Genomic DNA, 72089 nt, shown 5'->3' with positions numbered 1-72089 from the left:
ACCAGCACTAGGAAACAGACTGAGAATCCAGAGTAAAAGTTTCTCCTGTAAACCGTTCCCTTTGTGCTAGTTGAGCGAACGTCTCTCCACATGCTCATTTCTGAGAAATATGTGTGTGTGAAAGCCGTCCTTCACCTAGCTTGTTGGGAACACAAAGTTTCTTTTCACATGCAACTCCACTCCATACATACATATGGGGAGGTACAAGCTTCAACTCAGTTTTACAGTGAAAACTGCAGGAACTTCTATCCGGCACTAGGAAACAGACTGAGAATGCAGAGTAAAATTTTCTCCTGCAACCCGTTCCCTTTGTGCTAGATGAACGAACGTCTCTCCACATGCTCAGTTCTGAGAGATAAGTGTGTGTGAAAGCCGTCCTTCACCAAACTTGTTGGGAACACAAAGTTTCTTTTCAGTTGCAAACTCCACTCCATACATATATCTGGGGAGTTACTAGCTCCAACTCGGTTTTACATTGAAAACTGCAGGAACTTCAAACAGGCACTAGGGAACAGACTGAGAAACCAGAGAAAAAGTTTCTCCTGCAACCCGTTCCCTTTGTGCTAGATGAACGAACGTCTCTCCACATGCTCATTTCTCAGGAATAAGTGTGTGTAAAAGCCGTCCTTCACCTAGCTTGTTGGGAACACAAAGTTTCTTTTCAGTTGCAAACTCCACTCCATACATATATATTGGGAGGTACTAGCTCCAACTCGGTTTTACAGTGAAAACTGCAGGAAATTTAAACCGGCACTAGGAAACAGACTGAGAAACCAGAGTAAATATTTCTCCTGCAACCCGTTTGATTGTGCTAGATGAACGAACGTCTCTCCACATGCTCAGTTCTGAGAGAGAATTGTGTGTGAAAGCCGTCCTTCACCTAGCTTGTTGGGAACACAAAGTTCCTTTTCAGTTGCAAACTCCACTCCATTCATATATATGGGGAGGTACTAGCTCCAACACGGTTTTACAGTTAAAACTGCAGGAACTTCAAACCGGCACTAGGAAACAGACTGAGAATCCAGAGTAAAAGTTTCTCCTGCAACCCGTTCCCTTTTTGCTAGATTAACGAACGTCTCTCCACATGATCATTTCTGAGAGATAAGTGTGTGTGAAAGCCGTCCTTCACCTAGCTTGTTGGGAACACAAAGTTAATTTTCAGTTGCAAACTCCACTCCATATATATACATGGGTAGGTACTAGCTCCAACTCGGTTTTACAGTGAAAACTACAGGAATTTCTAAGCGGCACTATGAAACAGACTGAGAAACCAGAGTAAAAGTTGCCCTGCAACCCGTTCCCATTGTTCTAGATGAACGAACGTCTCTCCACATGCTCATTTCTGAGATAAGTGTGTGTGAAAGCCGTCATTCACCTAGCTTGTTGGGAACACAAATTTTCTTTTCAGTTGCAAACTTCATTCCATACATATATATGGGGAGGTACTAGCTCCAACTCGGTTTTAAAGTGAAAACTGCAGGAACTTCAAACCGGCACTAGGAAACAGACTGAGAAACCAGAGTAAAAGTTTCCCCTGCAACCCGTTAGCTTTGTGCTAGATGAGCGAACGTCTCTCCACATGCTCAGTTCTGAGATATAATTGTGTGTGAAAGCCGTCCTTCACCTAGCTTGTTGGGAATACAAAGTTTCTTTTCACTTGCAACTCCACTCCATACATACATATGGGGAGGTACAAGCTCCAGCTCGGTTTTAAATTGAAAACTGCAGGAACTTCAAACCGGCACTAGGAAACAGACTGAGAATCCAGAGTAAAAGTTTCTCCTGCAAACCGTTCCCTTTGTGCTAGATGAACGAACGTCTCTCCACATGCTCACTTATGAGAGATAAGTGTGTGTGAAATCCGTCCTTCACCTAGCTTGTTGTGAACACAAAGTTTCTTTTCAGTTGCAAACTCCACTCCATACATGTATATGGGGAGTTACTAGCTCCAACTCGGTTTTACATTGAAAACTGCAGGAACTTCAAACCGGCACTAGGAAACAGAATGAGAAAACATAGTAAAAGTTTCTCCTGCAACCCGTTCCTTTTGTGCTAGATGAGCGAACGTCTCTCCACATGCTCAGTTCTGAGAGATAAGTGTGTGTGAAAGCCGTCCTACAAATAGCTTGTTGGGAACACAAAGTTTCTTTTCACTTGCAACTCCACTCCATACATACATATGGGGAGGTACAAGCTCCAACTCGGTTTTACAGTGAAAACTGCAAGAACTTCAAACCGGCACTAGGAAACAGACTGAGAAACCAGAGTAAAATTTCTCCTGCAACCCGTTCCCTTTGTGCTAGATGAACGAACGTCTCTCCACATGCTCAGTTCTGAGAGATAAGTGTGTGTGAAAGCCGTCCTTCACCTAGCTTGTTGGGAACACAAAGTTTCTTTTCAGTTGCAAACTCCTCTCCATACATATATATGGGGAGGTACTAGCTCCAACTCGTTTTTACAGTGAAAACTGCAGGAACGTCAAACCGGCACTAGGAAACAGACTGAGAAACCAAAGAAAATGTTTCTCCTACCACCCGTTCCCTTTGTGCTAGATGAACGAACGTCTCCCCATATGCTCAGTTCTGAGAGAGAAGTGTGTGTGAAAGCCGTCCTTCACCTAGCTTGTTGGGAACACAAAGATTCTTTTCAGTTGCAAACTGCACTCCATACATATATATGGGGAGGTACAAGCTCCAACTCGGTTTTACAGTGAAAACTGCAGGAACTTCAAAGCGGCACTAGGAAACAGACTGAGAAACCAGAGTAAATGTTTCTCCTGCAACCCGTTCCTTTGTGCTAGATGAAAGACCGTCTTTCCACATGCTCAGTTCTCAGAGATAAGTGTGTGTGAAAGCCGTCCTTCACCTAGCTTGTTGGGAACACAAAGTTTCTTTTCACTTGCAAACTCCACTCCATACATATATATGGGGAGGTACTAGTTCCAACTCGTTTTTACAGAGAAAACTGCAGGAACATCTAACCGGCACTAGGAAACAGACTGAGAAACCAGAGTCAAAGTTTCTCCTGCAACCCGTTCCCTTTGTGCTAGATGAACGAACGTCTCTCCACATGCTAAGTTCTGAGAGATAAGTGTGTGTGAAAGCGTCCTTCACCTAGCTTGTTGGGAACACAAAGTTTCTTTTCAGTTGCAAACTCCACTCCATACATATATCTGGGGAGTTACTAGCTCCAACTCGGTTTTACATTGAAAACTGCAGGAACTTCAAACCTGCACTAGGGAACAGACTGAGAAACCAGAGAAAAAGTTTCTCCTGCAAACCGTTCCCTTTGTGCTAGATGAACGAACGTCTCTCCACATGCTCATTTCTCAGGAATAAGTGTGTGTAAAAGCCGTCCTTCACCTAGCTTGTTGGGAACACAAAGTTTCTTTTCAGTTGCAAACTCCACTCCATACATATATATTGGGAGGTACTAGCTCCAACTCGGTTTTACAGTGAAGACTGCAGGAAATTTAAACCGGCACTAGGAAACAGACTGAGAAACCAGAGTAAATATTTCTCCTGCAACCAGTTCGGTTTGTGCTAGATGAACGAACGTCTCTCCACATGCTCAGTTCTGAGAGAGAATTGTGTGTGAAAGCCGTCCTTCACCTAGCTTGTTGGGAACACAAAGTTTCTTTTCACTTGCAAACTCCACTCCATACATATATATGGGGAGGTACTAGTTCCAACTCGTTTTTACAGAGAAAACTGCAGGAACATCTAACCGGCACTAGGAAACAGACTGAGAAACCAAAGAAAATGTTTCTCCTACCACCCGTTCCCTTTGTGCTAGATGAACGAACGTCTCCCCATATGCTCAGTTCTGAGAGAGAAGTGTGTGTGAAAGCCGTCCTTCACCTAGCTTGTTGGGAACACAAAGATTCTTTTCAGTTGCAAACTGCACTCCATACATATATATGGGGAGGTACAAGCTCCAACTCGGTTTTACAGTGAAAACTGCAGGAACTTCAAACCGGCACTAGGAAACAGACTGAGAAACCAGAGTAAATGTTTCTCCTGCAACCCGTTCCTTTGTGCTAGATGAAAGAACGTCTTTCCACATGCTCAGATCTCAGAGATAAGTGTGTGTGAAAGCCGTCCTTCACCTAGCTTGTTGGGAACACAAAGTTTCTTTTCACTTGCAAACTCCACTCCATACATATATATGGGGAGGTACTAGTTCCAACTCGTTTTTACAGAGAAAACTGCAGGAACATCTAACCGGCACTAGGAAACAGACTGAGAAACCAGAGTCAAAGTTTCTCCTGCAACCCGTTCCCTTTGTGCTAGATGAACGAACGTCTCTCCACATGCTAAATTCTGAGATATAAGTGTGTGTGAAAGCGTCCTTCACCTAGCTTGTTGGGAACACAAAGTTTCTTTTCAGTTGCAAACTCCACTCCATACATATATCTGGGGAGTTACTAGCTCCAACTCGGTTTTACATTGAAAACTGCAGGAACTTCATACCTGCACTAGGTAACAGACTGAGAAACCAGAGAAAAAGTTTCTCCTGCAAACCGTTCCCTTTGGGCTAGATGAACGAACGTCTCTCCACATGCTCATTTCTCAGAAATAAGTGTGTGTAAAAGCCGTCCTTCACCTAGCTTGTTGGGAACACAAAGTTTCTTTTCAGTTGCAAACTCCACTCCATACATATATATTGGGAGGTACTAGCTCCAACTCGGTTTTACAGTGAAGACTGCAGGAAATTTAAACCGGCACTAGGAAACAGACTGAGAAACCAGAGTAAATATTTCTCCTGCAACCCGTTCGGTTTGTGCTAGATGAACGAACGTCTCTCCACATGCTCAGTTCTGAGAGAGAATTGTGTGTGAAAGCCGTCCTTCACCTAGCTTGTTGGGAACACAAAGTTCCTTTTCAGTTGCAAACTCCACTCCATACATATATATGGGGAGGTACTAGCTCCAACACGGTTTTACAGTTAAAACTGCAGGAACTTTAAACCGGCACTAGGAAACAGACTGAGAAACCAGAGTAAAAGTTTCTCCTGCAACCCGTTCCCTTTTGGCTAGATTAACGAACGTCTCTCCACATGATTATTTCTGAGAGATAAGTGTGTGTGAAAGCCGTCCTTCACCTAGCTTGTTGGGAACACAAAGTTAATTTTCACTTGCAAACTCCACTCCATATATATACATGGGTAGGTACTAGCTCCAACTCGGTTTTACAGTGAAAACTACAGGAATTTCTAACCGGCACTAGGAAACAGATTGAGAAACCAGAGTAAAAGTTGCCGTGCATCCCGTTCCCATTGTTCTAGATGAACGAACGTCTCTCCACATGCTCATTTCTGAGATAAGTGTGTGTGAAAGCCTTCATTCAACTAGCTTGTTGGGAACACAAAGTTTCTTTCAGTTGCAAACTTCATTCCATACATATATATGGGGAGGTACTAGATCCAACTCGATTTTACAGTGAAAACTGCAGGAACTTCAAACCGGCACTAGGAAACAGACTGAGAAACCAGAGTAAAAGTTTATCCTGCAACCCGTTCCCTTTGTGCTAGATAAGCGAACGTCTCTCAACATGCTCAGTTCTGAGAGATAAGTGTGTGTGAAAGCCGTCCTTCACCTAGCTTGTTGGGGACACAAAGTTTCTTTTCACTTGCAAACTCCATTCCATACATATATATTTGGAGATACTAGCTCCAACTCGGTTTTACAGTGAAAACTGCAGGAACTTCAAAACGGCACTAGGAAACAGACTGAGAAACCAGAGTAAAAGTTGCCCTGCAACCCGTTCCCATTGTTCTAGATGAACGAAAGTTTCTCCACATGCTCAGTTCTGAGAGATAAGTGTGCGTGATAGCCGTCATTCACCTAGCTTGTTGGGAACACAAAGTTTCTTTTCAGTTGCAATTTCCACTCCTTACATATATATGGGGAGGTACTAGCTCCAACTCGGTTTTACATTGAAAACTGCAGGAACTTCAAACCGGCACTAGGAAACAGACTGAGAAACCAGAGTAAAAGTTTCTCCTGCAACCCGTTAGCTTTGTGCTAGATGAGCGAACGTCTCTCCACATGCTCAGTTCTGAGATATAATTGTGTGTGGAAGCCGTCCTTCACCTAGCTTGTTGGGAACACAAAGTTTCTTTTCACTTGCAACTCCACTCCTTACATACATATGGGGAGGTACAAGCTCCAGCTCAGTTTTAAAGTGAAAACTGCAGGAACATCAAACCGGCACTAGGAAACAGACTGAGAATCCAGAGTAAAATTTTCTCCTGCAAACCGTTCCATTTGTGCTAGATGAACGAACGTCTCTCCACATGCTCACTTATGAGAGATAAGTGTGTGTGAAATCCGTCCTTCACCTAGCTTCTTGGGAACACAAAGTTTCTTTTCAGTTGCAAACTCCACTCCATACATTTATATGGGGAGTTACTAGATCCAACTCTGTTTTACATTGAAAACTGCAGGAACTTCAAACCGGCACTAGGAAACAGAATGAGAAACCAGAGTAAAAGTTTCTCCTGCAACCCGTTCCTTTTGTGCTAGATGAGCGAACGTCTCTCCACATGCTCAGTTCTGAGAGATAAGTGTGTGTGAAAGCCGTCCTTCAAATAGCTTTTGGGAACACAAAGTTTCTTTTCACTTGCAACTCCACTCCATACATACATAAGGGGAGGTACAAGCTCCAACTCGGTTTTACAGTGAAAACTGCAGGAACTTCAAACCGGCACTAGGAAACAGACTGAAAAACCAGAGTAAAATTTCTCCTGCAACCCGTTCCCTTTGTGCTAGATGAACGAACGTCTCTCCACATGCTCAGTTCTGAGAGATATGTGTGTGTGAAAGCCGTCATTCATCTAGCTTGTTGGGAACACAAAAATTTTCTTTTCACTTGCAAATTCCAATCCATGTATATACATGGGTAGGTACTAGCTCCAACTCGGTTTTACAGTGAAAACTGCAGGAACTTCAAACCGGCACTAGGAAACAGACTGAGAAACCAGAGTAAAAGTATCTCCGGCAACCCGTTCCGTTTTTGCTAGATGAACGAACGTCTCTCCACATGCTCAGGTCTCAGAGATAAGTGTGTGTGAAAGCCGTCCTTCACCTAGCTGGTTGGGAACACAAAGTTTCTTTTCACTTGCAAACTCCACTCCATACATATATATGGGGAGGTACTAGCTCCAACTCGTTTTTACAAAGAAAACTGCAGGAACTTCAAACCGGCACTAGGAAACAGACTGAGAAACCAGAGTAAAAGTTGCTCCTGCAACCCGTTCCATTTGTGCTAGATGAACGAACGTCTCTCCACATGCTCAGTTATGAGAGATAAGTGTGTGTGAAAGCCGTCCTTCACATAGCTTGTTGGGAAAACAAAGATTCTTTTCAGTTGCAAACTCCACTCCATACATATATATGGGGAGATACTAGCTCCAACTCGGTTTTACAGTGAAAACTGCAGGAACCAAAAACCGGCACTAGGAAACAGACTGAGAATCCAGAGTAAAAGTTTATCCTGCAACCCGTTCCCTTTGTGCTATATGAACGAACGTCTCTCCACATGCTCAGTTCTGAGAGATAAGTGTGTGTGAAATCCGTCCTTCACCTAGCTTCTTGGGAACACAAAGTTTCTTTTTAGTAGCAAAATCCACTCCATACATATATATGGGGAGTTACTAGCTCCAACTCGGTTTTACATTGAAAACTGCAGGAACTTCAAACCGGCACTAGGAAACAGACTGAGAAACCAGAGTAAAAGTTTCTCCTGCAACCCGTTCCCTTTGTGCTAGATGAACGAACGTCTCTCCACATGCTCAGTTCTCAGAGATAAGTGTGTGTGAAAGCCGTTCTTCACCTAGCTTGTTGGGAACACAAAGTTTCTTTTCACTTCCAAACTCCACTCCATACATATATATGGGGAGGTACTAGCTCCAACTCGTATTTACAGAGAAAACTGCAGGAACATCTAACCGGCACTAGGAAACAGACTGAGAAACCAGAGTCAAAGTTTCTCCTGCAACCCGTTCCCTTTGTGCTAGATGAACGAACGTCTCTCCACATGCTCATTTCTGAGAGATATGTGTGTGTGAAAGCCGTCCTTCAACTAGCTTGTTGGGTACACAAAGTTACTTTTCACTTGCAAACACCACTCCATATATATACATGGGGAGGTACTAACTCCAACTCGGTTTTACAGTGAAAACTGCAAGAACTTCAAACCAGCACTAGGAAACAGACTGAGAAACCAGAGTAAAATTTGCCTTGCAAACAGTTCCCATTGTTCTAGATGAACGAACGTCTCTCCACATGCTCAGTTCTGAGAGATAAGTGTGTGTGAAAGCCGTCCTTCACCTAGCTTGTTGGGAACACAAAGTTTCTTTTCAGTTGCAATATCCACTCCATACATATATATGGGGAGGTACTAGCTCCAACTCGGTATTACAGTGAAAACTGCAGGAACTTCAAACCGGCACTAGGAAACAGAATGAGAAACCAGAGTAAAAGTTTCTCCTGCAACCCTTTCCTATTGTGCTAGATGAGCGATCGTCTCTCCACATGCTCAGTTCTGAGAGATAAGTGTGTGTGAATGCCGTCCTTCAAATAGCTTGTTGGGAACACAAAGTTTCTTTTCACTTGCTACTCCACTCCATACATACATATGGGGAGGTACAAGCTCCAACTCGGTTTTACAGTGAAAACTGCAGGAACTTCAACCCGGCACTAGGAAACAGATTGAGAAACCAGAGTAAAATTTCTCCTGCAACCCGTTCAATTTGTGCTAGATGAACGAACGTCTCTCCACATGCTCAGTTCTGAGAAGAAGTGTGTGTGAAAGTCATCCTTCACCTAGCTTGTTGGGAACACAAAGTTTCTTTTCAGTTGCAAACTCCACTCCATACATATATATGGGGAGGTACAATCTCCAACGCGGATTTACAGTGAAAACTGCAGGAACTTCAAACCGGCACTAGGAAACAGACTGAGAAACCAGAGTAAATGTTTCTCCTGCAACCCGTTCCTTTGTGCTAGATGAACGAACGTCTCTCCACATGCTCAGTTCTCAGAGTTAAGTGTGTGTGAAAGCCGTCCTTCACCTAGCTTCTTGGGAACACAAATTTTATTTCACTTGCAAACTCCACTCCATATATATATACGGGGAGGTACTAGATCCAACTCGGTTTTACAGTGAAAACTGCAGGAAATTCAAACCGGCACTAGGAAACAGACTGAGAAACCAGAGTAAATTTTCTCCTGAAACCCGTTCAATTTGTGCTAGATGAACGAACGTCTCTCCACATGCTCAGTTCTGAGAGATATGTGTGTGTGAAAGCCGTCCTTCACCTAGCTTGTTGGGAACACAAAGTTTCTTTTCACTTGCAAACTCCAATCCATGTATATACATGGGGAGGTACTAGCTCCAACTCGTTTTTACAGTGAAAACTGCAGGAACTTCAAACCGGCACTAAGAAACAGACTGAGAAACCAGAGTAAAAGTTTCTCCTGCAACCCGTTCCCTTTGTGCTAGATGAGCGAACGTCTCTCAACATGCTCAGTTCTGAGAGATAAGTGTGTGTGAAAGCCGTCCTTCAACAAGCTTGTTGGGAACACAAAGTTTCTTTTCACTTGCAAATCCACTCCATACATACATATGGGGAGGTACAAGCTCCAACTCGGTTTTACAGTGAAAACTGCAGGATCTTCAAAACGGCACCAGGAAACAGACTGAGAAACCAGAGTAAAAGTTTCTCCTGCAACCCGTTCCCTTTGTGCTAGATGAACGAACGTCTCTCCACATGCTCAGTTATGAGAGATAAATGTCTGTGAAAGCCGTCCTTCACCTAGCTTGTTGGGAACACAAAGTTTTTTACAGTTGCAAACTCCACTCCATACATATATATGGGGAGGTTCTAGCTCCAACTCGGTTTTACAGTGAAAACTGCAGGAAGTTAAACCGGCACTAGGAAACAGACTGAGAAACCAGAGTAAAAGTTTCACCTGCAAACCGTTCTCTTTGTGCTAGATGAACGAACGTCTCTCCACATGCTCAGTTCTGAGAGAGAAGTGTGTGTGAAAGAAGCCCTTCACCTAGCTTGTTGGGAACACAAAAATTCTTTTCACTTGCAACTCCACTCCATACATACATATGGGGAGGTACAAGCTCCAAATCGGTTTTACACTGAAAACTGCAGGATTTTCAAACCGGCACCAGGAAACAGACTGAGAAACCAGAGTAAAAGTTTCTCCTGCAACCCGTTCACTTTGTGCTAGATGAACGAACGTCACTCCACATGCTCAGTTATGAGAGAGAAGTGTGTGTGAAAGCCGTCCTTCACCTAGCTTGTTGGGAACACAAAGTTTCTTTTCAGTTGCAAACTCCACTCCATACTTATATATGGGGAGGTACAAGCTCCAACTCGGTTTTACAGTGAAAACTGCAGGAACTTCAAACCGGCACTAGGAAACAGACTGAGAAACCAGAGTAAATGTTTCTCCTGCAACCCGTTCCTTTGTGCTAGATGAAAAAACGTCTCTCCACATGCTCAGTTCTCAGAGTTAAGTGTGTGTGAAAGCCGTCCTTCACTTAGGTTCTTGGGAACACAAAGTTTATTTCAATTGCAAACTCCTCTCCATATATATATATGGGGAGGTACTAGATCCAACTCGGTTTTACAGTGAAAACTGCAGGAATTTCAAACCGGCACTAGGAAACAGACTGAGAAACCAGAGTAAAAATTTCTCCTGAAACCCGTTCCATTTGTGCTAGATGAACGAACGTCTCTCCATATGCTCAGTTCTGAGAGATATGTGTGTGTGAAAGCCGTTCTTCACCTAGCTTGTTGGGAACACAAAGCTTCTTTTCACTTGCAAACTCCAATCCATGTATATACATGGGGAGGTAATAGCTCCAACTCGGTTTTACAGTGAAAACTGCAGGAACTTCAAACCGGCACTAGGAAACAGACTGAGAAACCAGAGTAAAAGTTTCTCCTGCAACCCGTTCCCTTTGTGCTAGATGAGCGAACGTCTCTCAACATGCTCAGTTCTGAGAGATAAGTGTGTGTGAAAGCCGTCCTTCACCAAGCTTGTTGGGAACACAAAGTTTCATTTCACTTGCAACTCCACTCCATACATACATATGGGGAGGTACAAGCTCCAACTCGGTTTTACAGTGAAAACTGCAGGATCTTCAAAACGGCACCAGGAAACAGACTGAGAAACCAGAGTAAAAGTTTCTCCTGCAACCCGTTCCCTTTGTGCTAGATGAACGAACGTCTCTCCACATGCTCAGTTATGAGAGATAAATGTCTGTGAAAGCCGTACTTCACCTAGCTTGTTGGGAACACAAAGTTTCTTTTCAGTTGCAATCTCCACTCCATACATATATATGGGGAGGTTCTAGCTCCAACTCGTTTTTACAGTGAAACCTGCAGGAAGTTAAACCGGCACTAGGAAACAGACAGATAAACCAGAGTAAAAGTTTCACCTGCAAACCGTTCTCTTTGTGCTAGATGAACGAACGTCTCTCCACATGCTCAGTTCTGAGAGAGAAGTGTGTGTGAAAGCCGTCCTTCACCTAGCTTGTTGGGAACACAAAGTTTCTTTTCACTTGCAACTCCACTCCATACATACATATGGGGAGGTACAAGCTCCAACTCGGTTTTACAGTGAAAACTGCAGGATTTTCAAACCGGCACCAGGAAACAGACTGAGAAACCAGAGTAAAAGTTTCTCCTGCAACCCGTTCCCTTTGTGCTAGATGAACGAACGTCTCTCCACATGCTCAGTTATGAGAGATAAATGTCTGTGAAAGCCGTCCTTCACCTAGCTTGTTGGGAACACAAAGTTTCTTTTCAGTTGCAAACTCCACTCCATACATATATATGTGGAGGTTCTAGCTCAAACTCGGTTTTACAGTGAAAACTGCAGGAACTTAAAAAGGCACTAGAAAACACTGAGAAACCAGAGTAAAAGTTTCACCTGCAAACCGTTCTCTTTGTGCTAGATGAACGAACGTCAATCCACATGCTCAGTTCTGAGAGAGAAGTGTGTGTGAAAGCCGTCCTTCACCTAGCTTGTTGGGAACACAAAGTTTCTTTTCAGTTGCAAACTCCTCTCCATACATGTATATGGGGAGGTACTAGCTAACTCGGTTTTACATTGAAAACTGCAGGAACTTAAAACCGGCACTAGGAAAAAGACTGAGAAACCAGAGTAAAAGTTTCTCCTGCAACCCGTTCCCTTTGTGCTAGATGAACGAACGTCTCTCCACATGCTCATTTCGAAGACATAAGTGTGTGTGAAAGCCGTCCTTCAACTAGCTTGTTGGGAACACAAAGTTTCTTTTCACTTGCAACTTACTCCATACATACATATGTGGTGGTACAAGCTCCAACTCGGCTTTACAGTGAAAACTGCAGGAACTTCAAACCGGCACTAGGAAACAGACTGAGAAACCAGAGTAAAAGTTTCTCCTGCAACCCGTTCCCTTTGTGCTAGATGAACGAACGTCTCTCCACATGCTCAGTTATGAGAGATAAGTGTGTGTGAAAGCCGTCCTTCACATAGCTTGTTGGGAAAACAAAGTTTCTTTTCAGTTGCAAACTCCACTCCATACATATATATGGGGAGATACTAGCTCCAACTCGGTTTTACAGTGAAAACTGCAGGAACTTAAAACCGGCACTAGGAAACAGACTGAGAATCCAGAGTAAAAGTTTATCCTGCAACCCGTTCCCTTTGTGCTAGATGAACGAACGTCTCTCCACATGCTCAGTTCTGAGAGATAAGTGTGTGTGAAATCCGTCCTTCACCTAGCTTGTTGGGAACACAAAGTTTCTTTTTAGTTGCAAACTCCACTCCATACATATATATGGGGAGTTACTAGCTCCAACTCGGTTTTACATTGAAAACTGCAGGAACTTCAAACCGGCACTAGGAAACAGACTGAGAAACCAGAGTAAAATTTCTCCTGCAACCCGTTCAATTTGTGCTAGATGAACGAACGTCTCTCCACATGCTCAGTTCTGAGAAGAAGTGTGTGTGAAAGTCATCCTTCACCTAGCTTGTTGGGAAACAAAGTTTCTTTTCAGTTGCAAACTCCACTCCATACATATATATGGGGAGGTACAATCTCCAACGCGGATTTACAGTGAAAACTGCAGGAACTTCAAACCGGCACTAGGAAACAGACTGAGAAACCAGAGTAAATGTTTCTCCTACAACCCGTTCCTTTGTGCTAGATGAACGAACGTCTCTCCACATGCTCAGTTCTCAGAGTTAAGTGTGTGAGAAAGCCGTCCTTCACCTAGCTTCTTGGGAACACAAAGTTTATTTCACTTGCAAACTCCACTCCATATATATATATGGGGAGGTACTAGATCCAACTCGGTTTTACAGTGAAAACTGCAGGAAATTCAAACCGGCACTAGGAAACAGACTGAGAAACCAGAGTAAAAGTTTCTCCTGAAACCCGTTCAATTTGTGCTAGATGAACGAACGTCTCTCCACATGCTCAGTTCTGAGAGATATGTGTGTGTGAAAGCCGTCCTTCACCTAGCTTGTTGGGAACACAAAGTTTCTTTTAACTTGCAAACTCCAATCCATGTATATACATGGGGAGGTACTAGCTCCAACTCGTTTTTACAGTGAAAACTGCAGGAACTTCAAACCGGCACTAGGAAACAGACTGAGAAACCAGAGTAAAAGTTTCTCCTGCAACCCGTTCCCTTTGTGCTAGATGAGCGAACGTCTCTCAACATGCTCAGTTCTGAGAGATAAGTGTGTGTGAAAGTCGTCCTTCAACAAGCTTGTTGGGAACACAAAGTTTCTTTTCACTTGCAAATCCACTCCATACATACATATGGGGAGGTACAAGCTCCAACTCGGTTTTACAGTGAAAACTGCAGGATCTTCAAAACGGCACCAGGAAACAGACTGAGAAACCAGAGTAAAAGTTTCTCCTGCAACCCGTTCCCTTTGTGCTAGATGAACGAACGTCTCTCCACATGCTCAGTTATGAGAGATAAATGTCTGTGAAAGCCGTCCTTCACCTAGCTTGTTGAGAACACAAAGTTTTTTACAGTTGCAAACTCCACTCCATACATATATATGGGGAGGTTCTAGCTCCAACTCGGTTTTACAGTGAAAACTGCAGGAAGTTAAACCGGCACTAGGAAACAGACTGAGAAACCAGAGTAAAAGTTTCACCTGCAAACCGTTCTCTTTGTGCTAGATGAAGGAACGTCTCTCCACATGCTCAGTTCTGAGAGAGAAGTGTGTGTGAAAGAAGCCCTTCACCTAGCTTGTTGGGAACACAAAGTTTCTTTTCAGTTGCAAACTCCACTCCATACTTATATATGGGGAGGTACAAGCTCCAACTCGGTTTTACAGTGAAAACTGCAGGAACTTCAAACCGGCACTAGGAAACAGACTGAGAAACCAGAGTAAATGTTTCTCCTGCAACCCGTTCCTTTGTGCTAGATGAAAAAACGTCTCTCCACATGCTCAGTTCTCAGAGTTAAGTGTGTGTGAAAGCCGTCCTTCACTTAGGTTCTTGGGAACACAAAGTTTATTTCAATTGCAAACTCCTCTCCATATATATATATGGGGAGGTACTAGATCCAACTCGGTTTTACAGTGAAAACTGCAGGAATTTCAAACCGGCACTAGGAAACAGACTGAGAAACCAGAGTAAAAATTTCTCCTGAAACCCGTTCCATTTGTGCTAGATGAACGAACGTCTCTCCATATGCTCAGTTCTGAGAGATATGTGTGTGTGAAAGCCGTCCTTCACCTAGCTTGTTGGGAACACAAAGCTTCTTTTCACTTGCAAACTCCAATCCATGTATATACATGGGGAGGTAATAGCTCCAACTCGGTTTTACAGTGAAAACTGCAGGAACTTCAAAACGGCACTAGGAAACAGACTGAGAAACCAGAGTAAAAGTTTCTCCTGCAACCCGTTCCCTTTGTGCTAGATGAGCGAACGTCTCTCAACATGCTCAGTTCTGAGAGATAAGTGTGTGTGAAAGCCGTCCTTCACCAAGCTTGTTGGGAACACAAAGTTTCATTTCACTTGCAACTCCACTCCATACATACATATGGGGAGGTACAAGCTCCAACTCGGTTTTACAGTGAAAACTGCAGGATCTTCAAAACGGCACCAGGAAACAGACTGAGAAACCAGAGTAAAAGTTTCTCCTGCAACCCGTTCCCTTTGTGCTAGATGAACGAACGTCTCTCCACATGCTCAGTTATGAGAGATAAATGTCTGTGAAAGCCGTACTTCACCTAGCTTGTTGGGAACACAAAGTTTCTTTTCAGTTGCAATCTCCACTCCATACATATATATGGGGAGGTTCTAGCTCCAACTCGTTTTTACAGTGAAACCTGCAGGAAGTTAAACCGGCACTAGGAAACAGACTGATAAACCAGAGTAAAAGTTTCACCTGCAAACCGTTCTCTTTGTGCTAGATGAACGAACGTCTCTCCACATGCTCAGTTCTGAGAGAGAAGTGTGTGTGAAAGCCGTCCTTCACCTAGCTTGTTGGGAACACAAAGTTTCTTTTCACTTGCAACTCCACTCCATACATACATATGGGGAGGTACAAGCTCCAACTCGGTTTTACAGTGAAAACTGCAGGATTTTCAAACCGGCACCAGGAAACAGACTGAGAAACCAGAGTAAAAGTTTCTCCTGCAACCCGTTCCTTTTGTGCTAGATGAACGAACGTCACTCCACATGCTCAGTTATGAGAGATAAATGTCTGTGAAAGCCGTCCTTCACCTAGCTTGTTGGGAACACAAAGTTTCTTTTCAGTTGCAAACTCCACTCCATACATATATATGTGGAGGTTCTAGCTCAAACTCGGTTTTACAGTGAAAACTGCAGGAACTTAAAAAGGCACTAGAAAACACTGAGAAACCAGAGTAAAAGTTTCACCTGCAAACCGTTCTCTTTGTGCTAGATGAACGAACGTCAATCCACATGCTCAGTTCTGAGAGGAAGTGTGTGTGAAAGCCGTCCTTCACCTAGCTTGTTGGGAACACAAAGTTTCTTTTCAGTTGCAAACTCCTCTCCATACATGTATATGGGGAGGTACTAGCTCCAACTCGGTTTTACATTGAAAACTGCAGGAACTAAAAACCGGCACTAGGAAAAAGACTGAGAAACCAGAGTAAAAGTTTCTCCTGCAACCCGTTCCCTTTGTGCTAGATGAACGAACGTCTCTCCACATGCTCATTTCGAAGACATAAGTGTGTGTGAAAGCCGTCCTTCAACTAGCTTGTTGGGAACACAAAGTTTCTTTTCACTTGCAACTTACTCCATACATACATATGGTGTGGTACAAGCTCCAACTCGGTTTTACAGTGAAAACTGCAGGAACTTCAAACCGGCACTAGGAAACAGACTGAGAAACCAGAGTAAAAGTTTCTCCTGCAACCCGTTCCCTTTGTGCTAGATGAACGAACGTCTCTCCACATGCTCAGTTCTGAGAGATAAGTGTGTGTGAAAGCCGTCCTTCACATAGCTTGTTGGGAAAACAAAGTTTCTTTTCAGTTGCAAACTCCACTCCATACATATATATGGGGAGATACTAGCTCCAACTCGGTTTTACAGTGAAAACTGCAGGAACTTAAAACCGGCACTAGGAAACAGACTGAGAATCCAGAGTAAAAGTTTATCCTGCAACCCGTTCCCTTTGTGCTAGATGAACGAACGTCTCTCCACATGCTCAGTTCTGAGAGATAAGTGTGTGTGAAATCCGTCCTTCACCTAGCTTGTTGGGAACACAAAGTTTCTTTTTAGTTGCAAACTCCACTCCATACATATATATGGGGAGTTACTAGCTCCAACTCGGTTTTACATTGAAAACTGCAGGAACTTCAAACCGGCACTAGGAAACAGACTGAGAAACCAGAGTAAAAGTTTCACCTGCAACCCGTTCCCTTTGTGCTAGATGAACGAAAGTCTCTCCACATGCTCAGTTCTCAGAGATAATTGTGTGTGAAAGCCGTCCTTCACCTAGCTTCTTGGGAACACAAAGATTCTTTTCACTTGCAAACTCCACTCCATACATAAATATGGGGAGGTACTAGCTCCAACTCGTTTTTACAGAGAAAACTGCAGGAACATCTAACCGGCACTAGGAAACAGACTGAGAAACCAGAGTAAAAGTTTCTCCTGCAACCCGTTCCCTTTGTGCTAGATGAACGAACGTCTCTCCACATGCTCAGTTCTGAGAGAAAAGTGTGTGTGAAAGCCGTCCTTCACCTAGCTTGTTGGGAACACAAAGTTTCTTTTCAGTTGCAAACTCCTCTCCATACATGTATATGGGGAGGTACTAGCTCCAACTCGGTTTTACATTGAAAACTGCAGGAACTTAAAACCGGCACTAGGAAACAGACTGAGAAACCAGAGTAAAAGTTTCTCCTGCAACCCGTTCCCTTTGTGCTAGATGAACGAACGTCTCTCCACATGCTCATTTCTGAGACATAAGTGTGTGTGAAAGCCGTCCTTCAACTAGCTTGTTGGGAACACAAAGTTTCTTTTCACTTGCAACTTACTCCATACATACATATGGTGTGGTACAAGCTCCAACTCGGTTTTACAGTGAAAACTGCAGGAACTTCAAACCGGCACTAGGAAACAGACTGAGAAACCAGAGTAAAAGTTTCTCCTGCAACCCGTTCCCTTTGTGCTAGATGAACGAACGTCTCTCCACATGCTCAGTTATGAGAGATAAGTGTGTGTGAAAGCCTTCCTTCACATAGCTTGTTGGGAAAACAAAGTTTCTTTTCAGTTGCAAACTCCACTCCATACATATATATGGGGAGTTACTAGCTCCAACTCGGTTTTACATTGAAAACTGCAGGAACTTCAAACCGGCACTAGGAAACAGACTGAGAAACCAGAGTAAAAGTTTCACCTGCAACCCGTTCCCTTTGTGCTAGATGAACGAACGTCTCTCCACATGCTCAGTTCTCAGAGATAAGTGTGTGTGAAAGCCGTCCTTCACCTAGCTTCTTGGGAACACAAAGATTCTTTTCACTTGCAAACTCCACTCCATACATATATATGGGGAGGTACTAGCTCCAACTCTTTTTTACAGAGAAAACTGCAGGAACATCTAACCGGCACTAGGAAACAGACTGAGAAACCAGAGTAAAAGTTTCTCCTGCAACCCGTTCCCTTTGTGCTAGATGAACGAACGTCTCTCCACATGCTCAGTTCTGAGAGATATGTGTGTGTGAAAGCCGTCCTTCACCTAGCTTGTTGGGTACACAAAGTTACTTTTCACTTGCAAACTCCACTCCATATATATACATGGGGAGGTACTATCTCCAACTCGGTTTTACAGTGAAAACTGCAAGAACTTCAAACCAGCACTAGGAAACAGACTGAGAAACCAGAGTAAAAGTTGCCTTGCAAACCGTTCCCATTGTTCTAGATGAACGAACGTCTCTCCACATGCTCAGTTCTGAGAGATGAGTGTGTGTGAAAGCCGTCATTCACCTAGCTTGTTGGGAACACAAAGTTTCTTTTCAGCTGCAATATCCTCTCCATACATATATATGGGGAGGTACTAGCTCCAACTCGGTATTACAGTGAAAACTGCAGGAACTTCAAACCGGCACAAGGAAACAGAATGAGAAACCAGAGTAAAAGTTTCTCCTGCAACCCGTTCCTTTTGTGCTAGATGATCGAACGTCTCTCCACATGCTCAGTTCTGAGAGATATTTGTGTGTGAAAGCCGTCCTTCAAATAGCTTGTTGGGAACACAAAGTTTCTTTTCACTTGCAAATCCACTCCATACATACATATGGGGAGGTACAAGCTCCAACTCAGTGTTACAGTGAAAACTGCAGGAACTTCAAACCGGCACTAGGAAACAGACTGAGAAAGCAGAGTAAAATTTCCCTGCAACCCGTTCCCTTTGTGCTAGATGAGCGAACGTCTCTCCACATGCTCAGTTCTGAGAGATAAGTGTGTGTGAATGCCGTCATTCACCTAGCTTGTTGGGAACACAAAGTTTCTTTTCAGTTGCAATCTCCACTCCATACATATATATGGGGAGGTACTAGCTCCAACTCGGTTTTACAGTGAAAACTGCAGGAACTTCAAACCGGCACTAGGAATCAGACTGAGAAACCAGGGAAAATGTTTCTCCTGCAACCCGTTAACTTTGTGCTAGATGAACGAACGTCTCTCCACATGCTCAGTTCTGAGAGATAAGTGTGTGTGAAATCCGTCCTTCACCTAGCTTCTTGGGAAAACAAAGTTTCTTTTTAGTAGCAAAATCCACTCCATACATATATATGGGGAGTTACTAGCTCCAACTCGGTTTTACATTGAAAACTGCAGGAACTTCAAACCGGCACTAGGAAACAGACTGAGAAACCAGAGTAAAAGTTTCTCCTGCAACCCGTTCCCTTTGTGCTAGATGAACGAACGTCTCTCCACATGCTAAGTTCTCAGAGATAAGTGTGTGTGAAAGCCGTTCTTCACCTAGCTTGTTGGGAACACAAAGTTTCTTTTCACTTCCAAACTCCACTCCATACATATATATGGGGAGGTACTAGCTCCAACTCGTTTTTACAGAGAAAACTGCAGGAACATCTAACCGGCACTAGGAAACAGACTGAGAAACCAGAGTCAAAGTTTCCCCTGCAACCCGTTCCCTTTGTGCTAGATGAACGAACGTCTCTCCACATGCTCATTTCTGAGAGATATGTGTGTGTGAAAGCCGTCCTTCACCTAGCTTGTTGGGTACACAAAGTTACTTTTCACTTGCTACTCCACTCCATACATACATATGGGGAGGTACAAGCTCCAACTCGGTTTTACAGTGAAAACTGCAGGAACTTCAACCCGGCACTAGGAAACAGACTGAGAAACCAGAGTAAAATTTCTCCTGCAACCCGTTCAATTTGTGCTAGATGAACGAACGTCTCTCCACATGCTCAGTTCTGAGAAGAAGTGTGTGTGAAAGTCATCCTTCACCTAGCTTGTTGGGAACACAAAGTTTCTTTTCAGTTGCAAACTCCACTCCATACATATATATGGGGAGGTACAATCTCCAACGCGGTTTTACAGTGAAAACTGCAGGAACTTCAAACCGGCACTAGGAAACAGACTGAGAAACCAGAGTAAATGTTTCTCCTGCAACCCGTTCCTTTGTGCTAGATGAACGAACGTCTCTCCACATGCTCAGTTCTCAGAGTTAAGTGTGTGTGAAAGCCGTCCTTCACCTAGCTTCTTGGGAACACAAAGTTTATTTCACTTGCAAACTCCACTCCATATATATATATGGGGAGGTACTTGATCCAACTCGGTTTTACAGTGAAAAATGCAGGAAATTCAAACCGGCACTAGGAAACAGACTGAGAAACCAGAGTAAAAGTTTCTCCTGAAACCCGTTCAATTTGTGCTAGATGAACGAACGTCTCTCCACATGCTCAGTTATGAGAGATAAATGTCTGTGAAAGCCGTCCTTCACCTAGCTTGTTGGGAACACAAAGTTTTTTACAGTTGCAAACTCCACTCCATACATATATATGGGGAGGTTCTAGCTCCAACTCGGTTATACAGTGAAAACTGCAGGAAGTTAAACCGGCACTAGGAAACAGACTGAGAAACCAGAGTAAAAGTTTCACCTGCAAACCGTTCTCTTTGTGCTAGATGAACGAACGTCTCTCCACATGCTCAGTTCTGAGAGAGAAGTGTGTGTGAAAGAAGCCCTTCACCTAGCTTGTTGGGAACACAAAAATTCTTTTCACTTGCAACTCCACTCCATACATACATATTTGGAGGTACAAGCTCCAACTCGGTTTTACACTGAAAACTGCAGGATTTTCAAACCGGCACCAGGAAACAGACTGAGAAACCAGAGTAAAAATTTCTCCTGAAACCCGTTCCATTTGTGCTAGATGAACGAACGTCTCTCCATATGCTCAGTTCTGAGAGATATGTGTGTGTGAAAGCCGTCCTTCACCTAGCTTGTTGGGAACACAAAGCTTCTTTTCACTTGCAAACTCCAATCCATGTATATACATGGGGAGGTACTAGCTCCAACTCGGTTTTACAGTGAAAACTGCAGGAACTTCAAACCGGCACTAGGAAACAGACTGAGAAACCAGAGTAAAAGTTTCTCCTGCAACCCTTTCCCTTTGTGCTAGATGAGCGAACGTCTCTCAACATGCTCAGTTCTGAGAGATAAGTGTGTGTGAAAGCCGTCCTTCACCAAGCTTGTTGGGAACACAAAGTTTCTTTTCAGTTGCACTCTCCACTCCATACATATATATGGGGAGGTTCTAGCTCCAACTCGTTTTTACAGTGAAACCTGCAGGAAGTTAAACCGGCACTAGGAAACAGACTGATAAACCAAAGTAAAAGTTTCACCTGCAAACCGTTCTCTTTGTGCTACATGAACGAACGTCTCTCCACATGCTCAGTTCTGAGAGAGAAGTGTGTGTGAAAGCCGTCCTTCACCTAGCTTGTTGGGAACACAAAGTTTCTTTTCACTTGCAACTCCACTCCATACATACATATGGGGAGGTACAAGCTCCAACTCGGTTTTACAGTGAAAACTGCAGGATTTTCAAACCGGCACCAGGAAACAGACAGAGAAACCAGAGTAAAAGTTTCTCCTGCAACCCGTTCCCTTTGTGCTAGATGAACGAACGTCACTCCACATGCTCAGTTATGAGAGATAAATGTCTGTGAAAGCCGTCCTTCACCTAGCTTGTTGGGAACACAAAGTTTCTTTTCAGTTGCAAACTCCACTCCATACATATATATGTGGAGGTTCTAGCTCAAACTCGGTTTTACAGTGAAAACTGCAGGAACTTAAAAAGGCACTAGAAAACACTGAGAAACCAGAGTAAAAATTTCACCTGCAAACCGTTCTCTTTGTGCTAGATGAACGAACGTCTATCCACATGCTCAGTTCTGAGAGAGATGTGTGTGTGAAAGCCGTCCTTCACCTAGCTTGTTGGGAACACAAAGTTTCTTTTCAGTTGCAAACTCCTCTCCATACATGTATATGGGGAGGTACTAGCTCCAACTCGGTTTTACATTGAAAACTGCAGGAACTTAAAACCGGCACTAGGAAAAAGACTGAGAAACCAGAGTAAAAGTTTCTCCTGCAACCCGTTACCTTTGTGCTAGATGAACGAACGTCTCTCCACATGCTCAGTTATGAGAGAAAAGTGTGTGTGAAAGCCGTCCTTCACATAGCTTGTTGGGAAAACAAAGTTTCTTTTCATTTGCAAACTCCACTCCATACATATATATGGGGAGATACTAGCTCCAACTCGGTTTTACAGTGAAAACTGCAGGAACTTAAAACCGGCACTAGGAAACAGACTGAGAATCCAGAGTAAAAGTTTATCCTGCAACCCGTTCCCTTTGTGCTAGATGAACGAACGTCTCTACACATGCTCAGTTCTGAGAGATAAGTGTGTGTGAAATCCGTCCTTCACCTAGCTTGTTGGGAACACAAAGTTTCTTTTTAGTTGCAAACTCCACTCCATACATATATATGGGGAGTTACTAGCTCCAACTCGGTTTTACATTGAAAACTGCAGGAACTTCAAACCGGCACTAGGAAACAGACTGAGAAACGAGAGTAAAAGTTTCACCTGCAACCCGTTCCCTTTGTGCTAGATGAACGAACGTCTCTCCACATGCTCAGTTCTCAGAGATAAGTGTGTGTGAAAGCCGTCCTTCACCTAGCTTCTTGGGAACACAAAGATTCTTTTCACTTGCAAACTCCACTCCATACATATATATGGGGAGGTACTAGCTCCAACTCGTTTTTACAGAGAAAACTGCAGGAACATCTAACCGGCACTAGGAAACAGACTGAGAAACCAGAGTAAAAGTTTCTCCTGCAACCCGTTCCCTTTGTGCTAGATGAACGAACGTCTCTCCACATGCTCAGTTCTGAGAGAGAAGTGTGTGTGAAAGCCGTCCTTCACCTAGCTTGTTGGGAACACAACGTTCTTTTCAGTTGCAAACTCCTCTCCATACATGTATATGGGGAGGTACTAGCTCCAACTCGGTTTTACAGTGAAAACTGCAGGAACTTCAAACCGGCACTAGGAAACAGACTGAGAAACCAGAGTAAAAGTTTCTCCTGCAACCCGTTCCTTTTGTGCTAGATGAGAGAACGTCTCTCCGCATGCTCAGTTCTGAGAGATAAGTGTGTGTGAAAGCCGTCCTTCAAATAGCTTGTTGGGAACACAAAGTTTCTTTTCACTTGCAACTCCACTCCATACATACATATGGGGAGGTACAAGCTCCAACTCGGTGTTACAGTGAAAACTGCAGGAACTTCAAACCGGCACTAGGAAACAGACTGAGAAACCAGAGTAAATGTTTCTACTGCAACCCGTTCTTTGTGCTAGATGAACGAACGTCTCTCCACATGCTCAGTTCTCATAGTTAAGTGTGTGTGAAAGCCGTCCTTCACCTAGCTTCTTGGGAACACAAAGTTTATTTCACTTGCAAACTCCACCCCATATATATATATGGGGAGGTACTAGATCCAACTCGGTTTTACAGTGAAAACTTCAGGAAATTCAAACCGGCACAAGGAAACAGACTGAAAATCTTGAGTAAAAGTTTCTACTGCAAACCGTTCAATTTTTGCTAGATGAACGAACGTCTCTCCACATGCTCAGTTCTGAGAGATATGTGTGTGTGAAAGAAGTCCTTCACCTAGCTTGTTGGGAACACAAAGTTTCTTTTCAGTTGCAAACTCCACTCCATACATATATATGGGGATGTTCTAGCTCCAACTCGGTTTTACAGTGAAAAATGCAGGAAGTTAAACCGGCACTAGTAAACAGACTGAGAAACCAGAGTAAAAGTTTCACCTGCAAACCGTTCACTTTGTGCTAGATGAAAGAACGTCTCTCCACATGCTCAGTTCTGAGAGAGAAGTGTGTGTGAAAGCCGTCCTTCACCTAGCTTGTTGGGAACACAAAGTTTCTATTCAGTTGCAAACTCCTCTCCATACATATATATGGGGAGGTACTAGCTCCAACTCGGTTTTACAGTGATAACTGCAGGAAATTCAAACCGGCACTAGGAAACAGACTGAGAAACCAGAGTAAAAGTTTCTCCTGCAACCCGTTACCTTTGTGCTAGATGAGCGAACGTCTCTCCACATGCTCAGTTCTGAGAGATAATTGTGTGTGAAAGCCGTCCTTCACCTACCTTGTTGGGAACACAAAGTTTATTTCTCTTGCAAACTCCACTCCATACATATATATGGGTGGTACTAGCTCCAACTCGGTTTTACAGTGAAAACTGCAGGAACTTCAAACCGGCACTAGGAAACAGACTGAGAAACCAGAGTAAAAGTTTCTCCTGCAACCCGTTACCTTTGTGCTAGATGAACGAACGTCTCTCGACATGCTCAGTTCTCAGAGATAAGTGTGTGTGAAATCTCACTTCACCTAACTTGTTGGGAACACAAAGTATCTTATAACTTGCAAACTCCACTCCATACATATATATGGGTAGGTACAAGCTCCAACTCGGTTTTACAGTGAAAACTGCAGGAACTTCAAACCGCCACTAAGAAACAGACTGAGAAACCAGAGTAAAAGTTGCCCTGAACCCCTTCCCATTGTTCTAGATGAACGAACGTTTCTCCACATGCTCTGTTCTGAGAGATAAGTGTGTGTGAAAGCCTTCATTCACCTAGCTTGTTGGGAACACAAAGTTTCTTTTCAATTGCAAACTCCACTCCATACATATATATTGGGAGGTACTAGCTCCAACTCGTTTTTACAGTGAAAACTGCAGGAACTTCAAACCGGCACTAGGAAACAGACTGAGAAACCAGAGTAAATGTTTCTACTGCAACCCGTTCTTTGTGCTAGATGAACGAACGTCTCTCCACATGCTCAGTTCTCATAGTTAAGTGTGTGTGAAAGCCGTCCTTCACCTAGCTTCTTGGGAACACAAAGTTTATTTCACTTGCAAACTCCACCCCATATATATATATGGGGAGGTACTAGATCCAACTCGGATTTACAGTGAAAACTTCAGGAAATTCAAACCGGCACAAGGAAACAGACTGAAAATCTTGAGTAAAAGTTTCTACTGCAAACCGTTCAATTTTTGCTAGATGAACGAACGTCTCTCCACATGCTCAGTTCTGAGAGATATGTGTGTGTGAAAGAAGTCCTTCACCTAGCTTGTTGGGAACACAAAGTTTCTTTTCAGTTGCAAACTCCACTCCATACATATATATGGGGATGTTCTAGCTCCAAGTCGGTTTTACAGTGAAAAATGCAGGAAGTTAAACCGGCACTAGTAAACAGACTGAGAAACCAGAGTAAAAGTTTCACCTGCAAACCGTTCACTTTGTGCTAGATGAAAGAACGTCTCTCAACATGCTCAGTTCTGAGAGAGAAGTGTGTGTGAAAGCCGTCCTTCACCTAGCTTGTTGGGAACACAAAGTTTCTATTCAGTTGCAAACTCCTCTCCATACGTATATATGGGGAGGTACTAGCTCCAACTCGGTTTTACAGTGAAAACTGCAGGAAATTCAAACCGGCACTAGGAAACAGACTGAGAAACCAGAGTAAAAGTTTCTCCTGCAACCCGTTACCTTTGTGCTAGATGAGCGAACGTCTCTCCACATGCTCAGTTCTGAGAGATAAGTGTGTGTGAAAGCCGTCCTTCACCTACCTTGTTGGGAACACAAAGTTTATTTCTCTTGCAAACTCCACTCCATACATATATATGGGTGGTACTAGCTCCAACTCGGTTTTACAGTGAAAACTGCAGGAACTTCAAACCGGCACTAGGAAACAGACTGAGAAACCAGAGTAAAAGTTTCTCCTGCAACCCGTTACCTTTGTGCTAGATGAACGAACGTCTCTCGACATGCTCAGTTCTCAGAGATAAGTGTGTGTGAAATCTCACTTCACCTAACTTGTTGGGAACACAAAGTATCTTATAACTTGCAAACTCCACTCCATACATATATATGGGTAGGTACAAGCTCCAACTCGGTTTTACAGTGAAAACTGCAGGAACTTCAAACCGCCACTAAGAAACAGACTGAGAAACCAGAGTAAAAGTTGCCCTGAACCCCTTCCCATTGTTCTAGATGAACGAACGTTTCTCCACATGCTCTGTTCTGAGAGATAAGTGTGTGTGAAAGCCTTCATTCACCTAGCTTGTTGGGAACACAAAGTTTCTTTTCAATTGCAAACTCCACTCCATACATATATATTGGGAGGTACTAGCTCCAACTCGTTTTTACAGTGAAAACTGCAGGAACTTCAAACCGGCACTAGGAAACAGACTGAGAAACAAGAGAAAAAGTTTCTCCTGCAACCCGTTACCTTTGTGCTAGATGAACGAACGTCTCTCGACATGCTCAGTTCTGAGAGATAAGTGTGTGTGAAAGCCGTCCTTCAAATAGCTTGTGGCTAACACAAAGTTTATTTTCACTTGCAAACTCCAATCCATATATATACATGGGGAAGTACTAGCTCCAACTCGGTTTTACAGTGAAAACTGCAGGAACTTCAAACCGGCACTAGGAAACAGACTGAGAAACCAGAGTAAAAGTTTCTCCTGCAACCCGTTAACTTTGTGCTAGATGAACGAACGTCTCTCCACATGCTCAGTTCTCAGAGATAAGTGTGTGTGAAAGCCGTCCTTCACCTAGCTTGTTGGGAACACAAAGTTTCTTTTCAGTAGCAAACTCCACTCCATACATATATATGGGGAGGTACTAGCTCCAACTCGGTTTTACAGTGAAAACTGCAGGAACACCAAACCAGCACTAGGAAACAGACTGAGAAACCAGAGTAAAAGTTGCCCTGCAACCCGTTCCCTTTGTTCTAGATGAACGAACGTCTCTCCACATGATCAGTTCTGAGAGATAAGTGTGTGTGAAAGCCGTCCTTCACCTAGCTTGTTGGGAACACAATGTTTATTTCTCTTGCAAACTCCACTCCATACATATATATGGGTGGTACTAGCTCCAACTCGGTTTTACAGTGAAAACTGCAGGAACTTCAAACTGGCACTAGGAAACAGACTGAGAAACCAGAGTAAAAGTTTCTCCTGCAAACCGTTCCCATTGTGCTAGATGAACGAACGTCTCTCCACATGCTCAGTTCTCAGAGAAAAATGTGTGTGAAAGCCGCACTTCACCTAACTAGTTGGGAACACAAAGTATCTTATAATTTGCAAACTCCACTCCATAAATATATATGGGTAGGTACAAGCTCCAACTCGGTTTTAGAGTGAAAACTGCAGGAACTTCAAACCGGCACTAGGAAACAGACTGAGAAACCAGAGTAAAAGTTTCTCCTGCAACCCGTTAACTTTGTGCTAGATGAACGAACGTCTCTCCACATGCTCAGTTCTCAGAGATAAGTGTGTGTGAAAGCCGTCCTTCACCTAGCTTGTTGGGAACACAAAGTTTCTTTTCAGTTGCAAACTCCACTCCATACATATATATGGGGAGGTACTAGCTCCAACTCGGTTTTACAGTAAAAACTGCAGAATCTTTAAACCGGCACTAGGAAACAGACTGAGAAACCAGAGTAAAAGTTTCTCCTGCAACCCGTTAACTTTGTGCTAGATGAACGAACGTCTCTCCACATGCTCAGTTCTGAGAGAGAATTGTGTGTGAAAGCCGTCCTTCACCTAGCTTGTTGGGAACACAAAGTTCCTTTTCAGTTGCAAACTCCATTCCATACATATATATTGGGAGGTACTAGCTCCAACTCGTTTTTACAGTGAAAACTGCAGGAACTTCAAACCGGCACTAGGAAACAGACTGAGAAATCAGAGTAAAAGTTTCCCCTGCAACCCGTTACCTTTTTGCTAGATGAGCGAACGTCTCTCCACATGCTCAGTTCTGAGAGATATGAGTGTGTGAAAGCCGTCCTTCACCTAGCTTGTTGGGAACACAAAGTTTCTTTTAACTTGCAACTACACTCCATACATACATATGGGGAGGTACAAGCTCCAACTCGGTTTTACAGTTAAAAATGCAGGAACATCAAACCGGCACTAGGAAACAGACTGAGAAACAAGAGTAAAAGTTTCTCCTGCAACCCGTTCCCTTTGTGCTAGATGAACGAAAGTCTCTCCACATGCTCAGTTCTAAGAGATAAGTGTGTGTGAAAGCCGTCCTTCAAATAGCTTGCGGTGAACACAAAGTTTATTTTCACTTGCAAACTCCACTGCATATATATACATGGGGAGGTACTAGCTCCAACTCGGTTTTACAGTGTAAACTGCAGGAACTTCAAACAGGCACTAGGAAACAGACTGATAAACCAGATAAAAAGTTCCTCCTGCAACCCGTTCCAATTGTGGTAGATGAAAGAAAGTCTCTCCACATGCTCAGTTCTGAGAGATAAGTGTGTGTGAAAGCCGTACTTCACCTAGCTTGTTGGGAACACAAAGTTTCTTTTCAGTGGTAAACTCCACTCCATACATACATATGGGGTGTTACTAGCTCCAACTCGGGTTTTCAGTGAAAAATGAAGGAACTTCAAACCGGCACTAGGAAACAGACTGAGAAACCAGATTAAAAGTTTCTCCTGCAACCCGTTACCTTTGTGCTAGATGAGCAAACGTCTCTCCACATGCTCAGTTCTGAGAGATAAGTGTGTGTGAAAGCCGTCCTTCACCTAGCTTGTTGGGAACACAAAGTTTCTTTTCAGTCGCAAACTCCACTCCATACATATATATGGGTGGTACTAGCTCCAACACGGTTTTACATTGAAAACTGCAGGAACTTCAAACCGGCACTAGGAAACAGACTGAGAAAACAGAGTAATAGTTTCTCCTGCAAACCGTTCCCATTGTGCTAGATGAACGAACGTCTCTCCACAAGCTCAGTTCTCAGAGATAAGTGTGTGTGAAAGCCGCACTTCACATAACTTGTTGGGAACACAAAGTATCTTATAACTTGCAAACTCCACTCCATACATATATATGGGTAGGTACAAGCTCCAACTCTGTTTTACAGTGAAAACTGCAGGAACTTCAAACAGGCACTAGGAAACAGACTGAGAAACCAGAGTAAAAGTTGCCCTGAACCCCTTCCCATTGTTCTAGATGAACGAACGTTTCTCCACATGCTCTGTTCTGAGAGATAAGTGTGTGTGAAAGCCTTCATTCACCTAGCTTGTTGGGAACACAAAGTTTCTTTTCAGTTGCAAACTCCATTCCATACATATATATGGGGAGGTACTAGCTCCAACTCGGTTTTACAGTGAAAACTGCAGGAAATTCAAACCGGCACTAGGAAACAGACTGAGAATCCAGAGTAAAAGTTTCTCCTGTAAACCGTTCCCTTTGTGCTAGTTGAGCGAACGTCTCTCCACATGCTCATTTCTGAGAAATAAGTGTGTGTGAAAGCCGTCCTTCACCTAGCTTGTTGGGAACACAAAGTTTCTTTTCACATGCAACTCCACTCCATACATACATATGGGGAGGTACAAGCTTCAACTCAGTTTTACAGTGAAAACTGCAGGAACTTCTATCCGGCACTAGGAAACAGACTGAGAAACCAGAGTAAAAGTTTCTCCTGAAACTCGTTCCCTTTGTGCTAGATGAACGAACGTCTCTCTACATGCTCAGTTCTGAGAGATAAGTGTGTGTGAAAGCCGTCCTTCACCTAGCTTGTTGGGAACACAAAGTTTCTTTTCAGTTGCAAACTCCACTCCATACATATATATGGGGAGGAACTAGCTCCAACTCGGTTTTACACTGAAAACTGCAGGAACTTTAAACCGGCACTAGGAAACAGATTGAGAAACCAGAGTAAAAGTTTCTCCTGCAAACCTTTCCCTTTGTGCTAGATGAACGAACGTCTCTCCACATGCTCATTTCTGAGAGATAAGTGAGTGTGAAAGCCGTCCTTCACCTATCTTGTTGGGAACACAAAGTTTATTTTCACTTGCAAACTCCACTCCATATATATACATGGGGAGGTACTAGCTCCAACTCGGTTTTACATTGAAAACTGCAGGAACTTCAAACCGGCACTAGGAAACAGACTGAGAAATCAGAGTAAAAGTTGCCCTTCCAACCCCTCCCATTGTTCTACATGAACGAACTTCTCTCCACATACTCAGTTCTGAGAGATAAGTGTGTGTGAAAGCCGTCTTTCAAATAGCTTGTTGGGAACACAAAGTTTCTTTTCAGTTGCAAACTCCACTCCATACATATATATGGGGAGGTACTTGCTCCAACTCGATTTTACAGTGAAAACTGCAGGAACTTCAACCCGGCACTAGGAAACAGAAGGAGAAACCAGAGTAAAAGTTTCTCCTGCAACCCGTTCCCTTTGTGCTAGATGAGCGAACGTCTCTCCACATGCTCAGTTCTGAGAGATAAGTGTGTGTGAAAGCCGTCCTTCACCAAGCTTGTTAGGAATACAAAGTTTCTTTTCACTTGCCACTCCACTCCATACATATATATGGGAAGGTACTAGCTCCAACTCGGTTTTACAGTGAAAACTGCAGGAACTTCAAACAGGCACTAGGAAACAGACTGAGAAACCGGATAAAAAGTTTCTCCTGCAACCCGTTCCAATTGTGCTAGATGAAAGAAAGTCTCTCCACATGCTCAGTTCTGAGAGATAAGTGTGTGTGAAAGCCGTCCTTCACCTAGTTTGTTGGGAACACAAAGTTTCTTTTCAGTGGCAAACTCCCCTCCATACATACATATGGGGAGTTACAAGCTCCAACTCGTGTTTTCAGTGAAAAATGAAGGAACTTCAAACCGGCACTAGGAAACAGACTGAGAAACCAGAGTAAAAGTTTCTCCTGCAACCGGTTCCCTTTCTGCTAGATGAACGAACGTCTCTCCACATGCTCAGTTCTTAGAGATAAGTGTGTGTGAAATCGTCCTTCACCTAGCTTGTTGGGAACACAAAGTTTCTTTTCAGTCGCAAACTCCACTCCATACATATATATGGGTGGTACTAGCTCCAACTCGGTTTTACAGTGAAAACTGCAGGAACTTCAAACCGGCACTAGGATACAGACTGAGAAACCAGAGTAAAAGTTTCTCCTGCAATCCGTTCCCATTGTGCTAGATGAACGAACGTCTCTCCACATGCTCAGTTCTCAGAGATAAGTGTGTGTGAAAGCCGCACTTCACCTAACTTGTTTGGAACACAAAGTATCTTATAACTTGCAAACTCCACTCCATACATATATATGGGTAGGTACAAGCTCCAACTCGGTTTTACAGTGAAAACTGCAGGAACTTCATACCGGCACTAGGAAACAGACTGAGAAACCAGAGTAAAAGTTGCCCTGAACCCCTTCCCATTGTTCTAGATGAACGAACGTTTCTCCACATGCTCTGTTCTGAGAGATAAGTGTGTGTGAAAGCCTTCATTCACCTAGCTTGTTGGGAACACAAAGATTCTTTTCAGTTGCAAACTCCACTCCATACATATATATTGGGAGGTACTAGCTCCAACTCGTTTTTACAGTGAAAACTGCAGGAACTTCAAACCGACACTAGGAAACAGACTGAGAAACCAGAGTAAAAGTTTCTCCTGCAACCCGTTACCTTTGTGCTAGATGAGTGAACGTCTCTCCACATGCTCAGTTCTGAGAGATAAGTGTGTGTGAAAGCCGTCCTTCACCTAGCTTGTTTGGAACACATAGTTTATTTCTCTTGCAAACTCCACTCCATACATATATATGGGTGGTACTAGCTCCAACTCGGTTTTACAGTGAAAACTGCAGGAACTTCAAACCGGCACTAGGAAACAGACTGAGAAACCAGAGTAAAAGTTTCTCCTGCAAACCGTTCCCATTGTGCTAGATGAACGAACGTCTCTCCACATGCTCAGTTCTCAGAGATAAGTGTGTGTGAAAGCCGCACTTCACCTAACTTGTTGGGAACACAAAGTATCTTATAACTTGCAAACTCCACTCCATACATATATATGGGTAGGTACAAGCTCCAACTCTGTTTTACAGTGAAAACTGCAGGAACTTCAAACAGGCACTAGGAAACAGACTGAGAAACCAGAGTAAAAGTTGCCCTGAACCCCTTCCCATTGTTCTAGATGAACGAACGTTTCTCCACATGCTCTGTTCTGAGAGATAAGTGTGTGTGAAAGCCTTCATTCACCTAGCTTGTTGGGAACACAAAGTTTCTTTTCAGTTGCAAACTCCAATCCATACATATATATGGGGAGGTACTAGCTCCAACTCGGTTTTACAGTGAAAACTGCAGGAAATTCAAACCGGCAGTAGGAAACAAACTGAGAATCCAGAGTAAAAGTTTCTCCTGTAAACCGTTCCCTTTGTGCTAGTTGAGCGAACGTCTCTCCACATGCTCATTTCTGAGAAATAAGTGTGTGTGAAAGCCGTCCTTCACCTAGCTTGTTGGGAACACAAAGTTTCTTTTCACATGCAACTCCACTCCATACATACATATGGGGAGGTACAAGCTTCAACTCAGTTTTACAGTGAAAACTGCAGGAACTTCTATCCGGCACTAGGAAACAGACTGAGAAACCAGAGTAAAAGTTTCTCCTGAAACTCGTTCCCTTTGTGCTAGATGAACGAACGTCTCTCTACATGCTCAGTTCTGAGAGATAAGTGTGTGTGAAAGCCGTCCTTCACCTAGCTTGTTGGGAACACAAAGTTTCTTTTCAGTTGCAAACTCCACTCCATACATAAATATGGGGAGGATCTAGCTCCAACTCGGTTTTACAGTGAAAACTGCAGGAACTTTAAACCGGCACTAGGAAACAGATTGAGAAACCAGAGTAAAAGTTTCTCCTGCAAACCTTTCCCTTTGTGCTACATGAACGAACGTCTCTCCACATGCTCATTTCTGAGAGATAAGTGTGTGTGAAAGCCGTACTTCACCTAGCATGTTGGTAACACAAAGTTTCTTTTCAGTGGCAAACTCCACTCCATACATACATATGGGGTGTTACTAGCTCCAACTCGGGTTTTCAGTGAAAAATGAAGGAAATTCAAACCGGCACTAGGAAACAGACTGAGAAACCAGATTAAAAGTTTCTCCTGCAACCCGTTACCTTTGTGCTAGATGAGCGAAAGCCTCTCCACATGCTCAGTTCTGAGAGATAAGTGTGTGTGAAAGCCGTCCTTCACCTAGCTTGTTGGGAACACAAAGTTTCTTTTCAGTCGCAAACTCCACTCCATACATATATATGGGTGGTTCTAGCTCCAACTCGGTTTTACAGTGAAAACTGCAGGAACTTCAAACCGGCACTAGGAAACAGACTGAGAAACCAGAGTAAAAGTTTCTCCTGCAAACCGTTCCCATTGTGCTAGATGAACGAACGTCTCTCCACATGCTCAGTTCTCAGAGATAACTGTGTGTGAAAGCCGCACTTCACCAAACTTGTTGGGAACACAAAGTATCTTATAACTTGCAAACTCCACTCCATACATATATATGGGTAGGTACAAGCTCCAAATCGGTTTTACAGTGAAAACTGCAGGAACTTCAAACCGGCACTAGGAAACAGACTGAGAAACCAGAGTAAAAGTTGCCCTGAACCCCTTCCCATTGTTCTAGATGAACGAACGTTTCTCCACATGCTCTGTTTTGAGAGATAAGTGTGTGTGAAAGCCTTCATTCACCTAGCTTATTGGGAAGACAAAGTTTCTTTTAACTTGCAACTACACTCCATACATACATATGGGGAGGTACAAGCTCCAACTCGGTTTTACAGTGAAAACTGCAGGAACTTCAAACTGGCACTAGGAAACAGACTGAGAAACAAGAGTAAAAGTTTCTCCTGCAACTCGTTCCCTTTGTGCCAAATGAACGAACGTCTCTCCACATGCTCAGTTCTGAGAGATAAGTGTGTGTGAAAGCCGTCCTTCAAATAGCTTGTGGCGAACACAAAGTTTATTTTCACTTGCAAACTCCACTCAATATATATACATGGGGAGGTACTAGCTCCAACTCGGTTTTACAGTGAAAACTGCAGGAACTTCAAACAGGCACTAGGAAACAGACTGATAAACCAGATAAAAAGTTCCTCCTGCCACCCGTTCCAATTGTGCTAGATTAAAGAAAGTCTCTCCACATGCTCAGTTCTGAGAGATAAGTGTGTGTGAAAGCCGTCCTTCACCTAGCTTGTTGGGAACACAAAGTTTCTTTTCAGTGGCAAACTCCACTCCATACATACATATGGGGAGTTACTAGCTCCAACTCGGGTTTTCAGTGAAAAATGAAGGAATTTCAAACCGGCACTAGGAAACAGACTGAGAAACCGGATAAAAAGTTTCTCCTGCAACCCGTTCCAATTGTGCTAGATGAAAGAAAGTCTCTCCACATGCTCAGTTCTGAGAGATAAGTGTGTGTGAAAGCCGTCCTTCACCTAGTTTGTTGGGAACACAAAGTTTCTTTTCAGTGGCAAACTCCACTCCATACATACATATGGGGAGTTACTAGCTCCAACTCGTGTTTGCAGTGAAAAATGAAGGAACTTCAAACCGGCACTAGGAAACAGACAGAGAAACCAGAGTAAAAGTTTCTCCTGCAACCGGTTCCCTTTCTGCTAGATGAACGAACGTCTCTCCACATGCTCAGTTCTTAGAGATAAGTGTGTGTGAAACCGTCCTTCACCTAGCTTGTTGGGAACACAAAGTTTCTTTTCAGTCGCAAACTCCACTCCATACATATATATGGGTGGTACTAGCTCCAACTCGGTTTTACAGTGAAAACTGCAGGAACTTCAAACCGGCACTAGGAAACAGACTGAGAAACCAGAGTAAAAGTTTCTCCTGCAAACCGTTCCCATTGTGCTAGATGAACGAACGTCTCTCCACATGCTCAGTTATGAGAGATAAGTGTGTGTGAAAGCCGTCCTTCACCTAGCTTGTTGGGAACACAAAGTTCCTTTTCAGTTGCAAACTCCACTCCATACATATATATATAGGGAGGAACTAGATCCAACTCGGTTTTACATTGAAAACTGCAGGAACTTTAAACCGGCACTAGGAAACAGATTGAGAAACCAGAGTAAAAGTTTCTCCTGCAAACCGTTCCCATTGTGCTAGATGAACGAACGTCTCTCCACATGCTCAGTTCTGAGAGATAAGTGTGTGTGAAAGCCGTCCTTCACCTAGCTTGTTGGGAACACAAAGTTTATTTTCACTTGCAAACTCCACTCCATATATATACATGGGGAGGTACTAGCTCCAACTCGGTTTTACAGTGAAAACTGCAGGAACTTCAAACCGGCACTAGGAAACAGACTGAGAAACCAGAGTAAAAGTTGCCCTACAAACCGTTCCCATTGTTCTAGATGAACGAACGTCTCTCCACATACTCAGTTCTGAGAGATAAGTGTTTCTGAAAGCCGTCTTTCAAATAGATTGTTGGGAACACAAAGTTTCTTTTCAGTTGCAAACTCCACTCCATACATATATATGGGGAGGTAATAGCTCCAACTCGATTTTACAATGAAAACTGCAGGAACTTCAACCCGGCACTAGGAAACAGACGGAGAAACCAGAGTAAAAGTTTCTCCTGCAACCCGTTCCCTTTGTGCTAGATGAGCGAAAGTCTCTCCACATGCTCAGTTCTGAGAGATAAGTGTGTGTGAAAGCCGCCCTTCACCAAGCTTGTTAGGAATACAAAGTTTCTTTTCACTTGCAAATCCACTCCATAAATACATATGGGGATGTACAAGCTCCAACTCGGTTTTACTGTGAAAACTGCAGGATCTTCAAACCAGAACTAGGAATTAGACTGAGAAACCAGAGTAAAAGTTTCTCTTGCAAACCGTTCCCTTTGTGCTAGATGAACGAACGTCTCTCCACATGCGCAGTTATGAGAGATAAATGCCTGTGAAAGCCGTCCTTCACCTAGCTTGTTGGGAAAACAAAGTTTCTTTTCACTTGCAAATTCCACTCCATACATATATATGGGGAGGTACTAGCTCCAACTCGGTTTTACAGTGAAAACTGCAGGAACTTCAAACAGGCACTAGGAAACAGACTGAGAAACCAGATAAAAAGTTTCTCCTCAACCCGTTCCAATTGTGCTAGATGAAAGAAAGTCTCTCCACATGCTCAGTTCTGAGAGATAATTGTGTGTGAAAGCCGTCCTTCACCTAGCTTGTTGGGAACACAAAGTTTCTTTTCAGAGGCAAACTAAACTCCATACATACATATGGGGAGTTACTAGCACATACTCGGGTTTACAGTGAAAACTGAAGGAACTTCAAACCGGCACTAGGAAACAGACTGAGAAACCAGAGTAAAAGTTTCTCCTGCAACACGTTCCCTTTGTGCTAGATGAACGAACGTCTCTCCACATGCTCAGTTCTCAGAGATAAGTGTGTGTGAAAGCCTCACTTCACCTAACTTGTTGGAACACAAAGTATCTTATAACTTGCAAACTCCACTGCATACATATATATGGGTAGGTGCAAGCTCCAACTCGGTTTTACAGTGAAAACTGCAGGAACTTCAAACCGGCACTAGGAAACAGACTGAAAAACCAGAGTAAAAGTTGACCTGAACCCCTTCCCATTGTTCTAGATGAACGAACGTTTCTCCACATGCTCTGTTCTGAGAGATAAGTGTGTGTGAAAGCCTTCATTCACCTAGCTTGTTCGGAACACAAAGTTTCTTTTCAGTTGCAAACTCCACTCCATACATATATATTTGGAGGTACTAGCTCCAACTCGTTTTTACAGTGAAAACTGCAGGAAATTCAAACCGGCACTAGGAAACAGACTGAGAAACCAGAGTAAAAGTTTCTCCTGCAACCCGTTACTTTTGTGCTAGATGAGCGAACGTCTCTCCACATGCTCAGTTCTGAGAGATATGAGTGTGTGAAAGCCGTCCTTCACCTAGCTTGTTGGGAACACAAAGTTTCTTTTAACTTGCAACTACACTCCATAAATACATATGTGGTGGTACAAACACCAACTCGGTTTTACGGTGAAAAGTGCAGGAACTTCAAACCGGCATTAGGAAACAGACTGAGAAACAAGAGTAATAGTTGCTCCTGCAACCCGTTCCCTTTGTGCTAGATGAACGAACGTCTCTCCACATGCTCAGTTATGAGAGATAAGTGTGTGTGAAAGCCGTCCTTCACCTAGCTTGTTGGGAAGACAAAGTTTCTTTTCAGTTGCAAACTCCACTCCATACATATATATGGGGAGATACTAGCTCCAACTCGGTTTTACAGTGAAAACTGCAGGAACTTAAAACCGGCACTAGGAAACAGACTGAGAATGCAGAGTAAAATTTTCTCCTGCAAACCGTTCCCTTTGTGCTAGATGAACGAACGTCTCTCCACATGCTCAGTTCTGAGAGATAAGTGTGTGTGAAAGCCGTCCTTCACCAAGCTTGTTGGGAACACAAAGTTTCTTTTCAGTTGCAAACTCCACTCCATACATATATCTGGGGAGTTACTAGCTCCAACTCGGTTTTACATTGAAAACTGCAGGAACTTCAAACCGGCACTAGGGAACAGACTGAGAAACCAGAGTAAAAGTTTCTCCTGCAACCCGTTCCCTTTTTGCTAGATTAACGAACGTCTCTCCACATGATCATTTCTGAGAGATAAGTGTGTGTGAAAGCCGTCCTTCACCTAGCTTGTTGGGAACACAAAGTTAATTTTCAGTTGCATACTCCACTCCATATATATACATGGGTAGGTACTAGCTCCAACTCGGTTTTACAGTGAAAACTACAGGAATTTCTAACCGGCACTAGGAAACAGACTGAGAAACCAGAGTAAAAGTTGCTCTGCAACCCGTTCCCATTGTTCTAGATGAACGAACGTCTCTCCACATGCTCATTTCAGAGATAAGTGTGTGTGAAAGCCGTCATTCACCTAGCTTGTTGGGAACACAAAATTTCTTTTCAGTTGCAAACTTCATTCCATACATATATATGGGGAGGTACTAGCTCCAACTCGGTTTTACAGTGAAAACTGCAGGAACTTCATACCGGCACTAGGAAACAGACTGAGAAACCAGAGTAAAAGTTTATCCTGCAACCCGTTCCCTTTGTGCTAGATAAGCGAATGTCTCTCAACATGCTCAGTTCTGAGAGATAAGTGTGTGTGAAAGCCGTCCTTCACCTAGCTTGTTGGGAACACAAAGTTTCTTTTCACTTGCAAACTCCATTCCATACATATATATGGGGAGATACTAGCTCCAACTCGGTTTTACAGTGAAAACTGCAGGAACTTCAAAACGGCACTAGGAAACAGACTGAGAAACCAGAGTAAAAGTTGCCCTGCAACCCGTTCCCATTGTTCTAGATGAACGAACGTTTCTCCACATGCTCAGTTCTGAGAGATAAGTGTGTGTGAAAGCCATCATTCACCTATCTTGTTGGGAACACAAAGTTTCTTTTCAGTTGCAAACTCCACTCCATACATATATATGGGGAGGTACTTGCTCCAACTCGATTTTACAGTGAAAACTGCAGGAACTTCAACCCGGCACTAGGAAACAGAAGGAGAAACCAGAGTAAAAGTTTCTCCTGCAACCCGTTCCCTTTGTGCTAGATGAGCGAACGTCTCTCCACATGCTCAGTTCTGAGAGATAAGTGTGTGTGAAAGCCGTCCTTCACCAAGCTTGTTAGGAATACAAAGTTTCTTTTCACTTGCCACTCCACTCCATACATATATATGGGAAGGTACTAGCTCCAACTCGGTTTTACAGTGAAAACTGCAGGAACTTCAAACAGGCACTAGGAAACAGACTGAGAAACCGGATAAAAAGTTTCTCCTGCAACCCGTTCCAATTGTGCTAGATGAAAGAAAGTCTCTCCACATGCTCAGTTCTGAGAGATAAGTGTGTGTGAAAGCCGTCCTTCACCTAGTTTGTTGGGAACACAAAGTTTCTTTTCAGTGGCAAACTCCCCTCCATACATACATATGGGGAGTTACAAGCTCCAACTCGTGTTTTCAGTGAAAAATGAAGGAACTTCAAACCGGCACTAGGAAACAGACTGAGAAACCAGAGTAAAAGTTTCTCCTGCAACCGGTTCCCTTTCTGCTAGATGAACGAACGTCTCTCCACATGCTCAGTTCTTAGAGATAAGTGTGTGTGAAATCGTCCTTCACCTAGCTTGTTGGGAACACAAAGTTTCTTTTCAGTCGCAAACTCCACTCCATACATATATATGGGTGGTACTAGCTCCAACTCGGTTTTACAGTGAAAACTGCAGGAACTTCAAACCGGCACTAGGATACAGACTGAGAAACCAGAGTAAAAGTTTCTCCTGCAATCCGTTCCCATTGTGCTAGATGAACGAACGTCTCTCCACATGCTCAGTTCTCAGAGATAAGTGTGTGTGAAAGCCGCACTTCACCTAACTTGTTTGGAACACAAAGTATCTTATAACTTGCAAACTCCACTCCATACATATATATGGGTAGGTACAAGCTCCAACTCGGTTTTACAGTGAAAACTGCAGGAACTTCATACCGGCACTAGGAAACAGACTGAGAAACCAGAGTAAAAGTTGCCCTGAACCCCTTCCCATTGTTCTAGATGAACGAACGTTTCTCCACATGCTCTGTTCTGAGAGATAAGTGTGTGTGAAAGCCTTCATTCACCTAGCTTGTTGGGAACACAAAGATTCTTTTCAGTTGCAAACTCCACTCCATACATATATATTGGGAGGTACTAGCTCCAACTCGTTTTTACAGTGAAAACTGCAGGAACTTCAAACCGACACTAGGAAACAGACTGAGAAACCAGAGTAAAAGTTTCTCCTGCAACCCGTTACCTTTGTGCTAGATGAGTGAACGTCTCTCCACATGCTCAGTTCTGAGAGATAAGTGTGTGTGAAAGCCGTCCTTCACCTAGCTTGTTTGGAACACATAGTTTATTTCTCTTGCAAACTCCACTCCATACATATATATGGGTGGTACTAGCTCCAACTCGGTTTTACAGTGAAAACTGCAGGAACTTCAAACCGGCACTAGGAAACAGACTGAGAAACCAGAGTAAAAGTTTCTCCTGCAAACCGTTCCCATTGTGCTAGATGAACGAACGTCTCTCCACATGCTCAGTTCTCAGAGATAAGTGTGTGTGAAAGCCGCACTTCACCTAACTTGTTGGGAACACAAAGTATCTTATAACTTGCAAACTCCACTCCATACATATATATGGGTAGGTACAAGCTCCAACTCTGTTTTACAGTGAAAACTGCAGGAACTTCAAACAGGCACTAGGAAACAGACTGAGAAACCAGAGTAAAAGTTGCCCTGAACCCCTTCCCATTGTTCTAGATGAACGAACGTTTCTCCACATGCTCTGTTCTGAGAGATAAGTGTGTGTGAAAGCCTTCATTCACCTAGCTTGTTGGGAACACAAAGTTTCTTTTCAGTTGCAAACTCCAATCCATACATATATATGGGGAGGTACTAGCTCCAACTCGGTTTTACAGTGAAAACTGCAGGAAATTCAAACCGGCAGTAGGAAACAAACTGAGAATCCAGAGTAAAAGTTTCTCCTGTAAACCGTTCCCTTTGTGCTAGTTGAGCGAACGTCTCTCCACATGCTCATTTCTGAGAAATAAGTGTGTGTGAAAGCCGTCCTTCACCTAGCTTGTTGGGAACACAAAGTTTCTTTTCACATGCAACTCCACTCCTTACATACATATGGGGAGGTACAAGCTTCAACTCAGTTTTACAGTGAAAACTGCAGGAACTTATATCCGGCACTAGGAAACAGACTGAGAAACCAGAGTAAAAGTTTCTCCTGAAACTCGTTCCCTTTGTGCTAGATGAACGAACGTCTCTCTACATGCTCAGTTCTGAGAGATAAGTGTGTGTGAAAGCCGTCCTTCACCTAGCTTGTTGGGAACACAAAGTTTCTTTTCAGTTGCAAACTCCACTCCATACATAAATATGGGGAGGATCTAGCTCCAACTCGGTTTTACAGTGAAAACTGCAGGAACTTTAAACCGGCACTAGGAAACAGATTGAGAAACCAGAGTAAAAGTTTCTCCTGCAAACCTTTCCCTTTGTGCTAGATGAACGAACGTCTCTCCACATGCTCATTTCTGAGAGATAAGTGTGTGTGAAAGCCGTACTTCACCTAGCATGTTGGTAACACAAAGTTTCTTTTCAGTGGCAAACTCCACTCCATACATACATATGGGGTGTTACTAGCTCCAACTCGGGTTTTCAGTGAAAAATGAAGGAACTTCAAACCGGCACTAGGAAACAGACTGAGAAACCAGATTAAAAGTTTCTCCTGCAACCCGTTACCTTTGTGCTAGATGAGCGAAAGCCTCTCCACATGCTCAGTTCTGAGAGATAAGTGTGTGTGAAAGCCGTCCTTCACCTAGCTTGTTGGGAACACAAAGTTTCTTTTCAGTCGCAAACTCCACTCCATACATATATATGGGTGGTTCTAGCTCCAACTCGGTTTTACAGTGAAAACTGCAGGAACTTCAAACCGGCACTAGGAAACAGACTGAGAAACCAGAGTAAAAGTTTCTCCTGCAAACCGTTCCCATTGTGCTAGATGAACGAACGTCTCTCCACATGCTCAGTTCTCAGAGATAACTGTGTGTGAAAGCCGCACTTCACCAAACTTGTTGGGAACACAAAGTATCTTATAACTTGCAAACTCCACTCCATACATATATATGTGTAGGTACAAGCTCCAAATCGGTTTTACAGTGAAAACTGCAGGAACTTCAAACCGGCACTAGGAAACAGACTGAGAAACCAGAGTAAAAGTTGCCCTGAACCCCTTCCCATTGTTCTAGATGAACGAAAGTTTCTCCACATGCTCTGTTTTGAGAGATAAGTGTGTGTGAAAGCCTTCATTCACCTAGCTTATTGGGAACACAAAGTTTCTTTTAACTTGCAACTACACTCCATACATACATATGGGGAGGTACAAGCTCCAACTCGGTTTTACAGTGAAAACTGCAGGAACTTCAAACTGGCACTAGGAAACAGACTGAGAAACAAGAGTAAAAGTTTCTCCTGCAACTCGTTCCCTTTGTGCTAGATGAACGAACGTCTCTCCACATGCTCAGTTCTGAGAGATAAGTGTGTGTGAAAGCCGTCCTTCAAATAGCTTGTGGCGAACACAAAGTTTATTTTCACTTGCAAACTCCACTCAATATATATACATGGGGAGGTACTAGCTCCAACTCGGTTTTACAGTGAAAACTGCAGGAACTTCTAACAGGCACTAGGAAACAGACTGATAAACCAGATAAAAAGTTCCTCCTGCCACCCGTTCCAATTGTGCTAGATTAAAGAAAGTCTCTCCACATGCTCAGTTCTGAGAGATAAGTGTGTGTGAAAGCCGTCCTTCACCTAGCTTGTTGGGAACACAAAGTTTCTTTTCAGTGGCAAACTCCACTCCATACATACATATGGGGAGTTACTAGCTCCAACTCGGGTTTTCAGTGAAAAATGAAGGAACTTCAAACCGGCACTAGGAAACAGACTGAGAAACCGGATAAAAAGTTTCTCCTGCAACCCGTTCCAATTGTGCTAGATGAAAGAAAGTCTCTCCACATGCTCAGTTCTGAGAGATAAGTGTGTGTGAAAGCCGTCCTTCACCTAGTTTGTTGGGAACACAAAGTTTCTTTTCAGTGGCAAACTCCACTCCATACATACATATGGGGAGTTACTAGCTCCAACTCGTGTTTGCAGTGAAAAATGAAGGAACTTCAAACCGGCACTAGGAAACAGACTGAGAAACCAGAGTAAAAGTTTCTCCTGCAACCGGTTCCCTTTCTGCTAGATGAACGAACGTCTCTCCACATGCTCAGTTCTTAGAGATAAGTGTGTGTGAAACCGTCCTTCACCTAGCTTGTTGGGAACACAAAGTTTCTTTTCAGTCGCAAACTCCACTCCATACATATATATGGGTGGTACTAGCTCCAACTCGGTTTTACAGTGAAAACTGCAGGAACTTCAAACCGGCACTAGGAAACAGACTGAGAAACCAGAGTAAAAGTTTCTCCTGCAAACCGTTCCCATTGTGCTAGATGAACGAACGTCTCTCCACATGCTCAGTTATGAGAGATAAGTGTGTGTGAAAGCCGTCCTTCACCTAGCTTGTTGGGAACACAAAGTTCCTTTTCAGTTGCAAACTCCACTCCATACATATATATATAGGGAGGAACTAGATCCAACTCGGTTTTACATTGAAAACTGCAGGAACTTTAAACCGGCACTAGGAAACAGATTGAGAAACCAGAGTAAAAGTTTCTCCTGCAAACCGTTCCCATTGTGCTAGATGAACGAACGTCTCTCCACATGCTCAGTTCTGAGAGATAAGTGTGTGTGAAAGCCGTCCTTCACCTAGCTTGTTGGGAACACAAAGTTTATTTTCACTTGCAAACTCCACTCCATATATATACATGGGGAGGTACTAGCTCCAACTCGGTTTTACAGTGAAAACTGCAGGAACTTCAAACCGGCACTAGGAAACAGACTGAGAAACCAGAGTAAAAGTTGCCCTACAAACCGTTCCCATTGTTCTAGATGAACGAACGTCTCTCCACATACTCAGTTCTGAGAGATAAGTGTTTCTGAAAGCCGTCTTTCAAATAGATTGTTGGGAACACAAAGTTTCTTTTCAGTTGCAAACTCCACTCCATACATATATATGGGGAGGTAATAGCTCCAACTCGATTTTACAATGAAAACTGCAGGAACTTCAACCCGGCACTAGGAAACAGACGGAGAAACCAGAGTAAAAGTTTCTCCTGCAACCCGTTCCCTTTGTGCTAGATGAGCGAAAGTCTCTCCACATGCTCAGTTCTGAGAGATAAGTGTGTGTGAAAGCCGCCCTTCACCAAGCTTGTTAGGAATACAAAGTTTCTTTTCACTTGCAAATCCACTCCATAAATACATATGGGGATGTACAAGCTCCAACTCGGTTTTACTGTGAAAACTGCAGGATCTTCAAACCAGAACTAGGAATTAGACTGAGAAACCAGAGTAAAAGTTTCTCTTGCAAACCGTTCCCTTTGTGCTAGATGAACGAACGTCTCTCCACATGCGCAGTTATGAGAGATAAATGCCTGTGAAAGCCGTCCTTCACCTAGCTTGTTGGGAAAACAAAGTTTCTTTTCACTTGCAAATTCCACTCCATACATATATATGGGGAGGTACTAGCTCCAACTCGGTTTTACAGTGAAAACTGCAGGAACTTCAAACAGGCACTAGGAAACAGACTGAGAAACCAGATAAAAAGTTTCTCCTCAACCCGTTCCAATTGTGCTAGATGAAAGAAAGTCTCTCCACATGCTCAGTTCTGAGAGATAATTGTGTGTGAAAGCCGTCCTTCACCTAGCTTGTTGGGAACACAAAGTTTCTTTTCAGAGGCAAACTAAACTCCATACATACATATGGGGAGTTACTAGCACATACTCGGGTTTACAGTGAAAACTGAAGGAACTTCAAACCGGCACTAGGAAACAGACTGAGAAACCAGAGTAAAAGTTTCTCCTGCAACACGTTCCCTTTGTGCTAGATGAACGAACGTCTCTCCACATGCTCAGTTCTCAGAGATAAGTGTGTGTGAAAGCCTCACTTCACCTAACTTGTTGGAACACAAAGTATCTTATAACTTGCAAACTCCACTGCATACATATATATGGGTAGGTGCAAGCTCCAACTCGGTTTTACAGTGAAAACTGCAGGAACTTCAAACCGGCACTAGGAAACAGACTGAAAAACCAGAGTAAAAGTTGACCTGAACCCCTTCCCATTGTTCTAGATGAACGAACGTTTCTCCACATGCTCTGTTCTGAGAGATAAGTGTGTGTGAAAGCCTTCATTCACCTAGCTTGTTCGGAACACAAAGTTTCTTTTCAGTTGCAAACTCCACTCCATACATATATATTTGGAGGTACTAGCTCCAACTCGTTTTTACAGTGAAAACTGCAGGAAATTCAAACCGGCACTAGGAAACAGACTGAGAAACCAGAGTAAAAGTTTCTCCTGCAACCCGTTACTTTTGTGCTAGATGAGCGAACGTCTCTCCACATGCTCAGTTCTGAGAGATATGAGTGTGTGAAAACCGTCCTTCACCTAGCTTGTTGGGAACACAAAGTTTCTTTTAACTTGCAACTACACTCCATAAATACATATGGGGTGGTACAAACACCAACTCGGTTTTACGGTGAAAAGTGCAGGAACTTCAAACCGGCATTAGGAAACAGACTGAGAAACAAGAGTAATAGTTGCTCCTGCAACCCGTTCCCTTTGTGCTAGATGAACGAACGTCTCTCCACATGCTCAGTTATGAGAGATAAGTGTGTGTGAAAGCCGTCCTTCACCTAGCTTGTTGGGAAGACAAAGTTTCTTTTCAGTTGCAAACTCCACTCCATACATATATATGGGGAGATACTAGCTCCAACTCGGTTTTACAGTGAAAACTGCAGGAACTTAAAACCGGCACTAGGAAACAGACTGAGAATGCAGAGTAAAATTTTCTCCTGCAAACCGTTCCCTTTGTGCTAGATGAACGAACGTCTCTCCACATGCTCAGTTCTGAGAGATAAGTGTGTGTGAAAGCCGTCCTTCACCAAGCTTGTTGGGAACACAAAGTTTCTTTTCAGTTGCAAACTCCACTCCATACATATATCTGGGGAGTTACTAGCTCCAACACGGTTTTACATTGAAAACTGCAGGAACTTCAAACCGGCACTAGGGAACAGACTGAGAAACCAGACTAAAAGTTTCTCCTGCAACCCGTTCCCTTTTTGCTAGATTAACGAACGTCTCTCCACATGATCATTTCTGAGAGATAAGTGTGTGTGAAAGCCGTCCTTCACCTAGCTTGTTGGGAACACAAAGTTAATTTTCAGTTGCATACTCCAATCCATATATATACATGGGTAGGTACTAGCTCCAACTCGGTTTTACAGTGAAAACTACAGGAATTTCTAACCGGCACTAGGAAACAGACTGAGAAACCAGAGTAAAAGTTGCTCTGCAACCCGTTCCCATTGTTCTAGATGAACGAACGTCTCTCCACATGCTCATTTCAGAGATAAGTGTGTGTGAAAGCCGTCATTCACCTAGCTTGTTGGGAACACAAAATTTCTTTTCAGTTGCAAACTTCATTCCATACATATATATGGGGAGGTACTAGCTCCAACTCGGTTTTACAGTGAAAACTGCAGGAACTTCATACCGGCACTAGGAAACAGACTGAGAAACCAGAGTAAAAGTTTATCCTGCAACCCGTTCCCTTTGTGCTAGATAAGCGAATGTCTCTCAACATGCTCAGTTCTGAGAGATATGTGTGTGTGAAAGCCGTCCTTCACCTAGCTTGTTGGGAACACAAAGTTTCTTTTCACTTGCAAACTCCATTCCATACATATATATGGGGAGATACTAGCTCCAACTCGGTTTTACAGTGAAAACTGCAGGAACTTCAAAACGGCACTAGGAAACAGACTGAGAAACCAGAGTAAAAGTTGCCCTGCAACCCGTTCCCATTGTTCTAGATGAACGAACGTTTCTCCACATGCTCAGTTCTGAGAGATAAGTGTGTGTGAAAGCCATCATTCACCTAGCTTGTTGGGAACACAAAGTTTCTTTTCAGTTGCAATTTCCACTCCTTACATATATATGGGGAGGTACTAGCTCCAACTCGGTTTTACAGTGAAAACTGCAGGAACTTCAAACCGGCACTAGGAAACAGACTGAGAAACCAGAGTAAAAGTGTCTCCTGCAACCCGTTAGCTTTGTGCTAGATGAGCGAACGTCTCTCCACATGCTCAGTTCTGAGATATAATTGTGTGTGAAAGCCGTCCTTCACCTAGCTTTTTGGGAATACAAAGTTTCTTTTCACTTGCAACTCCACTCCATACATACATATGGGGAGGTACAAGCTCCAACTCGGTTTTACAGTGAAAACTGCAGGAACTTCAAACCGGCACTAGGAAACAGACTGAGAAACCAGAGTAAAATTTCACAAGCAACCCGTTCCCTTTGTGCTAGATGAACGAACGTCTCTCCACATGCTCAGTTCTGAGAGATAAGTGTGTGTGAAAGCCGTCCTTCACCTAGCTTGTTGGGAACACAAAGTTTCTTTTCAGTTGCAAACTCCTCTCCATACATATATATGGGGAGGTACTAGCTCCAACTCGTTTTTACAGTGAAAACAGCAGGAACTTCAAACCGGCACTAGGAAACAGACTGAGAAACCAGAGAAAATGTTTCTCCTACAACCCGTTCCCTTTGTGCTAGATGAACGAACGTCTCCCCATATGCTCAGTTCTGAGAGAGAAGTGTGTGTGAAAGCCGTCCTTCACCTAGCTTGTTGGGAACACAAAGATTCTTTTCAGTTGCAAACTGCACTCCATACATATATATGGGGAGGTACAAGCTCCAACTCGGATTTACAGTGAAAACTGCAGGAACTTCAAACCGGCACTAGGAAACAGACTGAGAAACCAGAGTAATTGTTTCTCCTGCAACCCGTTCCTTTGTGCTAGATGAAAGAACGTCTTTCCACATGCTCAGTTCTCAGAGTTAAGTGTGTGTGAAAGCCGTCCTTCACCTAGCTTCTCGGGAACACAAAGTTTATTTCACTTGGAAATTCCACTCCATATATATATATGGGGAGGTACTAGACCCAAATCGGTTTTACAGTGAAAACTGCAGGAAATTCAAACTGGCACTAGGAATCAGACTGAGAAACCAGAGTAAAAGTTTCTCCTGCAACCCGTTCCCTTTGTGCTAGATGAACGAACGTCTCTCCACATTCTCAGTTCTGAGAGATAAGTGTGTGTGAAAGCCGTCCTTCACCTAGCTTGTTGGGAACACAAAGTTTCTTTTCACTTGCAAATTCCAATCCATGTATATTCATGGGGAGGTACTAGCTCCAACTCGTTTTTACAGTGAAAATTTCAGGAACTTCAAACCGGCACTAGGAAACAGACTGAGAATCCAGAGTAAAAATTTATCCTGCAACCCGTTCCCTTTGTGCTAGATGAACGAACGTCTCTCCACATGCTCATTTCTCAGAAATAAGTGTGTGTAAAAGCCGTCCTTCAACTAGCTTGTTGGGAACACAAAGTTTCTTTTCAGTTGCAAACTCCACTCCATACATATATATTGGGAGGTACTAGCTCCAACTCGGTTTTACAGTGAAAATTGCAGGAAATTTAAACCGGCACTAGGAAACAGACTGAGAAACCAGAGTAAATATTTCTCCTGCAACCCGTTCGGTTTGTGCTAGATGAACGAACGTCTCTCCACATGCTCAGTTCTGAGAGAGAATTGTGTGTGAAAGCCGTCCTTCACCTAGCTTGTTGGGAACACAAAGTTCCTTTTCAGTTGCAAACTCCACTCCATACATATATATGGGGAGGTACTAGCTCCAACACGGTTTTACAGTTAAAACTGCAGGAACTTCAAACCGGCACTAGGAAACAGACTGAGAAACCAGAGTAAAAATTTCTCCTGCAACCCGTTCCCTTTTTGCTAGATTAACGAACGTCTCTCCACATGATCATTTCTGAGAGATAAGTGTGTGTGAAAGCCGTCCTTCACCTAGCTTGTTGGGAAAACTAAGTTAATTTTCACTTGCAAACTCCACTCCATATATATACATGGGTAGGTACTAGCTCCAACTCGGTTTTACAGTGAAAACTGCAGGAACTTCAAACCGGCACTAGGAAACAGACTGAGAAACCAGAGTAAAAGTTTCTCCTGCAACCCGTTAGCTTTGTGCTAGATGAGCGAAAGTCTCTCCACATGCTCAGTTCTGAGATATAATTGTGTGTGAAAGCCGTCCTTCAGCTAGCTTGTTGGGAACACAAAGTTTCTTTTCACTTGCAACTCCACTCCTTACATACATATGGGGAGGTACAAGTTCCAGCTCGGTTTTAAAGTGAAAACTGCAGGAACTTCAAACCGGCACTAGGAAACAGACTGAGAATCCAGAGTAAAAGTTTCTCCTGCAAACCGTTCCCTTTGTGCTAGATGAACGAACGTCTCTCCACATGCTCACTTATGAGAGATAAGTGTGTGTGAAATCCGTCCTTAACCTAGCTTGTTGGGAACACAAAGTTTCTTTTCAGTTGCAAACTCCACTCCATACATGTATATGGGGAGTTACTAGCTCCAACTCGGTTTTACATTGAAAACTGCAGGAACTTCAAACCGGCACTAGGAAACAGAATGAGAAACCAGAGTAAAAGTTTCTCCTGCAACCCGTTCCTTTTGTGCTAGATGAACGAACGTCTCTCCACATGCTCAGTTCTGAGAGATAAGTGTGTGTGAAAGCCGTCCTTCAAAGAGCTTTTGGGAACACAAAGTTTCTTTTCACTTGCAACTCCACTCCATACATACATATGGGGAGGTACAAGCTCCAACTCGGTTTTACAGTGAAAACTGCAGGAACTTCAAACCGGCACTAGGAAACAGACTGAGAAACCAGAGTAAAATTTCTCCTGCAACCCGTTCCCTTTGTGCTAGATGAACGAACGTCTCTCCACATGCTCAGTTCTGAGAGATAAGTGTGTGTGAAAGCCGTCCTTCAACTAGCTTGTTGGGAACACAAAGTTTCTTTTCAGTTGCTAACTCCTCTCCATACATATATATGGGGAGGTACTAGCTCCAACTCGTTTTTACAGTGAAAACTGCAGGAACTTCAAACCGGCACTAGGAAACAGACTGAGAAACCAGAGAAAATGTTTCTCCTACAACCCGTTCCCTTTGTGCTAGATGAACGAACGTCTCTCCACATGCTCAGTTCTGAGAGATATGTGTGTGTGAAAGCCGTCCTTCACCTAGCTTGTTGGGAACACAAAGTTTCTTTTCACTTGCAAATTCCAATCTATGTATATACATGGGTAGGTACTAGCTCCAACTCGGTTTTACAGTGAAAACTGCAGGAACTTCAAACGGGCACTAGGAAACAGACTGAGAAACCAAAGTAAAAGTTTCTCCGGCAACCCGTTCCGTTTTTGCTAGATGAACGAACGTCTCTCCACATGCTCAGTTCTCAGAGATAAGTGTGTGTGAAAGCCGTCCTTCACCTAGCTTGTTGGGAACACAAAGTTTCTTTTCACTTGCAAACTCCACTCCATACATATATATGGGGAGGTACTAGCTCCAACTCGTTTTTACAGAGAAAACTGCAGGAACTTCAAACCGGCACTAGGAAATAGACTGAGAAACCAGAGTAAAAGTTTCTCCTGCAACCCGTTCCATTTGTGCTAGATGAACGAACGTCTCTCCACATGCTCAGTTATGAGAGATAAGTGTGTGTGAAAGCCGTCCTTCACATAGCTTGTTGGGAAAACAAAGATTCTTTTCAGTTGCAAACTCCACTCCATACATATATATGGGGAGATACTAGCTCCAAATCTGTTTTACAGTGAAAACTGCAGGAACCAAAAACCGGCACTAGGAAACAGACTGAGAATTCAGAGTAAAAGTTTATCCTGCAACCCGTTCCCTTTGTGCTATATGAACGAACGTCTCTCCACATGCTCAGTTCTGAGAGATAAGTGTGTGTGAAATCCGTCCTTCACCTAGCTTCTTGGGAACACAAAGTTAGTTTTTAGTAGCAAACTCCACTCCATACATATATATGGGGAGTTACTAGCTCCAACTCGGTTTTACATTGAAAACTGCAGGAACTTCAAACCGGCACTAGGAAACAGACTGAGAAACCAGAGTAAAAGTTTCTCCTGCAACCCGTTCCCTTTGTGCTAGATGAACGAACGTCTCTCCACATGCTCAGTTCTCAGAGATTAGTGTGTGTGAAAGCCGTCCTTCACCTAGCTTGTTGGGAACACAAAGTTTCTTTTCAGTTGCAAACTCCACTCCATACATATATATGGGGAGGTACTAGCTCCAACTCGTTTTTACAGAGAAAACTGCAGGAACATCTAACCGGCACTAGGAAACAGACTGAGAAACTAGAGTCAAAGTTTCTCCTGCAACCCGTTCCCTTTGTGCTAGATGAACGAACGTCTCTCCACATGCTCATTTCTGAGAGATATATGTGTGTGAAAGCCGTCATTCACCTAGCTTGTTGGGTACACAAAGTTACTTTTCACTTGCAAACTCCACTCCATATATATACATGGGGAGGTACTATCTCCAACTAGGTTTTACAGTGAAAACTGCAAGAACTTCAAACCCGCACTAGGAAACAGACTGAGAAACCAGAGTAAAAGTTGCCTTGCAAACCGTTCCCATTGTTCTAGATGAACGAACGTCTCTCCACATGCTCAGTTCTGAGAGAGAAGTGTGTGTGAAAGTCATCCTTCATATAGCTTGTTGGGAACACAAAGTTTCTTTTCAGTTGCAAACTCCACTCCATACATATATATGGGGAGGTACAATCTCCAACGCGGTTTTACAGTGAAAACTGCAGGAACTTCAAACCGGCACTAGGAAACAGACTGAGAAACCAGAGTAAATGTTTCTCCTGCAACCCGTTCCTTTGTGCTAGATGAACGAATGTTTCTCCACATGCTCAGTTCTCAGAGTTAAGTGTGTGTGAAAGCCGTCCTTCACCTAGCTTCTTGGGAAAACAAAGTTTATTTCACTTGCAAACTCCACTCCGTATATATATATGGGGAGGTAGTAGATACAACTCGGTTTTACAGTGAAAACTGCAGGAAATTCAAACCGGCACTAGGAAAAAGAATGAGAAACCAGAGTAAAAGTTTGTCCTGAAACCCGTTCCATTTGTGCTAGATGAACGAACGTCTCTCCACATGCTCAGATCTGAGAGATATGTGTGTGTGAATGCCGTCCTTCACCTAGCATGTTGGAAACACAAAGTTTCTTTTCACTTGCAAACTCCAATCCATGTATATACATCGGGAGGTACTAGCTCCAACTCGTTTTTACAGTGAAAACTGCAGGAACTTCAAACCGGCACTAGGAAACAGACTGAGAAACCAGAGTAAAAGTTTCTCCTGCAACCCGTTCCCTTTGTGCTAGATGAGCGAAAGTCTCTCAACATGCTCAGTTCTGAGAGATAAGTGTGTGTGAAAGCGGTCCTTCACCAAGCTTGTTGGGAACACAAAGTTTCTTTTCACTTGCAACTCCACTCCATACATACATATGGGGAGGTACAAGCTCCAACTCGGTTTTACAGTGAAAACTGCAGGATCTTCAAAACGGCACCAGGAAACAGACTGAGAAACCAGAGAAAAAGTTTCTCCTGCAACCCGTTCCCTTTGTGCTAGATGAACGAACGTATCTCCACATGCTCAGTTATGAGAGATAAATGCCTGTGAAAGCCGTCCTTCACCTAGCTTGTTGGGAACACAAAGTTTCTTTTCACTTGCAAACTCCATTCCATACATATATATGGGGAGATACTAGCTCCAACTCGGTTTTACAGTGAAAACTGCAGGAACTTCAAAACGGCACTAGGAAACAGACTGAGAAACCAGAGTAAAAGTTGCCCTGCAACCCGTTCCCATTGTTCTAGATGAACGAACGTTTCTCCACATGCTCAGTTCTGAGAGATAAGTGTGTGTGAAAGCCATCATTCACCTAGCTTGTTGGGAACACAAAGTTTCTTTTCAGTTGCAATTTCCACTCCTTACATATATATGGGGAGGTACTAGCTCCAACTCGGTTTTACAGTGAAAACTGCAGGAACTTCAAACCGGCACTAGGAAACAGACTGAGAAACCAGAGTAAAAGTGTCTCCTGCAACCCGTTAGCTTTGTGCTAGATGAGCGAACGTCTCTCCACATGCTCATTTCTGAGATATAATTGTGTGTGAAAGCCGTCCTTCACCTAGCTTTTTGGGAATACAAAGTTTCTTTTCACTTGCAACTCAACTCCATACATACATATGGGGAGGTACAAGCTCCAGCTCGGTTTTAAAGTGAAAACTGCAGGAACTTCAAACCGGCACTAGGAAACAGACTGAGATTCCAGAGTAAAAGTTTCTCCTGCAAACCGTTCCCTTTGTGCTAGATGAACGAACGTCTCTCCACATGCTCACTTATGAGAGATAAGTGTGTGTGAAATCCGTCCTTCACCTAGCTTGTTGGAAACACAAAGTTTCTTTTCAGTTGCAAACTCCACTCCATACAAGTATATGGGGAGTTACTAGCTCCAAATCAGTTTTACATTGAAAACTGCAGGAACTTCAAACCGGCACTAGGAAACAGAATGAGAAACCAGAGTAAAAGTTTCTCCTGCAACCCGTTCCTTTTGTGCTAGATGAGCGAACGTCTCTCCACATGCTCAGTTCTGAGAGATAAGTGTGTGTGAAAGCCGTCCTTCAAATAGCTTGTTGGGAACACAAAGTTTCTTTTCACTTGCAACTCCACTCCATACATACATATGGGGAGGTACAAGCTCCAACTCGGTTTTACAGTTAAAACTGCAGGAACTTCAAACCGGCACTAGGAATCAGACTGAGAAACCAGAGTAAAATTTCACAAGCAACCCGTTCCCTTTGTGCAAGATGAACGAACGTCTCTCCACATGCTCAGTTCTGAGAGAGAAGTGTGTGTGAAAGCCGTCCTCCACCTAGCTTGTTGGGAACACAAAGATTCTTTTCAGTTGCAAACTGCACTCCATACATATATATGGGGAGGTACAAGCTCCAACTCGGATTTACAGTGAAAACTGCAGGAACTTCAAACCGGCACTAGGAAACAGACTGAGAAACCAGAGTAATTGTTTCTCCTGCAACCCGTTCCTTTGTGCTAGATGAAAGAACGTCTTTCCACATGCTCAGTTCTCAGAGTTAAGTGTGTGTGAAAGCCGTCCTTCACCTAGCTTCTCGGGAACACAAAGTTTATTTCACTTGGAAATTCCACTCCATATATATATATGGGGAGGTACTAGACCCAAATCGGTTTTACAGTGAAAACTGCAGGAAATTCAAACCGGCACTAGGAATCAGACTGAGAAACCAGAGTAAAAGTTTCTCCTGCAACCCGTTCCCTTTGTGCTAGATGAACGAACGTCTCTCCACATGCTCAGTTCTGAGAGATAAGTGTGTGTGAAAGCCGTCCTTCACCTAGCTTGTTGGGAACACAAAGTTTCTTTTCACTTGCAAATTCCAATCCATGTATATTCATGGGGAGGTACTAGCTCCAACTCGTTTTTACAGTGAAAACTTCAGGAACTTCAAACCGGCACTAGGAAACAGACTGAGAATCCAGAGTAAAAATTTATCCTGCAACCCGTTCCCTTTGTGCTAGATGAACGAACGTCTCTCCACATGCTCATTTCTCAGAAATAAGTGTGTGTAAAAGCCGTCCTTCAACTAGCTTGTTGGGAACACAAAGTTTCTTTTCAGTTGCAAACTCCACTCCATACATATATATTGGGAGGTACTAGCTCCAACTCGGTTTTACAGTGAAAATTGCAGGAAATTTAAACCGGCACTAGGAAACAGACTGAGAAACCAGAGTAAATATTTCTCCTGCAAACCGTTCGGTTTGTGCTAGATGAACGAACGTCTCTCCACATGCTCAGTTCTGAGAGAGAATTGTGTGTGAAAGCCGTCCTTCACCTAGCTTGTTGGGAACACAAAGTTCCTTTTCAGTTGCAAACTCCACTCCATACATATATATGGGGAGGTACTAGCTTCAACACGGTTTTACAGTTAAAACTGCAGGAACTTCAAACCGGCACTAGGAAACAGACTGAGAATCCAGAGTAAAAATTTCTCCTGCAACCCGTTCCCTTTTTGCTAGATTAACGAACGTCTATTCCACATGATCATTTCTGAGAGATAAGTGTGTGTGAAAGCCGTCCTTCACCTAGCTTGTTGGGAACACTAAGTTAATTTTCACTTGCAAACTCCACTCCATATATATACATGGGTAGGTACTAGCTCCAACTCGGTTTTACAGTGAAAACTGCAGGAACTTCAAACCGGCACTAGGAAACAGACTGAGAAACCAGAAAAAGTTTCTCCTGCAACCCGTTAGCTTTGTGCTAGATGAGCGAAAGTCTCTCCACATGCTCAGTTCTGAGATATAATTGTGTGTGAAAGCCGTCCTTCACCTAGCTTGTTGGGAACACAAAGTTTCTTTTCACTTGCAAATCCACTCCTTACATACATATGGGGAGGTACAAGTTCCAGCTCGGTTTTAAAGTGAAAACTGCAGGAACTTCAAACCGGCACTAGGAAACAGACTGAGAATCCAGAGTAAAAGTTTCTCCTGCAAACCGTTCCCTTTGTGCTAGATGAACGAACGTCTCTCCACATGCTCACTTATGAGAGATAAGTGTGTGTGAAATCCGTCCTTCACCTAGCTTGTTGGGAACACAAAGTTCCTTTTCAGTTGCAAACTCCACTCCATACATGTATATGGGGAGTTACTAGCTCCAACTCGGTTTTACATTGAAAACTGCAGGAACTTCAAACCGGCACTAGGAAACAGAATGAGAAACCAGAGTAAAAGTTTCTCCTGCAACCCGTTCCTTTTGTGCTAGATGAACGAACGTCTCTCCACATGCTCAGTTCTGAGAGATAAGTGTGTGTGAAAGCCGTCCTTCAAATAGCTTTTGGGAACACAAAGTTTCTTTTCACTTGCAACTCCACTCCATACATACATATGGGGAGGTACAAGCTCCAACTCGGTTTTACAGTGAAAACTGCAGGAACTTCTTACCGGCACTAGGAAACAGACTGAGAAACCAGAGTAAAATTTCTCCTGCAACCCGTTCCCTTTGTGCTAGATGAACGAACGTCTCTCCACATGCTCAGTTCTGAGAGATAAGTGTGTGTGAAAGCCGTCCTTCAACTAGCTTGTTGGGAACACAAAGTTTCTTTTCAGTTGCAAACTCCTCTCCATACATATATATGGGGAGGTACTAGCTCCAACTCGTTTTTACAGTGAAAACTGCAGGAACTTCAAACCGGCACTAGGAAACAGACTGAGAATTCAGAGTAAAAGTTTATCCTGCAACCCGTTCCCTTTGTGCTATATGAACGAACGTCTCTCCACATGCTCAGTTCTGAGAGATAAGTGTGTGTGAAATCCGTCCTTCACCTAGCTTCTTGGGAACACAAAGTTAGTTTTTAGTAGCAAACTCCACTCCATACATATATATGGGGAGTTACTAGCTCCAACTCGGTTTTACATTGAAAACTGCAGGAACTTCAAACCGGCACTAGGAAACAGACTGAGAAACCAGAGTAAAAGTTTCTCCTGCAACCCGTTCCCTTTGTGCTAGATGAACGAACGTCTCTCCACATGCTCAGTTCTCAGAGATTAGTGTGTGTGAAAGCCGTCCTTCACCTAGCTTGTTGGGAACACAAAGTTTCTTTTCAGTTGCAAACTCCACTCCATACATATATATGGGGAGGTACTAGCTCCAACTCGTTTTTAAAGAGAAAACTGCAGGAACATCTAACCGGCACTAGGAAACAGACTGAGAAACTAGAGTCAAAGTTTCTCCTGCAACCCGTTCCCTTTGTGCTAGATGAACGAACGTCTCTCCACATGCTCATTTCTGAGAGATATATGTGTGTGAAAGCCGTCATTCACCTAGCTTGTTGGGTACACAAAGTTACTTTTCACTTGCAAACTCCACTCCATATATATACATGGGGAGGTACTATCTCCAACTAGGTTTTACAGTGAAAACTGCAAGAACTTCAAACCCGCACTAGGAAACAGACTGAGAAACCAGAGTAAAAGTTGCCTTGCAAACCGTTCCCATTGTTCTAGATGAACGAACGTCTCTCCACATGCTCAGTTCTGAGAGAGAAGTGTGTGTGAAAGTCATCCTTCACATAGCTTGTTGGGAACACAAAGTTTCTTTTCAGTTGCAAACTCCACTCCATACATATATATGGGGAGGTACAATCTCCAACGCGGTTTTACAGTGAAAACTGCAGGAACTTCAAACCGGCACTAGGAAACAGACTGAGAAACCAGAGTAAATGTTTCTCCTGCAACCCGTTCCTTTGTGCTAGATGAACGAATGTTTCTCCACATGCTCAGTTCTCAGAGTTAAGTGTGTGTGAAAGCCGTCCTTCACCTAGCTTCTTGGGAAAACAAAGTTTATTTCACTTGCAAACTCCACTCCGTATATATATATGGGGAAGTAGTAGATACAACTCGGTTTTACAGTGAAAACTGCAGGAAATTCAAACCGGCACTAGGAAAAAGAATGAGAAACCAGAGTAAAAGTTTGTCCTGAAACCCGTTCCATTTGTGCTAGATGAACGAACGTCTCTCCACATGCTCAGATCTGAGAGATATGTGTGTGTGAATGCCGTCCTTCACCTAGCATGTTGGAAACACAAAGTTTCTTTTCACTTGCAAACTCCAATCCATGTATATACATCGGGAGGTACTAGCTCCAACTCGTTTTTACAGTGAAAACTGCAGGAACTTCAAACCGGCACTAGGAAACAGACTGAGAAACCAGAGTAAAAGTTTCTCCTGCAACCCGTTCCCTTTGTGCTAGATGAGCGAAAGTCTCTCAACATGCTCAGTTCTGAGAGATAAGTGTGTGTGAAAGCGGTCCTTCACCAAGCTTGTTGGGAACACAAAGTTTCTTTTCACTTGCAACTCCACTCCATACATACATATGGGGAGGTACAAGCTCCAACTCGGTTTTACAGTGAAAACTGCAGGATCTTCAAAACGGCACCAGGAAACAGACTGAGAAACCAGAGAAAAAGTTTCTCCTGCAACCCGTTCCCTTTGTGCTAGATGAACGAACGTATCTCCACATGCTCAGTTATGAGAGATAAATGCCTGTGAAAGCCGTCCTTCACCTAGCTTGTTGGGAACACAAAGTTTCTTTTCACTTGCAAACTCCATTCCATACATATATATGGGGAGATACTAGCTCCAACTCGGTTTTACAGTGAAAACTGCAGGAACTTCAAAACGGCACTAGGAAACAGACTGAGAAACCAGAGTAAAAGTTGCCCTGCAACCCGTTCCCATTGTTCTAGATGAACGAACGTTTCTCCACATGCTCAGTTCTGAGAGATAAGTGTGTGTGAAAGCCATCATTCACCTAGCTTGTTGGGAACACAAAGTTTCTTTTCAGTTGCAATTTCCACTCCTTACATATATATGGGGAGGTACTAGCTCCAACTCGGTTTTACAGTGAAAACTGCAGGAACTTCAAACCGGCACTAGGAAACAGACTGAGAAACCAGAGTAAAAGTGTCTCCTGCAACCCGTTAGCTTTGTGCTAGATGAGCGAACGTCTCTCCACATGCTCATTTCTGAGATATAATTGTGTGTGAAAGCCGTCCTTCACCTAGCTTTTTGGGAATACAAAGTTTCTTTTCACTTGCAACTCAACTCCATACATACATATGGGGAGGTACAAGCTCCAGCTCGGTTTTAAAGTGAAAACTGCAGGAACTTCAAACCGGCACTAGGAAACAGACTGAGATTCCAGAGTAAAAGTTTCTCCTGCAAACCGTTCCCTTTGTGCTAGATGAACGAACGTCTCTCCACATGCTCACTTATGAGAGATAAGTGTGTGTGAAATCCGTCCTTCACCTAGCTTGTTGGAAACACAAAGTTTCTTTTCAGTTGCAAACTCCACTCCATACAAGTATATGGGGAGTTACTAGCTCCAAATCAGTTTTACATTGAAAACTGCAGGAACTTCAAACCGGCACTAGGAAACAGAATGAGAAACCAGAGTAAAAGTTTCTCCTGCAACCCGTTCCTTTTGTGCTAGATGAGCGAACGTCTCTCCACATGCTCAGTTCTGAGAGATAAGTGTGTGTGAAAGCCGTCCTTCAAATAGCTTGTTGGGAACACAAAGTTTCTTTTCACTTGCAACTCCACTCCATACATACATATGGGGAGGTACAAGCTCCAACTCGGTTTTACAGTGAAAACTGCAGGAACTTCAAACCGGCACTAGGAATCAGACTGAGAAACCAGAGTAAAATTTCACAAGCAACCCGTTCCCTTTGTGCAAGATGAACGAACGTCTCTCCACATGCTCAGTTCTGAGAGAGAAGTGTGTGTGAAAGCCGTCCTCCACCTAGCTTGTTGGGAACACAAAGATTCTTTTCAGTTGCAAACTGCACTCCATACATATATATGGGGAGGTACAAGCTCCAACTCGGATTTACAGTGAAAACTGCAGGAACTTCAAACCGGCACTAGGAAACAGACTGAGAAACCAGAGTAATTGTTTCTCCTGCAACCCGTTCCTTTGTGCTAGATGAAAGAACGTCTTTCCACATGCTCAGTTCTCAGAGTTAAGTGTGTGTGAAAGCCGTCCTTCACCTAGCTTCTCGGGAACACAAAGTTTATTTCACTTGGAAATTCCACTCCATATATATATATGGGGAGGTACTAGACCCAAATCGGTTTTACAGGGAAAACTGCAGGAAATTCAAACCGGCACTAGGAATCAGACTGAGAAACCAGAGTAAAAGTTTCTCCTGCAACCCGTTCCCTTTGTGCTAGATGAACGAACGTCTCTCCACATGCTCAGTTCTGAGAGATAAGTGTGTGTGAAAGCCGTCCTTCACCTAGCTTGTTGGGAACACAAAGTTTCTTTTCACTTGCAAATTCCAATCCATGTATATTCATGGGGAGGTACTAGCTCCAACTCGTTTTTACAGTGAAAACTTCAGGAACTTCAAACCGGCACTAGGAAACAGACTGAGAATCCAGAGTAAAAATTTATCCTGCAACCCGTTCCCTTTGTGCTAGATGAACGAACGTCTCTCCACATGCTCATTTCTCAGAAATAAGTGTGTGTAAAAGCCGTCCTTCAACTAGCTTGTTGGGAACACAAAGTTTCTTTTCAGTTGCAAACTCCACTCCATACATATATATTGGGAGGTACTAGCTCCAACTCGGTTTTACAGTGAAAATTGCAGGAAATTTAAACCGGCACTAGGAAACAGACTGAGAAACCAGAGTAAATATTTCTCCTGCAACCCGTTCGGTTTGTGCTAGATGAACGAACGTCTCTCCACATGCTCAGTTCTGAGAGAGAATTGTGTGTGAAAGCCGTCCTTCACCTAGCTTGTTGGGAACACAAAGTTCCTTTTCAGTTGCAAACTCCACTCCATACATATATATGGGGAGGTACTAGCTCCAACACGGTTTTACAGTTAAAACTGCAGGAACTTCAAACCGGCACTAGGAAACAGACTGAGAAACCAGAGTAAAAATTTCTCCTGCAACCCGTTCCCTTTTTGCTAGATTAACGAACGTCTATTCCACATGATCATTTCTGAGAGATAAGTGTGTGTGAAAGCCGTCCTTCACCTAGCTTGTTGGGAACACTAAGTTAATTTTCACTTGCAAACTCCACTCCTTATATATACATGGGTAGGTACTAGCTCCAACTCGGTTTTACAGTGAAAACTGCAGGAACTTCAAACCGGCACTAGGAAACAGACTGAGAAACCAGAGTAAAAGTTTCTCCTGCAACCCGTTAGCTTTGTGCTAGATGAGCGAAAGTCTCTCCACATGCTCAGTTCTGAGATATAATTGTGTGTGAAAGCCGTCCTTCACCTAGCTTGTTGGGAACACAAAGTTTCTTTTCACTTGCAACTCCACTCCTTACATACATATGGGGAGGTACAAGTTCCAGCTCGGTTTTAAAGTGAAAACTGCAGGAACTTCAAACCGGCACTAGGAAACAGACTGAGAATCCAGAGTAAAAGTTTCTCCTGCAAACCGTTCCCTTTGTGCTAGATGAACGAACGTCTCTCCACATGCTCACTTATGAGAGATAAGTGTGTGTGAAATCCGTCCTTCACCTAGCTTGTTGGGAACACAAAGTTCCTTTTCAGTTGCAAACTCCACTCCATACATGTATATGGGGAGTTACTAGCTCCAACTCGGTTTTACATTGAAAACTGCAGGAACTTCAAACCGGCACTAGGAAACAGAATGAGAAACCAGAGTAAAAGTTTCTCCTGCAACCCGTTCCTTTTGTGCTAGATGAACGAACGTCTCTCCACATGCTCAGTTCTGAGAGATAAGTGTGTGTGAAAGCCGTCCTTCAAATAGCTTTTGGGAACACAAAGTTTCTTTTCACTTGCAACTCCACTCCATACATACATATGGGGAGGTACAAGCTCCAACTCGGTTTTACAGTGAAAACTGCAGGAACTTCTTACCGGCACTAGGAAACAGACTGAGAAACCAGAGTAAAATTTCTCCTGCAACCCGTTCCCTTTGTGCTAGATGAACGAACGTCTCTCCACATGCTCAGTTCTGAGAGATAAGTGTGTGTGAAAGCCGTACTTCAACTAGCTTGTTGGGAACACAAAGTTTCTTTTCAGTTGCAAACTCCTCTCCATACATATATATGGGGAGGTACTAGCTCCAACTCGTTTTTACAGTGAAAACTGCAGGAACTTCAAACCGGCACTAGGAAACAGACTGAGAAACCAGAGAAAATGTTTCTCCTACAACCCGTTCCCTTTGTGCTAGATGAACGAACGTCTCTCCACATGCTCAGTTCTGAGAGATAAGTGTGTGTGAAAGCCGTCCTTCAACTAGCTTGTTGGGAACACAAAGTTTCTTTTCAGTTGCAAACTCCTCTCCATACATATATATGGGGAGGTACTAGCTCCAACTCGTTTTTACAGTGAAAACTGCAGGAACTTCAAACCGGCACTAGGAAACAGACTGAGAAACCAGAGAAATTGTTTCTCCTACAACCCGTTCCCTTTGTGCTAGATGAACGAACGTCTCTCCACATGCTCAGTTCTGAGAGATAAGTGTGTGTGAAAGCCGTCCTTCAACTAGCTTGTTGGGAACACAAAGTTTCTTTTCAGTTGCAAACTCCTCTCCATACATATATATGGGGAGGTACTAGCTCCAACTCGTTTTTACAGAGAAAACTGCAGGAACTTCAAACCGGCACTAGGAAACAGACTGAGAAACCAGAGAAAATGTTTCTCCTACAACCCGTTCCCTTTGTGCTAGATGAACGAACGTCTCTCCACATGCTCAGTTATGAGAGATAAGTGTGTGTGAAAGCCGTCCTTCACATAGCTTGTTGGGAAAACAAAGATTCTTTTCAGTTGCAAACTCCACTCCATACATATATATGGGGAGATACTAGCTCCAAATCTGTTTTACAGTGAAAACTGCAGGAACCAAAAACCGGCACTAGGAAACAGACTGAGAATTCAGAGTAAAAGTTTATCCTGCAACCCGTTCCCTTTGTGCTATATGAACGAACGTCTCTCCACATGCTCAGTTCTGAGAGATAAGTGTGTGTGAAATCCGTCCTTCACCTAGCTTCTTGGGAACACAAAGTTACTTTTTAGTAGCAAACTCCACTCCATACATATATATGGGGAGTTACTAGCTCCAACTCGGTTTTACATTGAAAACTGCAGGAACTTCAAACCGGCACTAGGAAACAGACTGAGAAACCAGAGTAAAAGTTTCTCCTGCAACCCGTTCCCTTTGTGCTAGATGAACTAACGTCTCTCCACATGCTCAGTTCTCAGAGATTAGTGTGTGTGAAAGCCGTCCTTCACCTAGCTTGTTGGGAACACAAAGTTTCTTTTCAGTTGCAAACTCCACTCCATACATATATATGGGGAGGTACTAGCTCCAACTCGTTTTTACAGAGAAAACTGCAGGAACATCTAACCGGCACTAGGAAACAGACTGAGAAACCAGAGTCAAAGTTTCTCCTGCAACCCGTTCCCTTTGTGCTAGATGAACGAACGTCTCTCCACATGCTCATTTCTGAGAGATATATGTGTGTGAAAGCCGTCATTCACCTAGCTTGTTGGGTACACAAAGTTACTTTTCACTTGCAAACTCCACTCCATATATATACATGGGGAGGTACTATCTCCAACTAGGTTTTACAGTGAAAACTGCAAGAACTTCAAACCCGCACTAGGAAACAGACTGAGAAACCAGAGTAAAAGTTGCCTTGCAAACCGTTCCCATTGTTCTAGATGAACGAACGTCTCTCCACATGCTCAGTTCTGAGAGAGAAGTGTGTGTGAAAGTCATCCTTCACATAGCTTGTTGGGAACACAAAGTTTCTTTTCAGTTGCAAACTCCACTCCATACATATATATGGGGAGGTACAATCTCCAACGCGGTTTTACAGTGAAAAATGCAGGAACTTCAAACCGGCACTAGGAAACAGACTGAGAAACCAGAGTAAATGTTTCTCCTGCAACCCGTTCCTTTGTGCTAGATGAACGAATGTTTCTCCACATGCTCAGTTCTCAGAGTTAAGTGTGTGTGAAAGCCGTCCTTCACCTAGCTTCTTGGGAACACAAAGTTTATTTCACTTGCAAACTCCACTCCGTATATATATATGGGGAGGTAGTAGATACAACTCGGTTTTATAGTGAAAACTGCAGGAAATTCAAACCGGCACTAGGAAAAAGACTGAGAAACCAGAGTAAAAGTTTGTCCTGAAACCCGTTCCATTTGTGCTAGATGAACGAACGTCTCTCCACATGCTCAGATCTGAGAGATATGTGTGTGTGAATGCCGTCCTTCAACTAGCATGTTGGGAACACAAAGTTTCTTTTCACTTGCAAACTCCAATCCATGTATATACATCGGGAGGTACTAGCTCCAACTCGTTTTTACAGTGAAAACTGCAGGAACTTCAAACCGGCACTAGGAAACAGACTGAGAAACCAGAGTAAAAGTTTCTCCTGCAACCCGTTCCCTTTGTGCTAGATGAGCGAAAGTCTCTCAACATGCTCAGTTCTGAGAGATAAGTGTGTGTGAAAGCGGTCCTTCACCAAGCTTGTTGGGAACACAAAGTTTCTTTTCACTTGCAACTCCACTCCATACATACATATGGGGAGGTACAAGCTCCAACTCGGTTTTACAGTGAAAACTGCAGGATCTTCAAAACGGCACCAGGAAACAGACTGAGAAACCAGAGAAAAAGTTTCTCCTGCAACCCGTTCCCTTTGTGCTAGATGAACGAACGTATCTCCACATGCTCTGTTATGAGAGATAAATGCCTGTGAAAGCCGTCCTTCACCTAGCTTGTTGGGAACACAAAGTTTCTTTTCAGTTGCAAACTCCACTCCATACATATATATGGGGAGGTTCTAGCTCCAACTCTGTTTTACAGTGAAAACTGCAGGAAGTTAACGGGCACTAGGAAACAGACTGAGAAACCAGAGTAAAAGTTTCACCTGCAAACCGTTCTCTTTGTGCTAGATGAACGAACGTCTCTCCACATGCTCAGTTCTGAGAGAGAAGTGTGTGTGAAAGCCGCCCTTCACCTAGCTTGTTGGGAACACAAAGTTTCTTTTCAGTTGCAAACTCCACTCCATACATATATATGGGGAGGTACAAGCTCCAACTCGGTTTTACAGTGAAAACTGCAGGAACTTCAAACCGGCACTAGGAAACAGACTGAGAAACCAGAGTAAAAGTTTCTCCTGCAACCCGTTCCCTTTGTGCTAGATGAGCGAACGTCTCTCCACATGCTCAGTTCTCAGAGATTAGTGTGTGTGAAAGCCGTCCTTCACCAAGCTTGTTGGGAACACAAAGTTTCATTTCACTTGCAACTCCACTCCATACATACATATGGGGAGGTACAAGCTCCAACTCGGTTTTACAGTGAAAACTGCAGGATCTTCAAAACGGCACCAGGAAACAGACTGAGAAACCAGAGTAAAAGTTTCTCCTGCAACCCGTTCCCTTTGTGCTAGATGAACGAACGTCTCTCCACATGCTCAGTTATGAGAGATAAATGTCTGTGAAAGCCGTCCTTCACCTAGCTTGTTGGGAACACAAAGTTTCTTTTCAGTTGCAACCTCCACTCCATACATATATATGGGGAGGTTCTAGCTCCAACTCGGTTTTACAGTGAAAACTGCAGGAAGTTAAACCGGCACTAGGAAACAGACTGAGAAACCAGAGTAAAAGTTTCACCTGCAAACCGTTCTCTTTGTGCTAGATGAACGAACGTCTCTCCACATGCTCAGTTCTGAGAGAGAAGTGTGTGTGAATGCCGTCCTTCACCTAGCTTGTTGGGAACACAAAGTTTCTTTTCAGTTGCAAGCTCCACTCCATACATATATATGGGGAGGTACAATCTCCAACGCGGTTTTACAGTGAAAACTGCAGGAACTTCAAACCGGCACTAGGAAACAGACTGAGAAACCAGAGTAAATGTTTCTCCTGCAACCCGTTCCTTTGTGCTAGATGAACGAACGTTTCTCCACATGCTCAGTTCTCAGAGTTAAGTGTGTGTGAAAGCCGTCCTTCACCTAGCTTCTTGGGAACACAAAGTTTATTTCACTTGCAAACTCCACTCCGTATATATATATGGGGAGGTAGTAGATACAACTTGGTTTTACAGTGAAAACTGCAGGAAATTCAAACCGGCACTAGGAAAAAGACTGAGAAACCAGAGTAAAAGTTTGTCCTGAAACCCGTTCCATTTGTGCTAGATGAACGAACGTCTCTCCACATGCTCAGATCTGAGAGATATGTGTGTGTGAAAGCCGTCCTTCACCTAGCTTGTTGGGAACACAAAGTTTCTTTTCACTTGCAAACTCCAATCCATGTATATACATCGGGAGGTACTAGCTCCAACTCGTTTTTACAGTGAAAACTGCAGGAACTTCAAACCGGCACTAGGAAACAGACTGAGAAACCAGAGTAAAAGTTTCTCCTGCAACCCGTTCCCTTTGTGCTAGATGAGCGAAAGTCTCTCAACATGCTCAGTTCTGAGAGATAAGTGTGTGTGAAAGCGGTCCTTCACCAAGCTTGTTGGGAACACAAAGTTTCTTTTCACTAGCAACTCCACTCCATACATACATATGGGGAGGTACAAGCTCCAACTCGGTTTTACAGTGAAAACTGCAGGATCTTCAAAACGGCACCAGGAAACAGACTGAGAAACCAGAGAAAAAGTTTCTCCTGCAACCCGTTCCCTTTGTGCTAGATGAACGAACGTATCTCCACATGCTCAGTTATGAGAGATAAATGCCTGTGAAAGCCGTCCTTCACCTAGCTTGTTGGGAACACAAAGTTTCTTTTCAGTTGCAAACTCCACTCCATACATATATATGGGGAGGTTCTAGCTCCAAATCTGTTTTACAGTGAAAACTGCAGGAAGTTAAACGGGCACTAGGAAACAGACTGAGAAACCAGAGTAAAAGTTTCACCTGCAAACCGTTCTCTTTGTGCTAGATGAACGAACGTCTCTCCACATGCTCAATTCTGAGAGAGAAGTGTGTGTGAAAGCCGCCCTTCACCTATCTTGTTGGGAACACAAAGTTTCTTTTCAGTTGCAAACTCCACTCCATACATATATATGGGGAGGTACAAGCTCCAACTCGGTTTTACAGTGAAAACTGCAGGAACTTCAAACCGGCACTAGGAAACAGACTGAGAAACCAGAGTAAATGTTTCTCCTGCAACCCGTTCCTTTGTGCTAGATGAAAAAACGTCTCTCCACATGCTCAGTTCTCAGAGTTAAGTGTGTGTGAAAGCCGTCCTTCACCTAGCTTCTTGGGATCACAAAGTTTATTTCACTTGCAAACTCCACTCCATATATATATATGGGGAGGTACTAGATCCAACTCGGTTTTACAGTGAAAACTGCAGGAATTTCAAACCGGCACTAGGAAACAGACTGAGAAACCAGAGTAAAAGTTTCTACTGAATCCCGTTCCATTTGTGCTAGATGAACGAACGTCTCTCCATATGCTCCGTTCTGAGAGATATGTGTGTGTGGAAGCCGTCCTTCACATAGCTTGTTGGGAACACAAAGTTTCTTTTCACTTGCAAACTCCAATCCATGTATATACATGGGTAGGTACTAGCTCCAACCCTGTTTTACAGTGAAAACTGCAGGAACTTCAAACCGGCACTAGGAAACAGACTGAGAAACCAGAGTAAAAGTTTCTCCTGCAACCCGTTCCCTTTGTGCTAGATGAGCGAACGTCTCTCAACATGCTCAGTTCTCAGAGATTAGTGTGTGTGAAAGCCGTCCTTCAACAAGCTTGTTGGGAACACAAAGTTTCATTTCACTTGCAACTCCACTCCATACATACATATGGGGAGGTACAAGCTCCAACTCGGTTTTACAGTGAAAACTGCAGGATCTTCAAAACGGCACCAGGAAACAGATTGAGAAACCAGAGTAAAAGTTTCTCCTGCAACCCGTTCCCTTTGTGCTAGATGAACGAACGTCTCTCCACATGCTCAGTTATGAGAGATAAATGTCTGTGAAAGCCGTCCTTCACCTAGCTTGTTGGGAACACAAAGTTTCTTTTCAGTTGCAACCTCCACTCCATACATATATATGGGGAGGTTCTAGCTCCAACTCGGTTTTACAGTGAAAACTGCAGGAAGTTAAACCGGCACTAGGAAACAGACTGAGAAACCAGAGTAAAAGTTTCACCTGCAAACCGTTCTCTTTGTGCTAGATGAACGAACGTCTCTCCACATGCTCAGTTCTGAGAGAGAAGTGTGTGTGAATGCCGTCCTTCACCTAGCTTGTTGGGAACACAAAGTTTCTTTTCAGTTGCAAGCTCCACTCCATACATATATATGGGGAGGTACAATCTCCAACGCGGTTTTACAGTGAAAACTGCAGGAACTTCAAACCGGCACTAGGAAACAGACTGAGAAACCAGAGTAAATGTTTCTCCTGCAACCCGTTCCTTTGTGCTAGATGAACGAACGTTTCTCCACATGCTCAGTTCTCAGAGTTAAGTGTGTGTGAAAGCCGTCCTTCACCTAGCTTCTTGGGAACACAAAGTTTATTTCACTTGCAAACTCCACTCCGTATATATATATGGGGAGGTAGTAGATACAACTCGGTTTTACAGTGAAAACTGCAGGAAATTCAAACCGGCACTAGGAAAAAGACTGAGAAACCAGAGTAAAAGTTTGTCCTGAAACCCGTTCCATTTGTGCTAGATGAACGAACGTCTCTCCAAATGCTCAGATCTGAGAGATATGTGTGTGTGAAAGCCGTCCTTCACCTAGCTTGTTGGGAACACAAAGTTTCTTTTCACTTGCAAACTCCAATCCATGTATATACATCGGGAGGTACTAGCTCCAACTCGTTTTTACAGTGAAAACTGCAGGAACTTCAAACCGGCACTAGGAAACAGACTGAGAAACCAGAGTAAAAGTTTCTCCTGCAACCCGTTCCCTTTGTGCTAGATGAGCGAAAGTCTCTCAACATGCTCAGTTCTGAGAGATAAGTGTGTGTGAAAGCGGTCCTTCACCAAGCTTGTTGGGAACACAAAGTTTCTTTTCACTTGCAACTTCACTCCATACATACATATGGGTAGGTACAAGCTCCAACTCGGTTTTACAGTGAAAACTGCAGGAACTTCAAACCGGCACTAGGAAACAGACTGAGAAACCAGAGTAAATGTTTCTCCTGCAACCCGTTCCTTTGTGCTAGATGAAAAAACGTCTCTCCACATGCTCAGTTCTCAGAGTTAAGTGTGTGTGAAAGCCGTCCTTCACCTAGCTTCTTGGGAACACAAAGTTTATTTCACTTGCAAACTCCACTCCATATATATATATGGGGAGGTACTAGATCCAAATCGGTTTTACAGTGAAAACTGCAGGAATTTCAAACCGGCACTAGGAAACATACTGAGAAACCAGAGTAAAAGTTTCTCCTGAAACCCGTTCCATTTGTGCTAGATGAACGAACGTCTCTCCATATGCTCAGTTCTGAGAGATATGTGTGTGTGGAAGCCGTCCTTCACATAGCTTGTTGGGAACACAAAGTTTCTTTTCACTTGCAAACTCCAATCCATGTATATACATGGGGAGGTACTAGCTCCAACTCTGTTTTACAGTGAAAACTGCAGGAACTTCAAACCGGCACTAGGAAACAGACTGAGAAACCAGAATAAAAGTTTCTCCTGCAACCCGTTCCCTTTGTGCTAGATGAGCGAACGTCTCTCCACATGCTCAGTTCTCAGAGATTAGTGTGTGTGAAAGCCGTCCTTCACCAAGCTTGTAGGGAACACAAAGTTTCATTTCACTTGCAACTCCACTCCATACATACATATGGGGAGGTACAAGCTCCAACTCGGTTTTACAGTGAAAACTGCAGGATCTTCAAAACGGCACCAGGAAACAGACTGAGAAACCAGAGTAAAAGTTTCTCCTGCAACCCGTTCCCTTTGTGCTAGATGAACGAACGTCTCTCCACATGCTCAGTTATGAGAGATAAATGTCTGAGAAAGCCGTCCTTCACCTAGCTTGTTGGGAACACAAAGTTTCTTTTCAGTTGCAAACTCCACTCCATACATATATATGGGGAGGTTCTAGCTCCAACTCGTTTTTACAGTGAAAACTGCAGGAAGTTAAACCGGCACTAGGAAACAGACTGAGAAACCAGAGTAAAAGTTTCACCTGCAAACCGTTCTCTTTGTGCTAGATGAACGAACGTCTCTCCACATGCTCAGTTCTGAGAGAGAAGTGTGTGTGAAAGCCGTCCTTCACCTAGCTTGTTGGGAACACAAAGTTTCTTTTCACTTGCAACTCCACTCCATACATACATATGGGGAGGTACAAGCTCCAACTCGGTTTTACAGAGAAAACTGCAGGATTTTCAAACCGGCACCAGGAAACAGACTGAGAAACCAGAGTAAAAGTTTCTCCTGCAACCCGTTCCCTTTGTGCTAGATGAACGAACGTCACTCCACATGCTCAGTTATGAGAGATAAATGTCTGTGAAAGCCGTCCTTCACCTAGCTTGTTGGGAACACAAAGTTTCTTTTCAGTTGCAAACTCCACTCCATACATATATATGTGGAGGTTCTAGCTCAAACTCGGTTTTACAGTGAAAACTGCAGGAACTTAAAAAGGCACTAGAAAACAGAATGAGTAACCAGAGTAAAAGTTTCACCTGCAAACCGTTCTCTTTGTGCTAGATGAACGAACGTCTATCCACATGCTCAGTTCTGAGAGAGAAGTGTGTGTGAAAGCCGTCCTTCACCTAGCTTGTTGGGAACACAAAGTTTCTTTTCAGTTGCAAACTCCTCTCCATACATATATATGGGGAGGTACTAGCTCCAACTCGGTTTTACAGTGAAAACTGCAGGAACATCAAACCGGCACTAGGAAACAGACTGAGAAACCAGAGTAAAAGTTGCCCTGCAACCCGTTCCCATTGTTCTAGATGAACGTACGTTTCTCCACATGCTCAGTTCTGAGAGATAAGTGTGTGTGAAAGCCGTCATTCACCTATCTTGTTGGGAACACAAAGTTTCTTTTCACTTGCAATCTCCACTCCATACACATATATGGGGAGGTACTAGCTCCAACTCGGTTTTACAGTGAAAAATGCAGGAACTTAAAACCGGCACTAGGAAAGAGACTGACAAACCAGAGTAAATGTTTCTCCTGCAACCCGTTCCCTTTGTGCTACATGAACGAACGTCTCTCCACATGCTCAGTTCTGAGAGATAAGTGTGTGTGAAAGCCGTCCTTCATCTAGCTTATTGGGAACACAAAGTTTCTTTTCACTTGCAAACTCCACTCCATACATATATATGGGGAGGTACTAGCTCCAACTCGTTTTTACAGAGAAAACTGCAGGAATATCAAACCGGCACTAGGAAACAGACTGAGAAACCAGAGTCAAAGTTTCCCTGCAACCCGTTCAATTTGTGCTAGATGAACGAACGTCTCTCCACATGCTCATTTCTGAGAGATAAGTGTGTGTGAAAGCCGTCCTTCACCTAGCTTGTTGGGAACACAAAGTTTCTTTTCACTTGCAACTTATTCCATACATACATATGGGGAGGTACAAGCTCCAACTCGGTTTTACAGTGAAAACTGCAGGAATTTCAAACCGGCACTAGGAAACAGACTGAGAAACTAGAGTAAATGTTTCTCCTGCAACCCGTTCCCTTTGTGTTAGATGAACGAACGTCTCTCCACATGCTCAGTTATGAGAGATAAGTGTGTGTGAAAGCCTTCATTCACCTAGCTTGTTGGGAAAACAAAGTTTCTTTTCAGTTGCAAACTCCAATCCATACATATATATGGGGAGATACTATCTCCAACTCGGTTTTACAGTGAAAACTGCAGGAACATAAAACCGCACTAGGAAACAGACTGAGAATCCAGAGTAAAAGTTTATCCTGCAACCCGTTCCCTTTGTGCTAGATGAACGAACGTCTCTCCACATGCTCAGTTCTGAGAGATAAATGTGTGTGAAATCCGTTCTTCACCTAGATTGTTGGGAACACAAAGTTTCTTTTCAGTTGCAAACTCCACTCCATACATGTATATGGGGATTTACTAGCTCCAACTCGGTTTTACATTGAAAACTGCAGGAACCTAAAACCGGCACTAGGAAACAGACTGAGAAACCAGAGTAAAAGTTACTCCTGCAACCCGTTCCCTTTGTGCTAGATGAACGAACGTCTCTCCACATGCTCATTTCTGAGACATAAGTGTGTGTGAAAGCCGTCCTTCAACTAGTTTGTTGGGAACACAAAGTTTCTTTTCACTTGAAACTTACTCCATACATACATTTGGGGAGGTACAAGCTCCAACTCGGTTTTACAGTGAAAACTGCAGGATCTTCAAAACGGCACCAGGAAACAGATTGAGAAACCAGAGTAAAAGTTTCTCCTGCAACCCGTTCCCTTTGTGCTAGATGAACGAACGTCTCTCCACATGCTCAGTTATGAGAGATAAATGTCTGTGAAAGCCGTCCTTCACCTAGCTTGTTGGGAACACAAAGTTTCTTTTCAGTTGCAACCTCCACTCCATACATATATATGGGGAGGTTCTAGCTCCAACTCGGTTTTACAGTGAAAACTGCAGGAAGTTAAACCGGCACTAGGAAACAGACTGAGAAACCAGAGTAAAAGTTTCACCTGCAAACCGTTCTCTTTGTGCTAGATGAACGAACGTCTCTCCACATGCTCAGTTCTGAGAGAGAAGTGTGTGTGAATGCCGTCCTTCACCTAGCTTGTTGAGAACACAAAGTTTCTTTTCAGTTGCAAGCTCCACTCCATACATATATATGGGGAGGTACAATCTCCAACGCGGTTTTACAGTGAAAACTGCAGGAACTTCAAACCGGCACTAGGAAACAGACTGAGAAACCAGAGTAAATGTTTCTCCTGCAACCCGTTCCTTTGTGCTAGATGAACGAACGTTTCTCCACATGCTCAGTTCTCAGAGT

The sequence above is a fragment of the Camelus dromedarius genome, unplaced genomic scaffold (assembly GCF_036321535.1).
Source record: "Camelus dromedarius isolate mCamDro1 unplaced genomic scaffold, mCamDro1.pat HAP1_SCAFFOLD_140, whole genome shotgun sequence".
NCBI classification, from domain to species: Eukaryota; Metazoa; Chordata; class Mammalia; order Artiodactyla; family Camelidae; genus Camelus; species Camelus dromedarius.
The sequence above is the reverse complement of the archived record's forward strand: the minus strand, read 5'-3'. Positions refer to the sequence as shown.